Consider the following 71147-nt stretch of genomic DNA (forward strand, 5'->3'; position numbering starts at 1 on the left):
AGATGTTATCTTCCATGAGTGGTTAAAATGTTTCTTCAGATATGGCTGTCAAGAGTGATGCCTTGCTACACTTATTCATAGGATTGCACAAATAATTGAATTAATCACTTTACTTTTAGTACCTTTGCAATTTCTCTAAAGTGTATGACAAGTGGAAGGACAGGCTTTTGAGGCCTTGTCTCATGTCCCACCTGTGTTCCAAGTGTTGTTGCAGGACGCCCAGGGCAGATCCCAGGTGAAGGAGTTGGACAGGAAGAAGATGGCCCACGCTAACACGACGATGTAGTAGATGTTCAGCAGAGCAACAATCACCTGGGTGGCGTAACCCACCCCTGGGAAAAAAAATAAATCAGGGGGAGTTTGATCATTACATTATCTTAACTTTTAGTCACCTATGATCTAATTTCAGTTATTTTTTTTTTATCTGTTTTCACAGAGGTACGCTTTAAGACAAGCATGCACTTGTAGAATTCCTGTTGCAGGTGCATGAGTCACACTGGCTTGCTTGTTTTTTTATTAGTTTTTTTATTAGTTTTAGTCCAAGACCACACTCACTTTTAATTGTCTACATAGTGGAAGCAATTACTGTACTCTCGCTTTAATGAGTTACAGAAATGCTTCTGGTTTCAGGTTAAACTCTTTTATCGACAGTGACTCAACTGTTCCCCTGGCTGCCATCCTCTGTTGGTTATGTTTATGGCTTATTAGAGACATATTAGAAAGCAGCAAAACTGATAAAGCTTAGGAGAAATGCGACATTAGCCAGTGCTGGTTTCTTTGCAGCCACTAGAGCCACATGTATCAGCCTCCCACTTCCGTCTGACGTTCTTTAGATCGGCGCACGCACAAAAACAAGTAATGCGTGCATATATTCCCATAGAAAAGAATGTGACATAACATGTCTGAACAACAAACATTGTGTAGTTGCACAGACTTGTTTACAATTTGCTTTTATGTGATGCACAGCCAGTATTTTGTTTCACAAAAGCATGCATGTGATTTTTTTTAGCTTTTTGCATTCAAACCTGTTAGAAAATAGTTAGATTACCTTCAAACAATGGACAGATTTTCCTCCAGCAGGTGATGCCTCCCTCACTGGTGTATTGACCCAGAGCCGTCTCCAGGAAGAAGACCGGGATCCCACAAGCAAACAGGAAGATGAGGTATGGAATAAAAAAGGCCCCTGTGATAAGTGCAGAAACAAATTTCACAAAGATGCCTTCAAGAAACAATGAAGAATAGCAGAATCTGGTGCATATTCTTTACCGTAATGAGTTTGTTTCTTTGTGCAAAGAGTGTGCAAAAAAAGTAAAAACAGCATCTGCATGCATTCAAACAATGGATTTGACTTTTTTCTTTTGCAAATTCGCTACATAAATAAGAATTTCTAGTCTGTTTCCTGCCATCAGACCGTGACGTTGCACACACGACGGAGTAAATGTTTAACAACGCAAGATAACAAGATAACATGCCAGAGACGGTAATTCCTAGAACTCACCTCCTCCATTCTTATAACAAAGGTAGGGGAAACGCCAGACATTCCCAAGGCCAATTATCTCTCCAGCCACTGACAGAACAAACTCCAGCTTGTTGCCCCACTGACCCCTCTCCGTCATTTTCTCCTCCGTACTGGGCACGATGTCCAGGGGCCTGCTGTGTCCATTGGAGGGCTCCACCTTGGACATGTTTTCCATATCTCCTGTGTGGCCTATGAGTTGCATTGGAAAGAGTTTATAGAAAAAAAAAATGATGATGAAGAAATAGAACAAAGGACATACACAAAGTAAAGCTAGTAGAAGGGGCAAAAAAGGGGCAAAGGTATAATATGAGATTATTATATCAGCATAACACAATTCAGCTGACCGTCAATAAATAAATGATTGTGCTGCTGTCTTCACAACTTATTAGTCAAGCAAAATCCGAACGAACTTCATAAAAACTCCCTTGGGAAACATATTTTCACGACAGCTGTCTAAATCCTGCATTACGATTTATCTACCCAGTTTTTGGAGCATTTTTTTTTACACACTTTACACAAACTTAAGTTTTTGTACTTTCTTCCAAGTTGTGTGTGTGTCTGTGCCCCAATGTGTTACTTCCGTATTTTCTTGTATAGTATTAATTATATCCTTCTGTTTCTGTGCAATGTCGAAGCACACAGCAAATTAGGTTTGCTTGTAGTAATAAATGTTAAAGTACTTAAGACCGTAATAAGAGAAAATGCAATTTCAGGACCTCGGCTAGTTCTCAAAGAGAGTTCCCACTGTGGATGTGATGTGCTAAATATGTGTGTTTGTGTTTACATGAGCTACAATAACTGTCACCCCTTTTCTGTGTTGCATGAGGTTGGTAATGGTTTGAGGTTACGTGACCACATTAGAAGTTGGTCAAGCCTTCAGCCAGACCCTGTTTTGGGGCCAGTGTTGCTGAAAGAGTTTCTCTCTGTGGAGGAAACAGACAGCCCACTGACTGTGCTCACTGCTGTCAGGTTGCATTAACGGACTTCTCACCAGCTCTGCTGTTACCCCCTTTTCCTCTCTCGAGAACACACTGTGGTCGCTGCTGCAGTCCAAATTCAAATGACTTGATGATCAGTCTGCAGGAAATATGCTCACACTAACTCAGTTTCATGGATACGTTAAGTCTTTCTTTCCTCCTTCTGTTTTCCACACATGCACACAAGCTAAAACAAGTTACGAGCTGCGTGACCTGGTTTCACAGGGCCAGTGTTGCCTCCTGTTTTCTAAGTTTGCTCCTGAAAGCAACACAGGGAGTGGAAATCTCTTTTAGTCCAAAGTCTTGTGTGAAGCCACCTTTCGGAATGTGCTCCTCCTGGCAAAGGGCAGAGGTTGAGAACAAGTGTGACTTTGTAGGTGCTGTGTACATGAGGTTGAAGGTTGGACTCCTTTTAGGAGCCAAAATCTCAAGCACTGGGGCCAAACTGTGGCCGAGGTAAAAATAGAGCTCCCTCTTTTCAGTGGATACTTGGTGGGAATGAAGGCTTACAGCCACAAAAGCAGAGTAGTCCCTCTCCTTTGAGCTGGCAAATGAGAAACCCCTCTGGCCTTAAAGCCAGATGACAGTTTACCTCACTTTTTCACAGTTTGTCTGTGGTCCAAGTACTATCACTTTAAAAAACACAGAGGTTAGTTATCGTCAGTAACATAGTGTGGCTGAAATAAAAGAGGTTCACAGACCTTTCACAAATCAGAGGATAATGTGTGAGAAAATATGCCAAGACTGGAGCTTCATCCCAGGAAACAACACCAGTGTTAGCTCTTTTTGAGTGAGTGGCAGACTGACCTAGTGAATAGCTGGTTCTCATGAGGACAGTTTGATGATACAATAAACACCGCTCACATGTAAATATATAGCTACTGCCAGACAAAGTTGGTTCAACTTTGCATGACTGATGACAACAGGCTTTGTCCACAGTTAGCGAAACTCACCTGACTGGACTCTCCAGTGGTTGCCTAGCAACCTCAGAGTGGCTGGTTACAGAAACGTCTAGAAACACTAATGCCCATAAATTTGTAACATTTAGTTACAATTTTGTACAAATTAAACAAACAAATATGAAGTGTTGTGCGTAAGTAGTGGACATATTCACCAGTAGACGCTGCTAGGCTTGCTGTCTCTCCTGTTCTGCTGTTTCCAGCTTTTATGCTAAGGTAGACTAAGCTAGGCTAAGCTAACTAAGCCGCTGACTATAGCCTCTTCCAAGCTAACTCTCAGCACTTTCCCAAAATATTTAACTATTCCTTTAATGCCAATATTATTTGATCACTGTGTTTTTGGGTGAGTGAACATTTGGTAAATATTCTAAAATTCACTGAGCTTTAACCCTTAGTTTTAGGTCTCCACCTGCTGATGATTGAGAAATGTAGCTCACTCTGCTCCCTGTCAATTCACCAGCGAGTAACTTGAGGCTGGGCAGGTGGAGCACTCCGAATGTGTGCTGAAAACAAAGTCAAACCAGAACAGTAAGGTCCTGGGCCCAGACATGAAGGTAAACTATGAGATGATAATTCTCTCAGGCATTGCAAATAATCCCTTTAACTTTTGACTTGACTATGCTCTGATGCCTTTATACATTTAGAAGTGATACAAATTCGAAATTAAGTTACTACAAATCAGAAGGTGTGACTGACCCAACCTGAGATAAGAGTCTGCACTTTGAAACTGAGGTGAAAGTGGAGAAAAAAGAAACACACACCAAGATTACACCAATACATAAGTCAGACATTAGTCTGTTGCTCTGTCTTCTATTTATATAAAATAATATTCATATATATATATATATATACATTTGGCCAAATAATGGCCTTCAAGTCCTGTGAGTGTGTGGCATCACAAGGACGAAGGCAATGATCTGGACTCCTGAACACGTGCAGCCAGTTTTAATGTCCTGAACCCGGTCAGTCACAACCTAATAATATGCATTAGTTAAATAATATAGGAGCAATGATGGTGTGCATATACCTACACTCTGTGAAGATTTAATGTTGCAACATGTGATGCTGAATACTTGACAAAGGCATACAGTATATGGAAGGAAAACCTTTGAATCTGCAAAAGATAAATCACATCTGATAGCAAATGATGCTGGAAAAAAAAAGAGAATGCAAAATAAGCTACACATGTTTTTTTGTGGCTTAAGGAAGAATAAAATGATGTACTTGCATCTCTTGTCTTAGATCAGAAGCACATTCAGTCACATTTGATCTGCTTTCTGATAGGAAACTTTATCAGCACTGAATGAAATGAGTTGCGTAGAAACATTTCTGAAAACAACACCTGATGAGCAGTCTCTGCACTTGAGGATGACAGATATATATCGTTAATACAGCTCTGTAGAGATCTCTGTAATGAAATAAACATGCCAGAGTTGATATCAGGTATCAGCTTTCACTGAGATCTGCTAACTGTCAAAACTGAAGATGAGTGTCAGTATTTTCAGTATGCCGTAATAAGCATTCAGTTCACTTCTTATCCATCTGTGACTGAAGAAACCCATGATGCACTAAGCAACAACCAAAGCCACTCACCTTTCATCATGTTGTGTGTTGATAGTTTACAGAAGAGAGTTGGGCATCAAATCCAGGCCAGTTGTCGTTTCAGGTTTCACTATATAACATGCATAGAGGGGCGGAGATTTGAGAATCTGAAAACTTTGGTGCAGCCTACATTAAGATTTTCCCTCTGCTTTGCCTCTCTCTGGAGTCTCTCCACCCCCACCACCCCTTCAGCCAGTCCCATTCAGACACCCCCACGCACGAACGCACACTACACTAGAGGTCTGTGCTGTCTCAGCATGGTGGGCTGATTGCGTAACCTTTTGACTCGCATTTTCTCCCAGGGCTTGCCTGGATGCAAGCAGAGAGTAAGGGAGAGGCTTGACAGACTTGGGTGAACCTTTAGATTATGTATCATATACATGCACACACATATATGTGTTTTAGTGTGCAAAGTTTGATGTACAGTGTATCATTGAAAACCCTGAGTTTATGCATGAGATTCCTTTCAATATTTCAGCGGCCTCTTCTGACTGATGGTAATTAAAATGTCACTCCTGCTCCATGAAGGCCCTGCTCTAAACACACCCTTAATTCAGCCCCCGGAAAAGAGTCTTTATTCCCTCAACCAGAATCCTTCCTCACAGACCCAGAAGCCCATTCAGAATATTTTCCCACCACAGGGGTCCAGAGTGGCCTGGTTCAAGGCATTTGTTACAAGGTCACAATCCAGAGGGTCTTTATGGAGGTGGCGACTGGGGGAGTGATGTGCTTCTGCTTTTCCTGTCTGAAATCTTTCACGGTGAGGTCTTTTTTTTTTCTTTTTTTTTTTTGTATATTCCAAACTGCCCACCCCCACCTCTGATCAAATTATAATTCAGGACACGAACATGTTAGCTTTCTAGTTCTTCCAGGCAGCTTCGACTTGAGACAAACCCATTTAACAATGTGTATTACATGACTTAACCTGCACAGAGATGCAAATGTAAAAACAGGTTGTGCATGGCCTCAATGATTAAAACCAGAAAGTGTTGTATGGTACAGTTATATTGGGTGAGATTAGATTCAACTTTGTTGTTGCTGTGCTGAGTACAGGTACAGACCCAATCAAATCTGACATCTAGCCAGGAGTGAAAGGAAAGCATTATTTGCAGAAAGTCCATTTGCAATCAAGAGACAGTGCTAGAGCTTAAGTGGTGTGCATGCAGCGTATGTTATGAGCATAATGTACAGTATGGTTGGTGGATTTCTGTTCATTTTGGACAGAGCCTGCTTTTGTTTTTTGTCACTGGGCTGTGCTAAGCTAGCTGTTTGTTGGCTGTAGTTCCTTGTTGTACCTAAGGGCAATCAGCCTTCTCATCTGACTCACAATGAGAAGCCAAACAACTCTCTGTCCCAAATTACCCAACCATTCCTTTAAGAAAAACAGGGGATGTTAAATGTGCAAAAGATGGAAACTTCCAAAACTGTATGAAATCACATTAAGTGAAGTATAATGCCCAGAAAAGCAACTGCTTGGGATAATATGTACAAAACAGAAACAAAACATCCCAAGTCATTACTGTTCATTGGTCCTGTCAGTTGCAGAAAAAAAAAAAAACAGAGGAGAGATCATTAATGATGTGCATGTCTTCCTTTCTCCTGCAGCTTTCTTCTGCTCTCTCCAACCACATGGCCACAGGTCACTGCTCAGATTGGAAGTCTGTGTCGTTTAAAGGGTCCACCTTGTCTCTTCAGATTAACCTCAATTGTGTTAAATTAGATGTGCAAAAGCAGCTGGCTTAAGAGTCCCGGCCACTAAATGTTAAAATTTAGTCAACAGCAGTTTATACATTGAAGGAGATTGCCCTCACCGGTTAATGATTCAATCAGTATGATCCAAAAGATTGCGTAAGTGAAATTTCACAGACTAGCCTCGTGACAGTGGAAAAAAACTGCATCAGTACTGTAAACAGGACTACATGTTTCATGTTAGGACCTGCTGCTGCTATGTACTGCTGATCAAATATAGTATGCTGTAATGTTAAAATGTAATAACTCACTCAAGACTCAAGACAGTTTTTTTTTTTTTTGCCTTTGACGTCCAGCCATAAGGAAAACTGGTCAAGATGATGAAAGTGGGTAATAGGTGTGCACACAGAGACAGATTACACCGTTTGTGTCAACACAGTGATGTCAGATTTCATCTGAATAAACTTGTTTGCCCTCTCTAACCGAACAGACAGAAATCGGGCAACTCATACCAAAGTTTTGCCTACTCTGATCAGATTTTAATGGCCAACAGCTGCAAAGATGTGTGACAGTTACACCAGTCACAATAAGAATGTAATTCATTGAATGCTACACACAGAGGTTCCAGTTTTGTAACTTGCCTTACTTTTATTTGATTTAGGGCATGTGTAATGGTTAATAAAAAGCTTATGTCCAGTGTGAGCGACTACAATTTTAAAATGTTAATGTTCAAATCATAAACTGTCCCAAAGGCTTTGAATGCAAAAACCTTTTTCCAGTATAATGCTAGTGCTGTTGTCCAAAAAAATGCTAAGAAACAATTCTCAACTTGCAAAGATACATCACTATGAAGGAAGGGATACAGCGAGCATGTGTCCTAGATCAGTGTTTTTCAACCTTTCTTGAGCCAAGGTACATTTTTTTCATTGAAAAAATCACAAGGCACACCACCAACCGAAAATGTTAAAAAAATGAAACTCTGTAGCCTATATTAACAATATCAACATAACAATAGTCATTCTTGTCAAAGTGTCTTAAATAGGAATCAAATAAACACAAAGAAAAAAGTCTTATGATCTTTCATATTTCTACTCATTCAGTGTGAAACCTGGGCCTGTTTGGATGAACACAGCTCTTGGCCTATAGGTACACAGATATACACAGACACTTGACAATGGCATATTATTTGCAGATAATAATTCATTCGTTTTCAAAAATGTTTTTAGACCAATTAGGTGAAATTGGATAATTTCCCACGGCACACCTGAGGATCTCTCACTGCACACTAGTGTGCCACGGCACAGTGGTTGAAAAACACTGTCCTAGATTGTCCTTAAATGAACACTCCCCCATCTGGTACATTTCCACAAAGATGAGATGAAGAAGGTTGTATTCCTAGGGGGCAACAACAAGTATATACCTGCAATGCCCAGGTATTTATTTGAATTAACAATTGCGAAATACTTTTACTACATAAGCCTAAAAAAAAAACACAACTGAAACCAAGCAATCGAAACAATACAATATATTTAAACTCATGGGTTCCTGGAAGGCAGTAGCATTCTAGAAAATACTCCCACCAAACGTTTTATTATGTTCACTAGAGAAAACCAATACATTCTGTTGTATCCTAAATCCTGCTCTAAATCTTAGCTCCATGAAGGATATTGTATTCAATGTTTCTTTCAAATAACTGAAAGAGCTGTGTTTGCATATTGGAGGCTGTAGTTTGTAGTACGACACATGTTTCTGTCATTTTGACATCTCCATTTTAGTCAGTGTCACTGACCACACAGGATGGATGACTTTAAGTTTTGAAAACTTATTAAATTGAGTTGAATATCAAAAACTTGTCGTGAATGTTTTGACAAGTGAGTGTACATCTACACAAATACATTTTTAATCTACTATTGAATATGGAGCACTGATCGTAAACAATCACTGCACATGTGAGACTCACGTGAAACCTGCAATAACAGGCATCAGAGCTGAGTGTTGTCTTTAAAGGCCATCATTTATGTATTAGTCCTTTCATTTACTGTATGAAAGGGCCATCTAGTGTTGAGTGTGAAAATGCACCAAACATTTGTAATAAATAAAGTGAATCAAACAAGAGTCCAACTTTGTTGTTTACTTGTCTATTTTTTTCTTACTTGGAGTGACAAAAAAAATCTATTGTGGAAATCATGAGCTTTGTAATACAAGTTAAAAAGCTTAGTATTCGTCATGAAATGGGTACTCCGGGTGATCACTCCACCTGTGTCAAAATAAAAGAAGAGTTATTATTTCTTGCATAAAGCTGATTTTAAATTATACAAAAGCATTCACAGCAGGTTAGACACTTTTAAAGCCTGTACTTACATCAGCAGCTCCACAAAGCGAATGTTTTTGTTCAGGGCTTCTATGGCCTTCATTTCTTCCTCAGTGAGTGAAAAATCAAATATCTGGGAAGAATTATGATGTGTTTTGCTGAAATGGTTGATTAAAGCAACCTCTCATGCCTTCACTAAATACTGTACATATGTATTTAATCAAAATCACGTGAATAAAATACCTGGAAGTTATGTTTGATCCTCTCGGGGCTGAAGCTCTTTGGAATCACAACGACCCCTCTCTGCACATTGAAGCGCAGGGCCACCTGGGCGCTACTCTTCTTGTACTTTTTCCCAATGGAGACAAGAAGCTCATCATCCAGCAGAGGAGGGCATTTCACATTCACCCTAAACCAGAGGGAGAATTACATACAAATGATACTAGGAAAGATTTAATGTTTAGCGCCACTAAATGTTGAGGCTTGATATCAATAACAACGTTGCAGTGTGCAGTTTATCATCTTAAAATCTTGTCATGTCTTAGCGATTTCGGCCACCGTAGATTTGAGATTTTTTATTTTGATCTAATATTTTGTTTAAAATGAGTCATTGCAACCTTCCATGGAATCAATACAAGATCAGAAGAAAATAAAAAAGACATTTCTTCTATTTAAATATATCACACCGGCCTTGAAAGTGCGTTAAAGCCTACATACCACGATGCATCTCTGGAGGAGCCAATTGGGCAGTAGCCGACAATCACAATGTCATTCTGACGACAGTACTCCAGAAGCTTGGGTTGGGTGAAATATGGATGGCATTCAACCTTCAAGTAAGCGAGCAGAAAGTGTACCATTTAAAATAAATGTGGCCAGTAACCTGAGCTTTTTCCTAACTACAAGAAAAAAAAAGTTTTAGATAAATAACATTTTGGAAAAATGCTTTTACAATGCTTCATATTAACATCCTATAATGCTGGTTACTATAATATACTATTGTATTACATTAACTACAGCTACACTATCAGTGGGTGTTTAAAGTTGGGGTCACCTGGTTGGATACAGGCTTGTGTTTGAGGCCAGGCTTGTTCAGCAGCAGCTCCAGCTGCCTGCGGTTGAAGTTGGAGACTCCCAGAGACTTAACCAGCCCGGCATCTTTGCAAGCCTCCAAAGCCTTTTGAGTAAAAAAAAAACATTTAGCATCTTTATAAAGCCTGGTAGTGATTATCTGTATACAAACATAAAGCACAGTGAAGAGACAAGAAGGTTTTCTGAACATTTGGTAATTTTTAGACAGTTAGTTATGCTGCAGCAGAGATCAACCTCAGAGTTTGAAAGAATATCCTACGCAAACATAATTATTTTCATATTTTCTTGGAAGACAATGCTTATATACCTTACTGTAAAAGCACTTCTATAATGCACAGAAACAGACACATCTAGGACACCTTGACGTGTTATAAGGAAATAAAATGATAGTGACTGAATTTGACTCTCAGACAATCATTCACACTCACATACACACCTACGGCCAATTTAGAATCACCAATTAACCTAAAGCATGTCTTTGGACAGTGGGAGGAAGCTGGAGACCCCAGAGAGAACCCACGCCGACACAGGGAGAACATGCAAACTCCACACAGAAAGGCCACAGCGAGCCGAACCAGAACTTTCTTGCTGTGAGGCATCAGTGCTAACCTCCACACCACTGCGCCCTGAATACTGTTGTTACTGGAACTAAAAATACTCCACAAGCAGTTCTACCAAATCCAGTTGAACATAAACGAAGCACAGTATACAGTATATACTAGCCACGGTAGTACTAGGTGGATTCTTCAGTGAACGTGTCACACTTTGCAGCATTCAAAAAAATGGCTCCCACTGAGGTTTACAGATACAGCCTGGTCCAATTAATCTCCACTAACAAATGAGAGCGTGCCTAGTTTATGCATTTTTTAATATGATTCTTATTTCAGACTTAAGGAAACTACATTTTCATTATTATGAAGACATCAGATAATCTCAGACAATATGGAGGAGAAAAACTGCAAAACTCACCTCCCATGTTGCACAGATGTCTGTGTGGTGGTAGATGTATTTTCCATTCTGATCTTTTGGATAAAATTCATTTCCAGGCTAAAATGTAAGCACAGTTTGATACTCAGCATTAACACTTATTCCTTAAACATATCCCTTTTGTAGTGGCATTGTGATGCTGACATTGTATAAAATGAGGGTGTGGGTGTCACACTTGGGACAAATATTCAAATCTATGACAAAAGACTTCACAAAATGATTCTAATTTCCCCATTATCTCCTCTCATCCAGAGCATATTTAATAACTAAAAACTGTTTTGTTTCATTACACTTTGAGACACTGAATTAGCTTCTTATTTCAAATCCTCCTCTGAGAATGGAACCACAATATCACCTAACGCTGATATGTTCTGTGTTTACTGTGTGAGGGAAATATAACTTGGTATTTTGACCAACTCTCATCTGCACTAGACAAACGACTGATTTTCAGTCGCCACGACAAGAGATACCTTGAAGGCCATAGGTAGCTCAACAATGTAGAGATCCACATAGTCGAGTTTTAACGCTTTGAGCGTCCTCTCCAAGGCTGGTCTCACCAACTCTGGTGGATGGAAGGTATTCCAGAGCTAAGAAAAATAACACAAAACAAGCAAACCGGTCAACAATCAAATATCTAATTAGTGTGGATTGAGAATAACAAGAGCAGTATTAGAAGTATACTGAAAAACATATGAGAGAATATACAGTACGTGCATTACCTTTCCACAATAAAAGATGTCCTCTCGTCTCACAGTTCCATCAGCAATCTTGTCTCTAATGGCTTGACCCACTTCATGCTCGTTGAAATATACCAACGCTCCATCGAAGTGCCTGTAACCCACATCTATGGCCAGCTTGACACACTCAAGTGCTGTGCCTCTGGGAGTCTGTTGGAGTTCAACTCAAGATGTCAATATTATTTGACTTGTCTCTGTTATATATGTTCACATTTTATTCATGTGTTATATTGGAAATTAATCCAGTCACTACAAACAATAAACACTGACACTCCCACATTACACAGAGTCACCGTGGTTAACCAGGCATAAACACCAAAGTTTATGCCTGACTGAATAAACACAAGCTATTCTTCTCACCGTTCGAGGGTCTCCATAGGTGCCCAATCCCAGCAGTGGAATACGATTACCATCGCTGAGAGGGATACTGTGGTCCTCTGCTGACAGATTCATGTGTGTGCAAATGTGGGTGACTGAACTGCTCTTTAGCCTATCAAAGAGATTATACAGAGCCTGGCCATGAACATTGAACCCTGGCTCTTTATCCTCCATGCACTTATCTCAGTGGCCTCTAAGTGTAACCAAACAGTTGGACCTGACACTTAGTGGACATTAGTATTGCACTGTGCATTGCTTCACATTGTTTTGTTTTCATCACAATAATTCCACTGAGCATTACAGAAAGCAGCTCTCTTATCCGTGCTTTTAATGCAAAAACATAATGTGGACAATTACCAGGATGGCTTTTTAGGAAGAAATATTTAAGACGTCATCACTTGCTTTCAGCTTTCAGCTTCGATATACTTGCACAAGCACTATGGCGACAGTAGGGCTTGTTAGGCTATTATTAAATGTATTTGACATAGCCAGTGGGATGGTTAATATATTGCAAGACAAAATGTACAAAAGCACAACGCCCTTCATTGCTTTTAATGTGGCTGCAACATGGAGAAGGATACTTGGATAGGTCATGTTCAGTTGTAACTGTCACAACAGGTAGTGGTTGTTATTATCATCTAGCAGAGTCACAGTCAACCATGTGGTCACCACTGAACTTATATACGATAAATTATACCTGAAATCTCTGTTACAGGGGACTGTTTTGGATCATTTTAATCATCCATGTGTCTGGTGTGTAGGCATGTCACCACAGAATGCAGATAAAAACATTATTTTCCTTTTTTCAATCCATACTGGTCAGTCTAAATAAATGAGAAGTGTGTGTGGTTGTTAAAACACGTGGCTCCCTCTGGTGGAAAATATAGTTTCAAATAAATGCCAGTCAAGTTGAGAGCTGGCAGAGGCGCCTGACACTCCTACATTACACAGAGTCGCCGTGGTTAACCAGCAGGTCCTTGACCCCACACACGCCCTTCAAGTAATTAGTTGCTGTGGCAACAGCTCCCCTAAAAAGCAACGGACCTTGTTTGCTCAAACACCTGGTCCTCACCTGAGTGAATGACAACTTCTCAGCCGTGTTTGAGGTTTTGGTCCATTTTAAATACAAATAACACCTGATTGCTTTATATGTTAAGTGTCTGTGCCCAAAATAGCTGGTAGCAGAACTAGATAATTAGCCGACTAATGAATTACCCTTAGGCTAGCCTTCCAGCATAGCTCCGGTATGTTAGCAATGGATAACGGGAGGCTAGCCAGGGGCTAACCGGAAGCTAGCTGGGAGCTAACTCGAGGCTAGCGAAAGCTTGTTACCGCTATCTAACCGGCACCGAAGTTAAAACATAATATTGAAGTTTTAGAATTTAAAGGGATGATACCTTTAAATAAAGTGCATCTGCGTGAAGTTGCAAAGTACATTGCCTGGACAAAAAGTCACACTCTGTGCTGGACCGTCTTTAGCTTTGATTACAGCATGCATTCACAGTGGCATTGTTTTGATAAGCTTCTGCAATGTCACAAGATTTATTTCCATCCAGTGTTGCATTCATTTTTCACCAGGATCTTATATTGATGATGGGAGAGTCTGACCACTGCACAAAGCCTTCTCCAGCACCCCAAAGATTCTCAATGTGGTTAAGGTCTGGATTCTGTGATGGTCAACCCACGTGTGAAAATGATGTCTTATGCTCCCTGAACCACTCTTTCACAATTTGAGCCCCATGAATCCCGGCATTGTCATCTTGGAATATGCCCGTGAACATCAGGGAAGAAAAAATCCATTGATGAAATAACCTGGTCAGTCAGTATATTCAGGTAGTCAGCTGACCTCATTCTTTGAGCACATAATGTTGCTGAACCTAGACCTGACCAACTGTAGCAACCCCAGATCATAGCACTGCCCCCACAGGCTTGTACAGTAGACACTAGGCATGATGGGTGCATCACTTCATCTGCCTCTCTTCTTACCTTGATGCGCCCATTACTCTGGAACAGGGTAAATCTGGACTCATCAGACCACATGACCTTCTTCCATTGCTCCAGAGTCCAATTTTTATGCTCCCTAGCAAATTGAAGCCCTTTTTTCTGGTTAGCCTCACTGATTAATGGTTTTCTTAAGGCTACACAGCTGTTCAGTCCCAGTCCCTTGGGTTCCCTTTGCATTGTACGTGTGGAAATGCTTTTACTTTCACTATTAAACACAGTTTTTCTTTGTTTTTCTTTGATTTAATTTCACCTAACGGTTAAGTGATCGCCGATCACAATCAATCAGGATTTTTTTCTTTTCATGTCCTCTCGCAGAGGATGATGAGGATGTTCAACGCAAAGTGCCTACAAACAGGCTTTTTTGGAGCCAGGGTTTTCTATAAAGGCCCCACTAGTAACCAAAGGGAGGGTCAATGGGTATTTCAAAAGAAAAGTACAAAACTACTCTGTCAAAATAAAAGCATGTAACACCAACCAAAACCTAATAAAGAGACTGTATAGATGCCATGCCTTTCAGACGAGAATTAAGTTGGAGGGCAGACCCCACACACAATTTTAATGGGACTTACGTCGGCAGAAGCAGTATTGGCACAGTCAAAATTTCCGCAGGAATTTTCTAGTTATTTAGTTATTACCTGAGGACAGGTTGTAAACTTCTTCGTAGTAGAGATGCTATAATATCATGCTACAGTTTTTAATTAACGTTACCTGAGGAGTAACAGCCTTTTACTCAAATACGTACCCACTGTAACCGTATTTCTTAAAAAAATACCTGGATAATGACAAGTATGACAAACACTGGAGCTCTTGCGCGGTCTCCCTATCAGAACGCGCAACATCTTGACCCCACCCCTCCTCTCGTGCATGCCGCAACGAGCGCGTGCGGTGCAATTTGAGCGACATCTGCGGCACGGGAGCGCGAGAAGCCGAGGAAGTGTGTTTTATCCTCTGTGCCACAGGTTTGTCACCAGGATCGATACAGACAGACGACAACGCAAAATTATCAGCTCAATGTATTAACAGCGCTCTGTTTGTGAAGTGGCAGACAGGGAAGAAGACGTTGCCGGTGTGAGAAGATGCGGAGAGCGTAGTGAGTATGACTCCGTGGCCAGGACTGCTTTCATGCGTGGGGATATCTCGTGCGCCCGTATAGCTTTGAAGGATAAATGGATCAGTGCACGGAAAAACGAGAGCCGGCGGACGCTGCTGTCATCATCGTCGAGAACGAAGCAGAGAGCATGCCGGTGCATGAGGAGACGTCCGGTGCAGCCGACCCAAATTACCTGGACACCTGCCCCATTTGCCATCTAAACTTTCACAGCCGGGAGCCCAAACTTCTGCCGTGTCTGCACTCTTATTGCAAGAAATGCCTCCCTTCGCCCTCAAGGAATTTGGCCATGACAGATCCCACCAACTCCCAGGCAGACACCGCGACCAAACCACGTGAGTCATTTTGTTTACAAACAATAGCCAAGGATCGACGAAAGGGTAGTTATGGATGTGTGGATTGTAAATGCACCATGTTGTCTAACGTGTCAGTCATTTTCCCACGAAATGACCTTGTGCTTAGAATAAATGTTCCTGTTCGATTCCAGTGAATGTGATCCGCTGTCCGGTGTGCAGGCAGGAGTGTATGGAGGTGGATGTAATGGATAACGTCTTTGTGAAAGACTCAGTGGAGGCTCCCAGCAGCACAGTGGAGAGGACGGTACAGGTTTGTGACAAACTGCATTACCATACGGGGGCAGCCTTGCTTCTAGTTTTCCGGATAATGTCTACTAGACCGATCAGCCACAACATTAAAACCACTGGCAGGAGAAGTGAATAACACTGACCATCTTGTGAAAATACAAGGTACTGCTGGGAGACTTTTGGACCTGGCATTCATATGGATGTTAATTAGACATGTACCACCCACCTAGACCAGACCAGACACCCTCACCCCGTAGCAATGAAACTCCTTGATGGCAGCAGCCATACCCTGCAGGACACAGCCTGACACAGGCACACACACAAAAATATGAAAAACAGGTGTTGACCTGGCCTCCAAATTCACTAGATCCCAGACTGATCAAGCATCTGTGGGATGCACTGGAACAAGCCTGATCCACAGAGGCCCCTCCCCTCAACCCATAGGACCAAAAGGCCCCCACTAACAACATTATGTTGCCAGACACCACAGGACACCCTCAGAAGGACCATGTCCATTCTCTGATGAGTCACAACTGATTTGGAGGCACAAGGAAGACCTGCATAATATTAGGAATATGTTATGCCTGATAATGTTATGCCTGATCGATGTATATTCTTGAATGATAAGCAAGGGCACTCTGCTGCAACAGACTAACACCATGGAGCATCAACGGGGTACTTGGGCTTAACCAAATGTTGCCACCTCATTCTTTCAGATGAGGCATGTGGTGGACATTTTATCTTTACCCTTCCTTTCATACTTATCATATTTACATTCCATACTATATTTGTATTTGCACTTTTTCTGTACTCATGTTTTGCTTCCACCTGTAGCTCAGGTCAAACTGACCTGGATATGCAGACGCAAAACATTCTGAGATAAGTGCATAAATGCAGCCTTGCAAAACAGTGTCGGTTTCATTGGCAGACAAAGCTGAACAACATCTCTACACCACCTTTCTCTGCTGGGAGGGGCATGATAAATGGAAACAAATGCAACAAATAGCTCTTGTGAATTCACAAGACGCCCAACTTCTTTTTTTTGTGATTAGACAAGAAGTAAATTGTGAAGAAATAACACCTCTCCAGTAGTTTCACCTTGTGTCTCATCCACCTGTAGCTCTGTATGACCTGTGACGACAGCACTGAAGCAGCTGGGTTTTGTGTTGACTGTGTTGAGTACCTGTGTGCCACCTGCGTGGAGGCCCACCAAAGAGTCAAATTCACCAAAGACCACACCATCAGACAGAAGACAGAAGTAACCCAAGGTATTATAGTGCGTTTTTAGCTTACATTTTGTTTTTCCTTTGAAATACTTCAAAAATAATGTTTTGAATATACATCAAAATACATGTACTGTGTACCTGCTTTTCTTGCTTTTGTACCACGGAATGAATTAATGAATGAATGAAGGTCCACATCGGCTTTTTGTTGCCTTCCAGATGTGCACGGTGTGTCAACTCAGAGGCCGATGTTCTGTGACATCCACAAACAAGAGCCACTGAAACTCTTCTGTGAGACCTGTGACTTACTGACCTGTCGTGACTGCCAGCTTGTCAAGCACAAAGACCACAAGTACTGTCAGAGTTTATACCTTAATGTGACAAAGGTTCCTACGCCTTCTGTATGAAATTTCACTTTTATTTGAAATACTTTGATTTATAAATGCCATGCTGGCATTCACATACTGTGTTAATAATAGAGAAAACCCTCATGGTAATAGTAATATTGATGTCAGCATATTGCCCAGAGTGAATGTGAAGTGTGTTTGATTAAATAACAGCATGCCTGCTAGCTGCTGTTATATTACTGCTAATCATTCAGTCGGGGAGGGGATGAGAAAAAAGTACATTCAGAGAATCATTCTACAGACATATAGTATATTAATATTTCATAATATTTCATAATTGACATATGTTTTACCATGTGTGTATTGACTTAGTAATGTCTTTGAATTAGTTACCAGTTCCTTGAAGATGCTTATAAAAACCACAAACAGCACATGGAGAGTGTGACCCTTCAGCTGCAGGAGAAAAAGAAACTGATTGAAGAGGTGACAAACTCCATCAACAGTGGGTACGTATTTAATTTTTCCACAGGCGTGGGGAATTTAGATCCACCATATAACCTCATGATGGTCTCATGAATAAGAACAGCTGGTAGAAACCATATTAAACTGACAGAAGAAGAACCACACTTCTTATTTCGTATTGCTAGTGATTTGATCGTTGTTTGCAGACTCCTACAGGTTGACCAGAACCGTTCATCTATTCATAATGAAATAAAGAAATCCATCTGCAGTTTGATTCTTGAGATCAACAAGAAGGGAAAGATGCTGGTTAACCAACTTGAGGTATGACAAAACCCTTTATACGTGCACAAATTATACGAAAGCATTATTCATTATTTACCACATGCTGCAGTCCTGTAACTTTAGAAAAAAGAACAAATCGCTTTATCGCTTTTTGGATGTGCGTGCGGTAAACTTTTGCATGCAGTCCTGTAACTTCCCATGGTGTTGTATCCTTGAGAACAATACTTGCTCGCATGCTCAGTCAACTGTATTACGCTGCGCTGTTATTCTTGTTTTCTAGGCTGTAACAAAGGATCACGAGAGCGTCTTGCGAAAACAACAAGAGGACATTGGTTATCTATCCAGACACCTGGATCATGTCATCAACTTCACCAAATGGGCCACGGTCAGGAATGGGAGCACGGCCCTCTTGTACTGTAAACGCTTGGTGAGGCCCAACTGATCATTTATCCACTCAATGGTATCACATCGCCGTCTTATTTTCCCAGTCTGAAACTCAGCTCCCCTCCGAAAGCCTGTCAGAAACACTAGCTTGGTCTAGCTTGGACATGATGAAGTGCAACATATGCCTTTTGTAACACACAAGTGTCCTACTCTGAAAATTATTGATAACATCCCTTCTGTTGCAGATTCTGTTTCAGATTGGAAACCTCCTGCGGGCAAAATGCAGTGCCTCATTTATACCACAGAGCACTGTGCGCTTCCAGTGTCGAGCCTCTTACTGGGCCTCAAATGTTGATCTGGGTGAGACAAATTATCTGATCTAGAGCCATGAGAATGAAGTCTTCTTTATTCTGTTTAGTAGTTTTGGAAACCTTGAAACTTAAACCAGATTTGATTGTTGTCTGCTACTGGCTAGTTTTAAGGACATTTTCTTGTCACAAGTTTGTAGCTAGATATGAACCAATTAAGACTCATAATGGACTTATTAAACAAGTGCAGCGAAAGTCAGATGAGCCAGGGGAGTGATTTGGAACATAATCAGTTGGGTGGAGAAAGCTCAGAAGGATTGAGAGGGCCCAGAGCTTAACAGGGGCTAAAATATTGGCACTCACGGCGTCCTCAGTTCATTTCGGTCTGACATTCTTGCTCAAGTATGAGATTAATCTAAAGAAATCTTGGCAGAATTAGTCTTTATTGAGCAAATATTCCAAACATTGTCTAGTTCCAGATGAGGGGATTTTCTTTTCAGTTGACGTCATTGTAAATTAACATCCACTATTTCAAAATATCAAAACAAGCTATTTAATGCCACATTCTATTGACTGAACAGTTTGTCAGAGCAGATTCATATTAAATGTTAATTGTTGCTAGCTGTAGCCACACTTGGCATGTTTTTACCCCAGCAACATTTTACTTTCTTTCTGCCCAAGCCCTTTCATATCTAAGGTTCTTTCTGTGCTGTGTATCTTTTATCACTGCTTGTTATGCTCATGGTGTCTCTGTGTTTATGTCCCCTCAGGCTCTTTAGTGGTGGAGAGTATACCAGGCCACCAGCTGGGTGGGTTTCAGGGTATCCCTCATCAGCTCACTCTCCCTGGGCAGGGCCCCCCAGGCTCACCCCACGGCTTTGCCCTGGGAGCTCCTCATAGCACTCTGGCTCAGCTCCAGATGCAGGTGGACAAGCTGAACCCACAGGCCCACTGGCAGCCCCAGCCACCTCCTCCACCCTGGACATGGTACCAGAGCGTCCGACTGCCGCGAACAGTGCCGGGGTCCCTACATGGTGGCTCTCCCTCCCACAGCATGCCTCCCCAACCAGGCCGCAGGTTTATGGTACCTCCACCCAACCATGTCAGCCCAACTAGCAGCTTACCAAGCCTTGGATTTTCTCCTCAGGTTACTGTGCATATCTGCGTGCGAGTGTGTGAGCGTACTCATGTCTGTTTGACTGACATGCCCTCTTAACAAGCACCGACAGCAGATGGCATCGTCCTAAATAGAGCTGACAGCCTTCACATCCTGGGCAGTCTATGTCTTTTCTTGTCAGGGTGGATTTCAGTCTTGGATGAGCTTATGACTCAAAATCATAAAGTAAATCAGCTAAATCTGCAATGCAGCTGCAGCCAACATGCGACCCCCAAAATTCCATTATATAAGGCCCGATAATATCTTGTACATCCAAGTTGTTTAGTCTAGTTCACGGGTGTTTTGGTTCCCACTCTGAAGTATAAGACCATTCACAGGACAATGGTGGTGTGTGAAGTGCATGCATAAGTTGAGTCATACAAGCTGTCATAGCTGCATTAGGAATTCTGCTGGGGAAGGCTTTCAGACTGTTTTCTGGGTAGCTTAACGTGACACTGTGGTCAAATCACCTTAGAGTGAATTAAGAGAAGTAATCAACATGAATTTCTGCAGTTTAGTTGTTATATCATAGCAGCTGCTAGGGAAGATTAATTTGAAAGATTACCTCATAATGTTGATGGGGAAAAAAAAGAAAAGCTGGCAATGAAATATCTGCAGCTTGACTGTTGTGCTATTTTGGAATTAATTTACATTGAAGCAGGCCTGTAGGGCTTCTGCATTCAGTGAAAAAGGCACTCCCTTGTGTAAGTGTAGTTGTGCTTATGTTTAAGTATCTAACCAACCTAAATTAGTCACATGCGTCTTAGTGTTTTATAAAAACTGTATACTGTTATACATTTTGCAGGAAGAGAAGGATAATTTACAGCTGCTAAAGCTTGCAGGGCGTTTTGCTTATGACTTAGCTCTCTCTTTTCTGGTTTCTGCCATGGGGCATCAACCCACACAGCTAGCGACAGGGTAATGAATGACTATCTTTTCATCTCCACCTCCGTCACCATATGCTTACAGAGTCTGACAGGAAGGTGAAATGACTGCAACATGTTCTCCATCTTTCATTGTAGCACCATCTGAGGGGGGTGGGAGGCAGCTCTGGCTACCAAACCAAGCCTGTGGATGTTTGCTCCTCTTACCCTCTCTACACCACGTTAACACCACTGCCCGGGAATGGAAGTTCACCTAAATCACAACAGGCAGTGAGTGATTTCCTTTATTAACGTACCTGTAGACTATTGTAACTGTATTATTTAGTAAGTGCTATGTGATGTTGTGTTTAGATGGATACTACTTATGCAAACAGGCCGAGCGACTCAGCTGGTCCAGTTGTTATGGTGAAACCGATCTATCCTCAGGACATGCCACCTTCGCTGCCAAACAGAAATGGTATGTCTCTTCGGTCTTGCTACAGTTTAGTATATTGTAGTGATATTCAGAATATATGTGAGTTGTATTTGTCAAGTAATACACCAACAGATTTTCATTTCTCCCAAGTGCAAGGGCGGCAGAATTCTCCAGGGTACGCTGCTGTATCCCAGGAGGAAAAACCAGGGTAGGAAGACAGCTGCGTACACGCTCATATGCAGACACACGAGCACAGAGGCCCCCTCTTTCTCTGATATGACATTAGTTCCTCTGAGCCACTGGTCTCTCCAGTGAATTGTGCTTTAATTGGCTCTTGTTTGTCTCTCAAGGACTGTTTCTTGGAAACCCTTGGAAACACACCTGACTGGTGGAGCAGTGCTCTCTGCTGTCAAGAAGAGACGAAGGTCTTCTCCAGGGCCAGTCATTGTCATCAAAGATGAGCCAGATGATGACACAGATTATGTAAGGACACAATGCATCATTATCACAGTCTGTGAGTTCCATGTATAGATTAGATCCATTCCAGTGAACTGACACAATGTGTGACTATAGAGGAAGATTGTCATTTACGACTTGGGTCTTATTTCTGGAGCTTTGGCAATCGTAACGGTTTACATGCTAAAGTAAATGGTGAGACCTGAAACAGATACTATTGTTACTGTGAGGGTAGACGAAGCAAGAAGCAGGAGAAGCACTCAGACACATTGTAAACAGGCCAGCAGCTTAAGTGGATGTTGTACTTTGCAAGTACGCAACGCTCCACTAGGGTTTGCATGACAGAAATGTCGTCGTTAGTGGGTGTACAAGAGGCTCCTTGCAGACATCTGTTTACTTTCTCAATTTGCTGTGACATTTTAAGGGCATCAATTGTGCATGCATTCCTCAAGCAAACTAAAAAGTTGTATAATATGAACAACTAAACATCTGTGGTGTCCACAGCTGTATGTAAGTGTGTATGATCAGAACGGGAGTATAATTAAGTACTCACGGTACGTGTCGTCAGGGGCGTGCTGGGACTCGAGGGGTCGTGCCACTTCCCAGCGTTGGCTGGTTGGGGGAGCTGGAGCTTGTCCTAGCTGTAGCTGGGGCAAGAAACGAGGTACACCCTGGTCTATCGCAGGGCTAACATGCACACCTATGGCCAATTTTAAAATCACCAATTAACCTAATGAGCATGTCTTTGGACGGTGGGAGGAAGCCGGAGTACCCAGAGAGAACCCACGCAGACACAGGGAGATCATGCAGTCGGCCCATGGATTCAAACCCGGAACCTTCTTGCTGTGAGGCATCAGTGCTAACCACCATGCCACTGTGCCATCCGTTTGGAAATCATTTGAGCCAAAAAATAAGCCATGCAGTTGCTGAATCTGTCCTCATTTTAGATTGACACGGGTTAGTTTAAAGGTGCTCTGCATGGACACGTAGCATTAGCCTCATTATCAAAACCCCAGTATTTAGAGGATGGAGCAAAAGTAGAGGCACTGGAAATGTTAGTCATGATCTGTGTGGGACAGACATGATGAATACAGAACTTTGTGTCAGTACTGGAACAATTATTGGTAGATTATTTGTAGAAATATGACATTTCTCCAAACATCTCCATCAACCAGCCAAACCTTCAGTACCATTATTATACATTGATTACAGTATTTTCAGCTTTTTTCTTTCTGTTTTTGAATTTCAGGCACATGCCTATCTCAGAGCCAGCCTCCCTGACAGCACAAATGACCAACCTCGAAGAAGTTCCCAAGGTGAAAGGAACAAGGACCCGACTCCTCCTCAAGATATAGACCACAAACCCCACAGCCCTTCACAGCCTCCCAGCAGTCCATGGGACTGGAGTAAGACTAAAAATCTCATCCGTTTAGTGGGAGGAGAACAGCAGGTAGACCAAAATCAAGCTCGGCTGGAAGACTCTAATGAAGCCTTGTGTGCTGTGTGTCAGACTGGTGGAGAGCTGCTGCGCTGCCATAAGTGTTCCAAAGTTTTTCATCTTACGTGCCATGTTCCAGCTCTCCTTAAATCTCCCAGGCAAGCACTGTCAACATTTATTTATTGCTGGTCTCAGATGAAAATGCCAGAGCTCATGTTGTTTTATTTTCATGTTTATACTAGAATCAATGTGGTCCTGTGCAGAATGAAAAAACAACAAACCCCAGCTCTTAACAGTTAACCTTTGTTGTTTTTCACATTTTGGAGGCGTTGAGGTTTTCAGGTAACGGCAGTATCATGCACTTGTTAATATGTGTTTCTTCTAACTAGATTCTGTCTCTTTTCAGCAGGGAATGGTTTTGCTCTTTCTGCCGTGACCTTCTAGTGCCTGAGATGGAGTATGACTGCCAACCTGAAGCCAAAACAATAAAGAAGGAGACAGAGTTTGAAGGCGGATATTCCCCCGTGGACAAACGAGTACGTACTCTTTAAATGATTTGTTAGCAGTTAATTATTCTAAGTAAGACTTAGATTACCACAAAGTTTAAAGACAGACATTGTCACATAAAATATGTCACTTAACTTAACGTAACTCAAACAGGGGCATTTAAAATTGTCATAGCAGATCACCAACAAATACCATTATTGTGGCAGGAATCAGCATCACTCTAATCACTGGGTTCTTTCCAAAGTCACCTCACCTCTCTTGATTAGGTGTAGTATATTTGTAGTTTAATTGACCACTGTCATATACAGTATTCCCAAAATAGTTCTAAATAAAAGCAACTTCCTCGTGATTCCTCTCCTTTACTGTCTGTAAAGGACTGTCACTGGCTTGCCTGATCCTCTGTGAATATTGTCATTTCTACGCTGTGGCTGCAACTGCCTACGCCGTAGCTGCAGACAATTGGCCATAGCCTATACAGCGTAATCTGATGTGCTCCATTAAGGAGATGTGTGTGATACACCTAAAGAGATTTTGGGTGGACTTTAATGAACCAATCTCAACTATAAAAACTCTTTCACTATATTATGTAGGAGAAGAATCATGTCATGGACGCTATTTGTTTCTCCATATTCACGTGTTTCCTGTAAAAACTAAAGCCCGGTATGCTCTTGATTGGTCCCGCTTCATTCATCTGATCAGCCATCATTCTGATATGACTGAACTGAGAGCTGAAGCCAGCAGTACTGCTGGTAAAGGACACAAGGGAAGTGACAGGGAATTTTCAGAGGAATTCAGTCTACTCTTCCCTTGAGTGCAGGATGAGTCATTTAACAGTAATTTTACAGGAAATCATAGACCCTTTAATACCGTTATGAATACCCACAAAACAACTTTTTCTGTCCATGGTTAGCCAGATAGGCATATGTAAATTAAGACAGTGATTTAAAAATGGGGACTTAAATGGTAATATAATTGAGACGTAGTCCTTGACTGTACAGTATAGGCTGTAACAATGTTTGGTTTCTTGGCTATCAATAAGTCAGGTGTATTTTTTTTTCCGTGCAGAAGTGCGAGAGGCTGTTGCTGCACTTGTTTTGCAGCGATCTGAGTTCAGACTTTCAAGAGCCCGTGTCCCCCTCGGTGAGTCTCGAACACAACTGACTAGAGAGGAAAAGTTCACAGGATTAGTGTCACATGGAGTTACTGCAGCTCTTATTTTAATTATATGTAATATGCAGTATTTATCAGCAAACACAAAGAAAACTTGAATCAGAAGCAGAGCAACTTTAATCATCCATGGTGAATATACAGTGACCTGTTTCACCAACACAGACCTCCTAGTATTTCTTAGCTTTATAAACACAGAGTATTATGCTCTATAAACTGTTCAGTACAGTCATGTGACCACTGTGTTTGATATTGACTTGAAATTGCAGTTTAGAATAACAACGCAGGGATAGAAATTCATAACCTCTTGTGCACAATGTTGACATGCAATGCTTAATACGATTTTTTCATTTCAACATCTCCCCATGAAGTTTTATTGTCTTATTATCTCTCCCTTTCTAAATACTGTAGGTATGTGCTAATAACAGGCTGACTGTAAAAGGACCAATGAATCTTTCCACTGTGAAAAAACGTCTGGAGGCTAAGCCGAGTCTGTGCTACCAAAGCTCTGCAGAGTTTGTGTCGGACATCAGGTTCATCTTTGGAAACTTTGCAGTCCTCAGTGAGGTACTAGAGATAGAACTGTCATACTAAAGCATTATTTGGTTCTTGACACTTGCTAAATGAACTTTTCTCGATCTCTCCTTCCGTGACAGGACGACACTGAAAGCGTCATAAAATGTAGGAAACTCAAAGAGCTCTTTGAGGCGCACTTGAAGCTCATTTACCACGACCAGACCTTTCCAGACATCAAACTGGAGATGATAAATACTGCTCCTCCTGACTCTCATCTCTCATCTCTTAACAATATGTCCCAGCTTGCAAAGCGCCAGCGCACATGCTCAGGCTTCCAGGATACACCAAGCTGTCCCTGAGGAGAGGAGGGCGTTGTGTGAAAGCACAAATCTTCCTAAGCGTTTGGATATTTTACAACACTGCCAGCACCAGATAATATGTGGTGTGTCTAACACTTTAATACAAACCTTCAGGTCAAAATGCTTTATACAGTATGTGAAATGATTAAGTTGTATTTCAAGCTAAGATCTATGACACAGGGACACAAATTATTTCTATTTTCTGGACTACACACCATTAAAGCCGTTGGGTTTAATGGATTTTCCATCTCTGACCGAAGCCTGAATATTAAAACTGGGACTCATGCAGAAAGTACACACAGAATATTTTGGGAAGATTAAGCTAATTATCTACTGTGGTAAGCAAATCTGAAAAGAGTAGACACAAATTAAATTCAGTTAAAAGTAGTTATCAAACTTAATGGCTATGTAGTCATTGGTCAGGTCTGGTGTGTTTTTCCTGTGTGTGTGTGTGTAAATGTAGTTGTAATAAGATGAAGGATGATAATCACGAGCGCTGATGTTTGTGATTTAGATGAAAAAAATCAAAAGAAATGAGAGCAGTTTCATATTGTTAGATTTAGTTTACACTTCATTGTGAAGAATTAGTGCATATGTTATATTACTTGATATCAGGATCATTTTAATTCGATAACGCGTTTTATACACACGACATTGTAAACCGACTGCCATGCAAGTTGACGTGCAGCTACAGTAAAATAAATCTGATTCTGAGCACAGACTACGGGTCATGATTAATGTTATTCACAGCCTTCACCATATACGGCATGTTAATTGAGTGTACTGAAAGAAATCAGATTGTTATCGCTCTCATTATAACTTCAGCCACTGTCTTCTTTAACATGCATTGAGGAACGGTGAGACCAAGTCCTCCGGGCCCCCCACAGGGAAGCCCTCGGGCTGCCCTGCCTTGTTAGTGGCGCTCTGCTGATTAACACAGATGTGGCAAGACATGCTTTGTTTGAGCTTCAAAGGAACTGCGCTCCACCCTCCCCACAACAAGATTAACACTGTTTGAATGCGACCTCGGCCACTCCAATTTCCTCCACCCATGGTCAGATTGTAGATTGTTGGTGGAGAGCAAGAGTGTGAGCTGCAGGCTCTTGAAAGGCATGGGAAGTTGCCCTTGGATGCTCACTGTGCTCTAGCTGGCCAGGCTTAGAGCCTGGCACTGCTCTGGCTCCCATTTTGGGCATTTGTCATCCCTTGTATGGTGCATTATCTCTTCTACAGTATGCAGAGATAAGATTAAAGACAGACCAGCAGTAAAGAGTCACTCTTTGTTGTTGTGATATCTGGAGCAGAGGGGGTTGCTACATCCTTTACTGATTGTTGGCTGCAGTAACTGTGCTACCAGTGTCTATTCCAGACACTGGTTTTATTTATTTTGCTAAGGTACAACATGAACTTGCAGAAAACCGTTAGGGAATCCATCGCGTTAAACATCCCCCCTGCTTTTGTTTTCTGTCTCTGTGCTGTAGCATGGCAAGGTAATTGCAGACTGATTCAAAAAATCTTTTGTGCTTTGCCGTGCAACTGGAAGAGAAGAATAAAATCGGTCATTATGTTTACTGTGATGGCTTACCAAATGACTGCAAGCTCATTCTTACAACAATGGCTCATGGGCTATGATTTTCTTGTAGGTTTTTATTAAGAGAGCTAGATGCTGGCTATAGAAGTAGCAGCTGTATTTACTCAATAAGAAAGATAAACCAACACTTTAAAACTTAAATCCCCCCCCACTCTCACAAGTTAACTCTGCAGTAGTGTTACCGAAATGAACGGAGACAAGTGACTGTCTGGAAAGTACAAATAACATTCACGAGTGCATATTATGCCTTTTAATGGGCCGAAACATGCAAAACATTAGCGTGGTCTATTAAAAATGTGGTCTCCGAGTACAATTACCAACAGAAAACGCAGACTGAAGAGACACAACTGGAAACGCGCTGCAGTTTTTAACAGTGCAGTTATCCATTTATAACTGTCATATACTTGTGGGCTTTCGTGTATGTCTGTGGTGTCCCAATATCAAGTCCTTGGTGATGTTTCTTGACTGGCTAGACCGGTGGTGGAGACATATGGCTCTGATTAGGAGATCATTTAACCTCTCTCTGTCACCATGCCCAGAGTCAGTAGACTGATTGAATTTGCAGAGGGCCTTAGTTGGTACAAAATGTTTATAATGCAGTCTAGCAATTATTGCCGCACGCCTTGCCAACTCTGGTAGACTTATGTGTGTGTGTGCGCGCCTGTGGGTTGTTTATACCGAGCCCCTTCTCACACAGTTCATGATCATTTTGGCTGACGGTGAGCCCACATCTGTGGCACAGTTACAAAAGCTTAAATTCATCAACTTTAATGGGGGAAAAAAAAGGCTTTTGTAGTACTTCTGCAGAGACCTGTGATGCCACTGTGCAGACACAGGGAGGATCCTGCACTGATGTCCATTAAATGCAGCGCTGAATAACTGCTCCAGTTTGCAGACAGTGGTAGTGAAAATATATGTATTTTTTCCTATTTCCTTTGAGTGGAGATATCCAAAAGGTTTCGAGGGTTACAGTCTGGACAAAGCCACAACACATTTTTAAAATACCCCCAAACCAGCTCCAGATGTTGAGCAATCGCTGCAATCATTAGTCACTGAGTGAAAAAGCTATTGATGGGAAGACAATTTCCATGTGTGCGTGCATACTTCACGGGACAGTAGCCCGAACACACTTGAAAGTTCTAATGTAGGCAACAACAAAAATATATACACGACAGCCCACATCTCCCAAGGCAGTATTTCAAGTCTTCTACTTTCCAACACACATAAATGCATCACTCCTATGACCTAATTTAAGTCTTTTATATAAACATTCCTGTCAAAATATAGTAATCCACAGTATTAATTCACTAATGAGCGCCAGTTTGGGAATTCAAATAGATCAGTTGTGCAAATTATATTTTAATTGAAACATATAGTTAATTATTTCACTGCTCGGAGTTTAATCTGAAGTTTATAGGAAGGGGAAAAGAAGCGTTTTTTGATTAGCAATAAGTCAGTGTGTGTCTGTGGCCCCAGCCCGCCCCTCACGGTGCCATAATTAGACGCTCATTCCTCCAGTCACGCTGCAACTGCGACTCTCCATCACATCCACTTCTTTTCCGCGGACTCAAGTCTTTCTTTTTTAAAGGAGCACTGCCGTTTGTCCACACGTCCTGCGCAACGACCGTCATCGGGGAGTCCAGCTCGCTCCGAAACACCTTTTTTCTCCACAGTTTTGTAGCCTCTCCTCGTTCAATGGGTCTGTTTGCACTGCTGCTCTGCTCTCTGCTCGGAGTTCTCCACGGGCAAGGTAAGTCACCTTTGTGTGAGAAGGTGTGGATCGATTTCTGAGTAAAGACGTGCCAAGTCAAAGAGTTGGCCACTGATATTATATGAGGATACTGGTCCGGCTGAATTTTATGTATGCATGATGATAACATGAATTTGTTCAAGTATGTACAGTAGGAATCAAACAGAAAATAGACAAAGAGTTAGTGGAGGGGAAGTGATGCATTGAGACTAGTTGGGGCATGTGATCAAAAGCTGAGTTTATTTACATAGCTGGGTAATTCAAAGTGCTCACAAAGAAGAGAAGGCTTCAAAAAAGTCCCATCATTCCATCATATAAATGTAAAAACCTCACATGACTCTTTTAGGAGTACAGTGATTTGATTTATTTGTAGTTTTTTTCAGTAGGCAGTGACACAATGTGTTAGATGATGGGTGAAGAAGTCATTTATAGTGCATGTTCAGATACAACCTGATCATTCTCTAGATTCACTTTCTGAAGTGAATCCAGAAAAAGTGATAAAAAGAGATGTCAGATCACACGAGCAGTGTTAAGGTGCAGCTGCTGTGTGTGTTGTGAATCGAGACTTCTCGCTGCCCGCTGTTTCTGTACTTTGTGCCCCGCGAGTCAAAGGCCAAGTGTCTTGGTATGCTGTGATGCTGTGTCAGAACGACCGGCGTCTCACCAGGACAGGATGGTCTAGACAGACGGGCCGTGATTTATACCTGAAAGCCCACAGCAGGGTCACCGAGGCGTAGGATGAGCCATGTCCAAATGCTCCCGGTCATGCAGGGGCCAATTTTCACGGTCTGCGGGGGTGCTTTTCTCTTAATCGCCTTCTGCGTTGTCGGGGGTTGTGTCATAGGTCAGGTTGACAGTAAAATTCAGGTAGATATCAGCTCCAACAGTTACTACCAGCTCTGTGCATTGTATCAGATAGATAGAGTTGGTTAATAACCTCTAGCTGTTCTGTAACAGCCATTTCATATCACTGAGACTGACAGAAACTTTCAAATAAAATCCTGGAGCGCCGCCTCTGAAATAGATGCTCACTTCTGTTGTGATGTCTGGCCCGGGCGAGCTACTCTGTCTGGACGGAGCTCCACCAGCGGGCTCATTAAGCCTTGTTTACACGAGGCGTCTAGACGCAGGCAAGCCGTGCGCTGCTCTGCCAAGACGGAACGGCCCTCACAACCAGCAACGTCATCCAAAATGGAAATCAGCCACCTCCATACAGACAGACAATGCATCACACAGGCAGAGAACCACGGCAGACTGTATCTAAACCAGAGCACGCCTGGCTTGCTTCTCTTGATAAAGCACAAGAAGCCACACAGTCTTAAAGCACTTCTGCTCTTTCAATTTAGGGTTTGCAAAGCAGCAGACGGAGGCGGCCTTGGAATGACTCTGTGATGCCTAGTGGGTTTGAGGCAGTTATCAGCAGAGAGCTGCAGTGGGGAGAAATCTCCAGAACAGATCATGCTGTTTCATTTAAAATGTGTTGGTTGTGCTACTGGAGAGTATTTAGGATTTTGTGGAATCTGGAACGGTAATCCTCATATGACTTTTCCACTTTCACTTTCGTCTTTTGGCAAGAAGCTGTCATTTACTGGAAGTGGTCAAAACATTTAAAAACTTGGATAACATATTAGGAGTTGTGGGAATTGCTCTATAAATGTATTTGACTTTTGGCCATTAACACTTTAATATGATGCACTGATAGCCTGCAGTGTGTGTACTTTCATTGTAACACTGTGCCGTTACTCTGACATTCAAAGACAGAGGGATAGAGAGAGTGCGAGAAAGTTTGAGAGCGCCTACTTGATAGGCCCATGTGAAGAGCTTTTAAAATGCCATCTCATTTCATCCAGCTGCTACAAGCTTTGTTGGCTAGAGGATACTGGGATGTGCCAAACTTCCAGAAGTGAGTCAGCTAATGTGGCTGTCTAGTAATAAATCCTCTGTCCATATTCACTCCAATTTGCCAGGTTTATCATCCTTCATGTTGTAGCAATGATCAGTGTTTTGGTTTTCTGCAACGTCAATTTTGTTCTTAGGGCGTTATAGAAACCTGTAAGCCGTACTAAGAAATAAAGTGTTTCTTTGCAGCACATTCAAAACAGGGCTCAGTAGGTAGCGTGGGCTGTCCATAAAACCAGAGACTAAACGGTTCAGTCCTACGTGCGGAAGTGTCCTTAAGCAAGACGCTGAACCCCAGAAGTGTGTGAATGTATGTGTGAACAAATGTGTCATTGTGACTGTAAAGTGCCTTCGGTACCAATATGTAGAACGCAGTCTTCTGTATAAGTAGAAGACCATTTATCAAAACATTACACAAGAGCACTGTATCTAGGACGCATTGTGTGTATCACATCCAGACCACCTCTAAGCGTGGTGTGGTCTCAAACACGTCCTGGGAGCGTTCACACCTGCACTTACAGCTGATCATTTGAAATAATCAGGACACATGTTGATGCAAGGTCTGAACGGGGCCTTAAGTGCGGTTCGTGCCACTGCGGGACTAGATGGCGTACGTGCGGAGCCTTCGCCGGTGTGAGCCATTTGTGCTTGTGCGCTTGTCAGCCTGGCTCGCTCTGTAAAAACGCCCCACCCAAATGCCAATCGGCGCTGTGTCTTTTTTGCCTCTCGGCTTCCTGCTTCACTTTCAACAACGGCGACTGAAACTTCTGTCGAAATTTCGCCAAAGACGAGTCATGCTAATGTTTGTATCCCCAAACCTCCTCAGTTAACCTTTCCTTGATGTGTTTTGCCTTTATTGATCCAAAACAATCAATTCGAAAATTGCGGAGATGGAGAAGCAGCTGGAAATACTAAAGCGGAACTAGGCTACTACCAAGTTGACCAGCCAGAGCTCTTGCGTAGCCGTAGTGAAATTTCTGGGGAGGAGCACATCAGGCTACGGCATTAGGGTCTGTGTAGGGCCTGCGTAGGTTCTGTGTAGGGTCTGGGCTGTCGCCGTAGCTACAGCGTCAAATTCACGCAGAAGCATAAACAGCCCATTACTCAGGACGTCAAGATGTCAGTCAGGACGTTTGTTAATGCAAGGTCTGAACGGGGCCTGTGTTGATACAAAGCTTATCAACACAGACACAGCTTATAATAATGACTATTCCTGCTTTTGCCTCGGCTCGACCATTTTGATTTAATGCTTGTAATAAAATTCCTCCTGCACCCCTGGGAGAAAGCAGCAAATCTGTGAAACTGAGGACTGCTATTCCAGACACTTGTCCTCCCTGCACAATCTAAGTTATTTTCTGAATTTGCTCTCTCCTGCTAGACGTTGTCACAGCAGACACCGTGCATCAAACAGACAGATTTGTTCTGTGTATTTCACAATCGCTATTCCCAATAACTCACTGGATTCAAGCATTTTAGTCACACAACCGGCAACAGCTCACATTCTGTTGCAGTGGGTCAGCAAAATTTATATCTCAGTGAGTTTGTTTTCTCCCCTTTTTTTCTCTCAGGGGACGACTTTTTAATAACAGTTTGGCTGTACCGATCCGAGTTTGGCAAAAAAAAAAAAAAAAAAAGACTGAAGAGTCGTCCTGCCAAAGCTATTTCACGTTTGGCAGATCACACAAACCACAGGCGAATGAATGTACTTGATGTGATTGCGACGGCTGATTGTTTACAGAGTCGAGGCATTCCACACTTTCTGATCCCCGTGAACAAACAGCCAGATCACCATTTGGTCGCGCTCCAGTCAAAAAGCCCCTCCTGTGTCTGCAACAACACATCGATCATTCATTGCCTTTGGCAAATAAATAAAATCCCAGAGGGCTGTTCAAATTATCTGACAGTGTTTGAACTTTATCTTTCCATCTTTCGGGGATTATTTGATCCTTTGAGGACAACCGCAAGATGCTCCTTTGTTTGCGTTAAATACACAACGCTGATCCTCATTACTTGCTAGAAAAAACAGTGTGTCAATCAGCACGTTGCATTTTTGCCAAAAGAAAACTGATAACGCTTAATGTCATGAAACAACGCTCACGACTGTGCCATTTGATATACTTTGAACTAGTGCGTCAGTGAACGTGTGCAGGCATTTGGGATGTTTTTGATGTTTGCAGAGGCAAAGCAGATCTCCACGGAGGATTGCTGTAATGATGGGATGAAACATGCCGGGGTTAATGAAGACTGTGCATCCCTCCCTCTCATTTCTGAGTCAACCACATGCAGGTAAGCAGGTGCCATGCGCTACTTTGCTCTCAGTGATTCTATTAGGTTTAAGATGGCTGGTTGAAGTACTCACCTGAGGCAGATTTACACCCTGTTAAATACCCCTTGATAATATCTTACAATTTCTATCTGCACCACAGTAGCTCATGGAGTATTGCCCCTCAGGGACTTGGCCTGCACCGTGTATGGGGGAAATGTCTGCAGGCCCTTAATATGAGATTGCTTTACCTTACTCCCATAAATCTCTAGACACATTATTCACTTCACGTGAGCGCAGGAAACACTAATAGTGATGGGATAATAACAGGTCTGCTGGTAACCCTAGAAGGTGTGCTGCCACAGGTCCGGGGCCCAAAAGAGATCTGCTGCCGTGAACGCTCATGGCAAACACATTTGCCATAGCCACCCTAAGTGATCCCAAATTTGTCTAAATTATAGTGTGAGGGGAAGAGAGGAAAAGGGCAGGGATTTGTGGGGGAGCAGGGTGTATTTGAGAGGGTTGGAAAACGGCAGAGTGGATGGGGGGGGGGGGTCAGAAGAGGGGCTGTTTCAAAACCCAGGAAATACCTCAGAGGTGAAATGCGACATAGAGGGAGGATGGAGAGAGGCAATAACAGGAAATCTGAACGATTACTTCAGACACCAAAGAAAAAAAAAAATTACACAGCAGAAAAAGAGGAGAGAGAAGAGAAAAGAAAAACAGGAGCACGAGACGACTGTGCCCTTAAAAGGTTCTGCAGAGGAGGTGTGCGCCTTGACGTGAATTTGAGATCTGCAGTGGTTTATGTGGAAAGGGATTTCTGGTAAGAGTTGATAAAGAGGTTTGTTGGAAATGAGAGAGGAGAGGTGGTGGTGGAGGTGGGGGTGGGGGACTTTTAATGCTTTCAGCGTTGTAAAACTACAGGGAGACAGTGATCCAGACCAGACACAAACAGTCACCCTCACTTAACTGATTGGACTCCTATATTACACAGCGGGAGCTGGACGGTACAAGGAAATCTGATCTGAAATGAAACATTAAGTTTCGATAAAGCTCTCATGTGAAGGGCTGTGTTCCTTTCTAAACACTGCTTGTGACATATGAATGTCCAGTACGTAGGGAGACCTTTTTGCACACACACGTGAAAGAAAGTGGTGTTCAGTTGGTTGCAATCTGCAAGGAACAAATCCTACACTGGTCCTTAAAATGGCCAGTGTAGGAAAGTAAAAGTATTTTAATGACCCTGTGAGGATATGCACACATTTGCTCTCCAGAGCTCAGACATGAAAGTCACCTGCAATACGTCCTGTACCAAAAGCATGCGAATAAAACCCCATCTGTAACATGTCGTCACTGATTTCTGAAGAAATGGCAGCATCATACTGCCCTGATGTCACTGACTGTAAGGAAGCTGCATGTACTGGTAACTGTTAGTCACCAGATGGTGGTTCAAGTATTCTCTGCAAATTGTAGCAGTATTTTTCTAAGGGAGTGGTTTGTTTTCATTATTTTATTCTAAAAGTCATCCCATCGTAAAGCCACAATCCCACAGTGAGTAAGGAGATGTGGAGGTGGACGAATGTTGAGCTTTGGAGCAAAAATGTTGGTTTAACTGGGGTCTAAAGCAACAGACCGACGGCCCCAAGGAGCGACGCTCAACCCAGTTTAAGGCCAGGGATGTCAGCATCTGAAAACACAATAAACATCTTGTGCCCTCCTCTGAACCCACTTAGGACTTACTCAACCCACTCATCCACACATTTTTTAGTGTGACATGAGATCCCTGTCAGCCTAGCCTGGGGCTGATTTTAATGGGCTGCACTTTAAAGCAGACTTTCTTTGCCGCAAGGAGATTATTGATAGAGCTGAGAATAAATTCACCACCTGTGTTCTTTCTTGCTAACAGGATAATGCAGGAGCAGTGCTGCATAGGAGTGCTGGAGCAAAACATGTGCGCCACTGGTGTCAACATGGCCAGAAGCCAAGGAGCCTGCGATACCTTATTCAGCAACACCTGCGATACCAAGACTGCAAAGGTGTGTTTGTACCTGCATGTGCACATACATCTGCCTCTGTTTGGGCATGAATACTTTATTGAGTGACCGAGAATGAAACCACTCCGTACGTCACTCTGCTGGACAGCCAGTTTGGAGGCAAATGATTGATGAGAGCGATGCTGTGTGTCTCTATCTGTGGGTTATTGTGTGTGTGCCATGAGCAGGATGAGGCATGCCACTCCAGGGAGGAATGAAGATTGCTTCTGTCAGATAGCTTATAAATTCAGCCCTGACTTCCAGAATCTTCCACAGGCTCAAGGCCAAGCACTTTTAAGCCTTTCCACATTTTCACAACCAAACCCTTTTTGTCCCTTTTATTTCCACAACACGCCACGCATCAACACATCATGGAGATGAATGTTTGATAAATGGGTAGGGTTCATTTTCAGTGAGACGGCTTGTCTTTACTTTAACAGCTGCATGCAGGTGGTGCCCAGGTACGGTGAACAACGCAAGCGTAATTGTAACATCGTCATTTGGATCACAAATAACCACTGACTACAGTGTATATTTTCTTCTGAAATAAGATTGCATGGTGTCCACCACTCTATTTGTGTATGACCATTCATGTGCATTACATATTGATGTCTAAAACAAGTCTAAAACGAAGACAACTGGACTTCTCTGAGTTAACAAAGAAGCAGTCCTAAAGTTAAACAATTTGTGATTTGTCAGCAATTAACATGCTGTTATTTGATGGGGTGCAGTGACTTTCTGAAGCTTTGTCATACAACAACTAGCTCAGACGTCAGGAAGTTCCTGCTACCAGCAGCAGAAACAGCCCTAATATAACTACTGTGAGAAATGTGCTGAATGCTAAGTTCAGCAGCTTGTCACTAACTTTGCCAGTCAGTAGTTCAGTGGTGGGTGGACGCTGTTTTTTGAGACAGTGAACCAAAATAGTTAAGCTGCAGTGTGAAAAACCAAGGACTAGGGGGAAAGGAGCTCTGCAGAGCTGAGCGGAACTACGTGATTCACTGTGGTCTCATCATTTCAAATGACATACCCCTATGTTACAGTAAATATTGTTGGTTGTTCTTCAGTTACACCAAGGAATTTTATGCATTGAACTTTAAGCACATTCATATCTTAATAATATCGGTAATAACTGTATTTAAGGTCACAAAGGCCACACCACCAAGCACCTCCAATTCCCACAGACTCTCAAACCACTCCCAGACAAACTGACTGGAAGAAGTATCTGTGAAACGAGGCTGACAAAAACTGAATAAGTTGGTGGTTGCACCTAGTTCCAACAGAGAGATAGATAGATAGATAGATAGATAGATAGATAGATAGATAGATAGATAGATAGATAGATTGATACACGTGCACAGATATTAGAGTTAAAGCTGGCTATACGTAGGAAGCAAACCTAGCAAGACTCATTGCAAGACATGTGTAACTCTGTTATGGAATTGATTATTTGGCATGGAGGAAGAAAGAAATGTATTTTTGATGAATGACAGTGTTCTGTAACTCTGGGTTTGCTTGGAGAATATGTTTACTCAGGGTAAAGGGCAACGGGCAGATGATTTATGGACTGAACTAAAACTGGGCACATTTATAAGGATGACAAATGAATATGACGGTGAAAATGATGTTTTATATGTAATTTTCCTTCTCTGGTCGAGATGGAAGAGGATGAGCGGGTTCGTTCAACGCGCTCTATGAATGATGCAGAAAACGGGGTCCATTTTGTTTTATTGTCCTTTTTATTGGCAGCTGCACAGTGCGTTGTTTATTAAGATAAAACAGATGTTGACTCGGTAAGTATGGACTGAGTAGGCTGTTCACATATAAAACATAACCCCAGATATTTTCAGAAAGCCTGAGAGAGGAGAAAAAAAAAACAAGCTTGTCAGGGTAAGCTTTGGATATGTGACAGTTGTTTTCTCTGAACTGTGTCCAGGATAGGATAGCTTTGTGTTTGTGGGTGCATGTTTTGCGGACTGAAGCAGTATATTTTATCCAGCCTCTACTAATCGTGAAGTTTCTTAAAACCTCAGAGTTTTCTGGGACAGAGAGCCAATGCCCCACAAGCATTTACAAAGCAAACACATGCATAGGATAGCAGTTAACCACTACTGGTGCACAGTTGTTAGATTTGCTATCTTTTTTGGGAAGTCTTTGCCATCACTGCACACATACACTACGCACACTGTCAGGGTTCAGGTGCCCATCCCCCCACACTCTGCACCTGTCTCCTCCTCAGCTGACATTACTTGTCATAATGATTGATTGAGCACACATCAGCCAGAGGGGATGATGTCCTCTCATCATTTTTCTGTCTGTCTCTTTTTCTTACTTACTTGCTGCCTTTCTGGTCCTATCTGTCCTTCTGTCTGTCTGAAGCCAGTTGGTTGGAGTGTCCTCTTCATCTTGTTGGCTGCATCAGGGTTGTTTAAGACCTTTCTGTTTGCCTGGAGTCTTTAAGGCTGTCTCATTTACCTAATGTATTTTAACATCACCTTTGTTCTTTGTGAAGTCTTTACTGACATTCCTACTGTTTTCTGTAGACTTGCTGCGACTGTTGCCTTCTGGGGAAGGCAACCCAGGAGCAGGGCTTACCCTGTGAATTCAGCCCGTACCTGACCTCCCAGTGCAGGGCAGCGTCAGTTTCCTGTTGCACAGAACAGGCCTCAGACAACCAGAAAGCACCGACAGGGGAATGTGAGTAGAAGAATATATGATTATACAGTGGGTTACCATTTCTGCTCAAGTGTGTTTGTATCAGAGCTCAAAAATAATAATATAAGAAGCAGAATACGGTAAGAAACCGCTGCATAACCGCACGAGAATATAGAAAATAAACTTAATGATTTAGAGAAATCAGATGTTCTGGTATCAAACATACGGCCACACTGCCCCCTGGTGGATTAATGCCATCATTGCCGCGACTTGGACCATATCCAAATAAAATCAGGCCAAGTTCAAGTACAGAACAGAAACGGCTCTATTGGATTTTTTTCCAAACATAATGCTATAGTATTTGGTAAGACATATATAAGCATGCTGTTCTTTTCTCCATCACACAGTACCAAACCAGGATGACACGAAGGAAAATGGAGATGATTCAGCGTCAAGTGACCTGTGCAAAGGTGAAATATAATAAGCAAACAAATGTGCTATATTAGATGCAAATAATGTTTTTTGTTTTTTGTTAACTCATTGGTTATTAATATGTTTGTGTTGCGTCTTAGGGAAATGTGCTCATCACTGCGCGGGGAATGACACTTGCGGCTGTTTGAAAGGCTACAAACTCAATCCAGATGGAAAGAGATGTGATGGCAAGTCAAATTTGCACACATTTTTCATCTCCTAATTTGAAAGATAATATTTCAGTGTCAAGACTCTACACAAATCATTCACAAACTCACACAATTTGACATACAAGGAGTCTCAACCAGGTGGCAGTGAGATGTGAAAGACACATGGGCCATAGGTGGAGAGGTTAGATGCGTTTTGTCTCCTCTCCTGTTTCAGATATCAATGAGTGTTTGCTGGGCGCCAGCAACTGTCGGGCTGGGGAGCGTTGCATCAACACAGAGGGCTCGTTCCGTTGCCAGAGGGAGGTCAGCTGTGGGACCGGCTATGAACTCACTGACAACAACAACTGCAAAGGTCACTTTTCATCAGACTCTTTTAGTGAGACATTATGAAAAAGGGTGTCATGTTTTTGCACGTACTCGCTGTGTGCTCAATGGCGATTCTGCTGCGATATCTCCATCCAGACATTGAAGAGTGTGAGACTGACACCCATAACTGCGGCCCAGAGTTCGAGTGCCAAAACACCCAGGGTTCCTTCCGCTGTCTCCCCAAGGTTAAGTGTGCAGCTGGATTTATCCAGGATGCCCTCGGAATGTGCATTGGTAAGAATAAGATTTACAGTGTGGAGAAATCTTAAAGTTTTCGACTGTCACTTGTACTCCTCCACCACCTCCACATCCCTTCCTCCTGAAATCAGTCACCATCGCCTCGTCCACGCTGAGCAGCAGCAGGTGATTTCTTCCCTCCCACTCCACAAATCTGTCCACCAGCCCTCTATGTTCTATACCTTTGCCTCTTCTATGCCTCACAACGGCTGAGTCATCAGAAAGCTTCTGTGATGTGACTCTGAGTTGAAGTGAAAGTCAGTGGTGTATAAGGTGAACAGGAATGGAGAAAGCGACCCACCACCACATCAGACAGGACACGACCCAAACGGACGAACCGTGGCCTGTCTGTCAGGTAGTCAGTGATCCAGGAGATGGTGTGCGCACCGACACTCATCAGCCACAGCTTCTCTCCCACTGACGCAGGCTGGATGGTGTTGAAGGCACTGGAGAAATCAAAGAATGTGATTCTCACCGAGCCACCATCACCAATAGTGGTCATACTGCAAATGAATGTGGTATGGGTCGTTTTCTCAGCTCACTTAGTAGCAAACAGACTGAAAACAATGGTGGAATACACCTTCATATTTCTCTTATTTCCAACCCAAAAGTGATCCTTATCAATATTTATTTATTTTGAACACATCTGTGTTCATGTGGATTCCTGAGATTGTGTCTCCAGTGCCGCCTACTGGACATTGTTCAAACCAGATGGAAGGAAAAGTGTGCAATGTTGTTCTTATTTACTGAGAAAAAAAAATTGGGAAAGGATGGATAGTTACAGTACATTTAAACCATAATAAGAAGTATTTAAAATGTGGAGTCAAGCTCATCACTTATTAAATTATGTTGTGTAAGGATAACCAGAGCAATAGTTTTAATAATTTCACCTGTGTCTATGTTTTCAGATATCAATGAATGTGTAAGCCAGACAGGTCCATGCAACAGAGGGCAGATCTGCATCAACACAGCTGGCTCCTACATCTGTCAGAGGAACTCTGTTAACTGTGGCCGAGGGTACCACCTCAACGAAGAAGGCACACGCTGCATTGGTACGTGTGTAAAGCTCATCTCACCTGCGCACAAAGCAACTTACTCACCAACCACAGACTGATGCCAGGGGGGTTCCTTCTGTATCTCTCCACAGATATTGATGAGTGTAAAGGCCCTGAAAAAGTCTGCGAAGGTCACAGTTGCATCAACATATTGGGCTCCTACCGCTGTGAGTGCGAACCCGGCTACACCTTCAATAGCGTCAATCGGGTTTGCGAAGGTAAGTGGCTGTGACAGCTCGGCCAAACGCAAGCGTGTCCTCGGCACACTCACGTGTCGCATGCATGAATCTTCTGATGCCGCTCGGGGCATGTGTCAGGGTCATAATTTCAGCATCTCACTGTGGAATTTTTTTTGGCCTTCAGATATTAATGAATGCCGGCACTATCCTGGCCGCCTGTGTGCTCACAAGTGTGAGAACACCCTGGGTTCCTACAAGTGCAGCTGCACCACAGGCTTCAAGCTAGCGGCTGATGGCAGGAATTGTGACGGTAAGAAAATGATCAAGAGAACTGACACGGTACACAGTATGTATTGTGCTTAACGTTGACTCTATGGTACTAGAGTCAAGATATAGTGTGGCTCGTCCTTGGGTACACTGCTTCTGCATGCTTATCTGCTCTTAAACAACAGAAAGGCACACATTGATTTATATCGTCAAGTCCTGTGGTGTTTTCTATTGTGCTTCCTTTTGCGGCCCTTTGAGTTTTACTATCTTAGGAAAAAGAAAAATAATGTAATCACTAATGTATCAATGTATCTTTTCTCCGTGCAGATCTGAATGAGTGTGAGAGCAGCCCATGTAGCCAAGAGTGTGCCAACGTCTATGGCTCCTACCAGTGCTACTGTCGGCGTGGATATCAGCTCAGTGACATAGATGGAATGACCTGTGAAGGTAAAATGGAACCGTTTAAACAGGTGCTTGGAGGAGTACATGACTGACTTGCATTTTAGCAGGTAGCCTATTGTTAAATGGGTTGTAAATAAAATATATAATATATACTGACTCTTTGGTTTGGCTCGTCTTTATCCCTTTCCAGATATAGATGAGTGTGCCCTGCCCACTGGAGGTCATATTTGCTCCTATCGCTGTCACAACACCCCAGGGAGCTTCCACTGTTCCTGTCCCGTCAATGGCTACACTTTGGCGATAAATGGGCGCAGCTGCCAGGGTGAGCTGTCCTTACTGTCTTGTCACCCGTGTTTTTTGCATACAGATGTGCGCTTTGTGGATGTTCTGACAGCACTTTATCCACTTGTCGTCTCCCAGATATTGATGAATGTGTAACAGGAACACACACGTGCTCAGAGAATCAGACCTGCTTCAACATACAGGGAGGATTCCGATGCCTGTCTTTTGACTGCCCAAACAACTACAGACGTGTCGGACAGACGTGAGTATCAGAACTGATTCTCTGCGACACACCTTTGAACAGGGGACATGCTCGTGGACAGACACAACATCGGACAGGTGGTTTGTGTATTAAAAGGCATATAAAAGGTTATCAGAAAGCTCCATGAACAGAAACACTCAGAAAGCAGGGTTCGAGTTCAACTACACTGGGCGTTATAAACCAACTCTTATTCATATATTCATGTACGGATCAAGGCCCTGCATGTCCAGTATGCTGGAATGACTTCAGAGTAGACTTGGCTGTAGCATGTTCCGTTGTTTTAGAGTGATGAAATGCAAGTGCATATTTTTTTCAGTTTTATTTTTGGCACAAATTCAGTTGAGACTGCGTATCCCCACCCTTGTTTGAGGCAGAGGCGACAGAGCGTCTTGCATGAACCCACAGAAGAGCACCGTAACTGGCATTAGGCTGCTGAAAGTGACGTTCCTGCATGCCATGCACGGCAAAATGAAATTTACACCATGGTCTCTCTTTCTCTTTCTCCCTCCGCCTGTTTTGTTCTGTCTCGTCCTGTCCTCTCCTGCCCTGCCCCTGCCCCCACTCTTCTCTTTTTGCAGTCGATGCGAACGCTTGCTTTGCAATGAGTCTGTCGAGTGCCTGACCATGCCCATGAGAATAACCTACTACTACCTCACCTTCCCCACCAACATCCCTGTCTTCACCAACATCTTCCGCATGGGCCCCTCCCACATCGTGTCTGGCGATGACATCCAGATCGCAATCACTGCGGGCAACGAGGGCGGCTACTTCAAGGCGGAGCAGGTGGCCACTGGTGGCGTGATGTCCGTGGCCAGGCTCCTCAACAAGCCACAGGACTTTGCGCTGTCACTGGAGCTGAGGCTGCTTCGCTATGGCACAGTCTCCACATACCTGGCTAAACTGTTGGTGTTTGTTACCCAGGATGAGCCCAAAGTACCTTATAATCCCCTACTAGAATAAAAGAGTTCAATAGGGTTACACACGTTCCTACACTCTTAAAAAAAGATGTGTTATGTTAACTGCACAATCTTGAGAAGAAAACAAAAGATTGCGTGATGCATGCAAGATGTCGATAGTAAAGCTTTGTGATGGACAAATACCTTCTAATATGACTATAGTCCTGCACTAAATGTTCTCTTCATTAAGGTTATTAGTTTAAAACAACTGAGAGACCTTTTGATTCAGCTGTGTTGTCATTTTGGAGGCTGTGGTTTGCAGTATTATTGAACTGTATTGTGCTGACACGTTTCTATTATTTTGACAACCCCATTTTAGTCAGTGGGCTAGGCTAAATAACAGAAACACTTAAAGTGTTTAATCCAATCTAGTTTAAAAGCACCACAACTACATCCTCCAAAATGATCGTCCAGTTGAATCGCCACCTTTCGGATGATGTTTCAGTATAAACTGAACATTATAACAGTGATGAAGAGGGATTTTGTGCAAGACTTATTATTATAATGCATTTATGATCACAGGTGTACCTAATGTTTTGCCATATACTGTATATTCAGGTGATTCTCCTGCGAGTCTGGGGCTTTCAGAAGCTTTGTCTGGTCGGTTGTTCAGTTTTATTCTATTCTACTACATTGCTTCATTGTCATGAACTCAAACCTGAGTCTGCCCCTCCCTAAATGCAAATGACATGACACATCTTTTTTAAGAATGTTAAACACACACCCAATCAGAAGGAATAAGCACACTTTTTAGTTTTGTATCATTTTACTTTACGGCTTTTCTTATCTCTAATCTTAAGGGCCATTATTCAGCGCCGCAAATCAGGTCCAAACTGAATGTAATTTTTTTCCGAGGTAGGGCATTGTCCAAGCCGCTACTGTAGATGGCGTTCTAGGTCAGGGCAAGTCATGAAATGGTAACAGCCCAAGCCTGCATACGACTGGGTGTAATTTGACGACGGTTGCATGATAAAGTCTGACGTTTTGCAGTATTTTATGGTTATGTGTTGGATGAACAGTTTTCTATTAAAAGTGAAATAGAAATAACACATGTTCAAGTCAAATCCAGTTTTTTTGATAATGGTGAATTGTGGGCTTTAATCGAATGCAGCAAGGGGAGCAGTTGGAATGTAGGGCCAGATCACAGATGGAGGCATGAAGAGTTCCCTCACATGGTGTCACGTTACTATTATTCCAATAGCCTGAGTGAGGGCGAAATGCAACGAGGCATACCAATCTCCATCAAACATTTTAACTCAAGAATCCACTGAGTGATTTGGCTGTGTAAAAAGGGTGATTTGACAGCAGCAATCTAGAAGCAAGAACTTAAAATACACACATGCCACAACAACACAGTTTATTAATAATCTTATTAATTGTAGTAATTAATGTTTCAAAATTATTTTTTAAGTAATTAAAAACACCATAAGTCAAACCTTTAAGTTACTTCAGATACTCTAGGAAAATACTCCACTATTTCTAGAGTCATTAAAGTAATTCCATACCTTTAAATTCCATTCATGAAGCAGATTGGACCTAGTGGATTGTTACTCCCAAATGTCAGTTACCGTGCACCGCAGCTACATCTGTTCGCGGCAGTTATTTTCATGCGCTTCTCTTTAGCTCCCATTACATTTTGGGCTTAATGTGAAATGCACAGATTTCCACTGCATACTGCGGGTGTAAACCCCAAAGCAGACAGATAATCCAAATGAAGGCTGAGTAAGTGACACACGATGGGATGCAGTGGCAAGGGAGAGGGAAACGTGCACCAGCAGGAGAGAGTATAAATAGTCTGACATGCTGTGAGGCTGCTGCCCGAGGGCTGTGGCTTATAATAACTGTAAATTCAGATGTCCTAGGTTCCTCCTGTCCTGAGCTGTCAGGCCAGTAAGGATGCACTTGGTCCCGAGTGGGGATATCCTTAAAATAAGAGCAGAGTGGCGCGCAGGAGTTTTTTCCTCCCCTTTGACTTTGAGTTATGGGGCTCTGGGCTCTGGCCGGTGGTCTGAACAATTTGTGGTACGGCAACATCACCGCGCGCAAAATGAATGATGCCCTGCAGTGTTTGTGTTGGGGCGTTATCAATGTGCCGACTATAAATAATAATTACCAAAAAAATAAAAGGCCCCTGCTTGACCAGAAGACTTTCATCCAAAAAGTCTGTTTTTCTTTTTGGTCAGAAAGTATTGGGGTTTTTCTCCTGGGCTGGGCCACGTGAGGCATGGGGAGATGAAGAAGAAGAAGACGTGCATATGTTCATGCGCGCATGCGTGCATGAGGGATACACACTCATATACACAGGCATGTTTGCATGTACAAATGCACAAATGAATACAGACATACAGTGCAGGGCAGATGCACTAACGCAGATAGAAACTGTAATTACCTTCATTTCCTGTCCCAGCTTTGAAGCGTGTGTAAAGGGGCAGTTCACCCTGGGTCATTATCTTCTCGTAAATTTTCTCTCCACCCCACCAGCTTTCACCTCGTCCTCTAGAGCCCCGCGCGGGTCTTTTCTGCAGCGCAGGCCGTGGTATTATAAACTCGGAGAACATTTTGTGGGTTTGGCCTGGGCCAAAGCAAAACTTGGACCCACCCGCTAATTGCTAATTACAAGCCCCTACCCAGCGGCGGCTTGACTTTTTGTCAGGGGCTTCTCTCCTCGCTTTCTCCATGAAAGGAGCCCTGCAACCCAAACCGTGGCCCGAGCTTTGAGCTGCTGCAGATAGGTCCCCTGAGGTGTGCCAGAGATCCACAGCTCATGACTCACAATGTGGCTATATGGCTGCCATGCACATTAACTGGACTTATACATGGCAACTTGGATGTTTTCGTAACCAAATATAATCGTGTACTGACTTGTCTCCTTTGTGAAGGCTGAGCTTGAGTTCTTGCAAATCATAATCGGGGCTTTTTTTTTGTTTCCTCGCGATCACAAGTTCCTCATTGTTTCGAGGAGCGACTCCTGATTTATGAGCTTGTTAATGCCTTAGAAACCTCTCTCAGAGTCTTATGTAGCAGACAGGTAGTGAATAGTGATGCTTCAGGTGGCGTTAGCTTTGGGAGCCAGCAGGCCCTCCATTCCCGTCGACCTGTCACTGATTAGTCTGTGGAATAAACAAAGCCCTAAATAATAGGATGAGAGCTGCCCTGGGGAGAGGCTGGGGAGTTGTCTCGTCATGTTGCTCACAATTTAGGAGTCTTTTAGAACACTCCCTTGCCCCATAAATCCTCCTCAAGAGATTATCTGATGTGAAGCCGGGGATGCTCAGCAAATCCAAATATTTTCCTGAGCAGGTTGTGGATCATTCTCTGTGAGTGTAGTAATTCATTTCCCACACAGCTTGAAATAGTGCGTCAGAAAAGCATCAATGGCAGCGCGAGTCTCCACAAGCTCCAAAGCTTGGCTGTGGCAAGAGCTTCAGCTATTGTTGGTTTATTATTCTTCCAGACCACATACAATTTGATTGTTTTTGATGTTGAGTGCTATATCCAGTACCCCTGCCGTCTTGTTCAGATATTGTTTGTGTAGCTGCCATTGGAATTGACCCACTGAGTTCTCACAGAGGGCTGCACCCAAAGATGCCCTGTTATTGTGAGCTTTGGAAACCAAAGGCACTTTAAATAGACCGCTCCTAAAGGTCAGAGGCCATGTGTGTGTTTGTGTTTTTTTTTGTGTGGGTGTGCGTGTTTGTTCTCCTCCTCAGAGCGGCGAGGCTTGAACGCTCTGATATCGTTCGCTGTGTGAAATCCTGTCTGCCCAATGACATCGCCTGTGTTCTGGACCCTGCGCACTCAGTGTCCCACACCTTCATTTCCTTGCCCACCTTCAGAGAGTTAACGAGGCCAGAGGGTAGGTACAAGTCCCTTTTTTTGTTTTCTTTGAATAGTTACATAAAACATTTTGTGATCCAGATGAACAAACAAGGACCATAAGTGAAAAAAAGGACGAAACTCATTCCTGTTTCAACAGAAGACATATTTGAGAGGAGTACATGTCTTATAATCTTCTTTTAGTCCTGGTGTGAAAGGTTATAGCTTTATAGGGTATCTAACTATCACCAAGAATGCACATATTGTCCAAAATATCAAACTCTGTGACTGGAAGACTGCTTCCAGCATCAGGCTTTCAACAAATGACCAAATGCAACAAAAAATTTCCAAGGGCACACCTATACTATTCCATAGAGACTTGAAGCTTTGTTTTTGAGACAGAATCTTTGGACACATCAAATTTGCAGACAGCATAACAGTCAGTCATTGTGGTCCCACTCTTTTTGTGTTCCTTTATCCCCCATCAATCTCTGAGCTCCCATCCACTACATCTCCCTGCAGTTGTCAGAATCCACAGGATTGCCCCCAAATTAGCTATTCCATGATGTTCTCCATGCAGTCTGGGCTTGGCTGGCCCTCACCAGGGAGTAAACTGCCATACTGGTTGTATAGAAGTAACCACGGTAATCATTCGCAAGCAGTGACAGCTGACAAGCATCTATTGGCCAGCATGCAGTGCGTGCTTCAGACACACTCATGCTCAACGTCACAGGGAGTTAAGCTCTTGTCATTTCTCATAAGCTCCGAGCTGGGGTGTAAAGGACTTGAGGCCCTTTAGCTGCATTGAAACGCCCCAACCTCTCTGTGACCCTCTCAGTGTACAATAAACACAGACCCTTCCGTCTCCAGTTTTATTGTTTTTCCTCTCTGAAACAAAGAAAGAGAAAGAGCAGGAGTTGGCACAGGCTTGGCAGAGCGATCTTAGTGACATTATGAAGGTTTAGGCTGCAAAAGCTTTTTGTGCCTAATTGTTATCTTCCAACAGAGATTGTTTTCCTGAGAACAACGGTGACGGCTTACGGGCCCTATCGCTTAGGCAGCAGTTATGACGTCAAGTTTGACATCCTGGAGGGCAACGTGGAGAACGCCTTCGACATCATCAAGCGAGTAGAGAACGGATTTTATGTGGGTGAGTACAGGGATTTTACTTGTTGGGAAGTCTAGTGCAGTTTGACAACTCTAACATTCAACATGGACGACACAACGGCTGCCTCTGTGACTGGAAACTGTGTTTTCTTTTTGACGACGGGGGTGGTTTTTCTGACCAAATGTCTCCATTTATATTTTTATTTTATCATAAATCAATGTCACATTTGTGCATCGAAATGGTGCGCACGACACAAAAAGTATTCCTTGAGGAATGTCTGGACCGTTTGATACGAGCACGTCTGACACAGGCTGTTCTGGTCTTTGCAGCGTGGTGGCATCGTGTAGCTGTCATCATCTTCACTGGGGCTCTTGTGTGTCTGCGTCTTGGGAGAGTTGTCCTCTGAGTGGCTCTGCGAGACAGACAAATGCCTGTTTTTGCCTCCCCAAATATTTGGCATCAGTTTCCACAGTCTCGTGGTTAAACAAAGTACCATTTAATTCACTTATCCATGGCTATGCTTATACCAAAGATCGTTACATTGCACAATAAGTTATGGCGGCCCGAAAGTACACAAATAGAGGTATATAAATCTACACGTGAGTATTTATATGCATGTATTCTTGCAGGCAGTAACAGGCAGTTCATCATGACTGCTCGTTCGGAGCAGATACCATCTTCAGTGGTGTGTAACAACAACACATGTTTGGGTGGAAGCCATTCCCATCCTTTAGTCTGGTGGTGACCCAAGGCTGTTGCATGCCTGTAGGAGAGCTGAGCTGAGCCTTGGCCCGGGGAGGATGAGGGTGCACTCAGCCCGAGGATGACACATTGTTGGGCCTGTCTAGGTGTTTTTGTTTTGGTTGTGTGCCGCAGCGCAGACAGGGTGGTAGTGCAAGGACAGTTTCTTCTCCTCTTAATGATAGATGAAGGGATGGCCTGTCAGTGTGCACATCTGTCTTCACAGAATGAAGGGGAGCGAGGGAGCGAGGGAGGAGCGGGGAGCGTGTGGCTGTCATTGGTTAAGGCTGGATTGTGGGCGCACGCAACTGCTCCTCGCTTGTACACTTGCAGAAACAGATGTGTGCTTATCAAACACACCCAAATTCACAAAGAACTGGCAATAATTCACATAAATCACAGTAAAGGCAGTCATAATTATATTGCTTATAATGGTATGCTTTTGTTGGAATGCACAATGGTGTAATTCTGCACGAGTGATAAGCCTTATTTGTAATATATCATTTTGCTGTGTGTGTGTGTGTGTCTGTGTGCATGTGTATAAAGGGGATTTAGGAGAAATTCCCTGTTTATAGCAGTGCTCATTTGCAGGGGCAATGTGTGTGTGTGTGCAGGGGAAGCAAAGAGAACACAACTGCAGAGAGGGGAGAAAGACAAAGCCGTAGAGAGATGACTGTAATTCAATGAAAAAGAGAGAGAAAATATGTGCAGAAGTAATCCCGGGCGCTGTGCTTCATGTGGTTAAATGTATTGTTCCATTTCCCTACGCTAGGCCTCAGTGTCTCGCCGAGCATTAGAGCACTTAAACTGACGACCACATGAAAGGCCTGTTTGTGAAGAGCCACTTCTCTCCCAAGCCCATTGGATGCTTATTGGATGCAGCTCTTGCATGTTAGCACCAGTTGCCCATCACATATCCAAATTGAGGCCCTGTGCCGCCGGAGCCCTTCGGTCACCGAGTGCTCGCCGTGAAGTGTGGCGTCCATGTTGCGACGGAGGCCCTGGTTTTATTTAGTGGGCTGTGCTGCTGGTGCTTTGGCCCGCAGATGCTGCTGTTGCGTAACCATTGTGTGAGGCTCGCTGACGTGTCACTTAAGGAAGCTTAGTTTCCAGCATCTCCAGTGTCTCCAGCAGTGGTATTACAGCTTGGTGGGATGTGAAGAGTGGCAGACATTGAGGCTCCACTAATGAACAAGTGTATGAACTCAACCTAACTTGGGTCATTATTTTTGGCCCCTTTTTGTGTTATTGAATGGGACAAAAGAGGCAATTAGAAATCCTCAGAATCTGCTGCTAACTTGAAAAAAGTGATTCCTAAAAGGTTTGACTGGCCGACGCTCTTTTCCGTTACACTCACTTACTCTCCGTTTTAAAATCCCGTCGGCTGCACGCATAGGCACGCAGGGTGTGCACGCACACACTTGCATATAGTATTGGCTGACAGCGCACCACAGTGTTAGAGCCACACCGCTCTTTCCTATTTCCCAGTCATCCATCACTGACTCTACCAGCGCTGTCACATCTGGACGACAACCCTGACAGCCTTACGCATCTGTGCAAACACAACCGTCCCTCGGCACTCGGAAAACGTCATCAGAAACAATCACACTTACATATTCTCTAGACGACCACAGGTGACCACACGGAAGTTATATTCGACATCTGTACAGAAATGCAGACAGTGGAGGAGTTCTTTACTTGTGCTAAATCAGTCATGTACTTTTGATTAGGGACTGATTGTTTGAATAGGGTTGACTGATTGTGGCAGTCAGCAGGTGGATGGATGAGTCCTTTTGAAAACACTGGCCCCGTCATCTCTGCTAGACTGAGGCTGTGATAAAACGGTTGAGGTTCCCATATTTGCTTATCTAATAGTGAAATACATCACAGGCTGGTCTTGCTTTATTATCTTTACATATCCAGGTCAGCTTAATGGCTGTGCAGTCATTCTTTCTGCTTTGCTTTGACCAGTACTAGTCGTCGACAGACATTTTTATGGGATGGAAAATACTGAATGTCGCATCTTTTACGCCCGTCAACAAAAGTCTGTCAGCAACTTGTGTTTCTGTGCGATTATCAAAAGCGATTGCCGCATCAGTAACTATACGGCTAGACACTGATCTTGCACTTATGTGAGATTTCACTCGACTCGGCCAACATCCTGACCAGTACCACTGTGTGTAAATCCAATGTACAATACAATCAGAAGTCGACCGTGGAATTTAACAGTCGGCACACATTTAGTCATCCTTTGGACGTGTCCACATGACTCCTTTTCATGAGTAATTATTTGTCATGGAAGGATTTTACTCACCATTAATCACCGCTGTCTATGGTTTGGTAGGAAAAACTGATTTTTATCATGTAGTATTTATGTTTATCTTTCTGGACAGCAACAGATAATACTGTGTCTTCTCCTCATGAATCATACTGATCCTCTGGAGAAACGGTACAGCTTAGATGCCCCCGCTAAATTCCGTCCGTTTTTGAACTTCAGGTGGAAATATGTCTTTGCGGTATCCTGTCCAGGGAATGAATATCTTTTGTATTGCCTGTGGCACAGCGCTGGCAGCCACTAAGACAGTCACTTACAGTAGATGAATAAAAGAAGAGGAAGTGGACAGTTTGCCTCTGTGCAGGTAGCCATGGCTGACGGTGCAACCGTCCACAGTGGCTGGTGGAATGTGAGCCTAATGTGTGAGACATGACTACTTCTGAGCCAGCGGAGCTTGCGGCTCTGACTTGCGGCTGCTATGGTGAGGAGTTGAGGACAGCCACGGAGATAAGCAGATGACTAGCTCCTCCAGTCTGAGTGGCTGTCATTTGGATGAATCATGACATGGCAGCAACGGGCCCACCAGAGTGCGCCAAGCCCATAAGGAATACTTGTCTGGGGATTAGTACATCTAATCAAAACAGGGTCTTCTCCGCACAGCAACCCTGCAGTAAAACACACGGCGCTCCTCGCTGGTGGTCCACCACAATCTTAACATAGTGATGAAGAGATAGCAATGTGAAGATGTCACGCTCACAGAGACATGCCACATACCCAGCCAATAACACACTGGTGTGAACACATATAGTACATATCACTTGCAATAAAACTGTCTTCATAATTCATCGTGATGCACTTATCTCCCTTGCCTTGGTGATCTATTTAATTTATACTCATCATTACTCTTTGCTTTCAGGCACTGTGTTTTTTTAGAAAATCCAGTGTTGTTTAGTTAACCACTCAATTCACAAAATTAATGCTGTTTTCATCCATGTTCATGAAATGACATGCCAGCACAGATAGCAAAGTACCTTAAAAGCTTGTTAACCTACTGTATACTTCACTCCATTTACAATAAAGTATCCTGATTTAAAATGCAAACAAAACAGTTTTTCATCTCCTATCCTCTTCCATTTGGGCTACATTCAAGTCTATTTTATGCCTTTTAGTTATGGTTCTCAGCTTTGAAAGGTCACTTGTAATGCAGTGTAAAGGTTGCGGTAAAGATAATGGTGCATGTTATGTCATCTCAGCTGCTCTGGCCCACAACTGCTAAAACAGAAAGTCCAAGAAAAGAACCAACCACTTCCCTGAGGACACTTTTTAATGATGTCACTACCCAGCGAGCGCCACCGTCCAACAATGACCCACGGTCCATTTGAGAGATCAGTAAAGATGAATCACTGTTAATTGACCTTAAAATATCAAGCCGCATGTGCTGGCCTTTCAGAGCAGGGGTGCACATGGATCCCACCCCCTCATTGGAGTGGTCAGAGTTGTGTTTGGACAGCCTGACCCGACTGGCCATCCAGTGACGAGGCTGTAAACACAAGACCCGGTCCCTGAGAGGACTGTACGCTCTGCCTACATACAGTTGGTTACGTTTTCATGCCAAGCAATTTGAAAGGATTATATTTCAGGCATGCTGACGGGTTATCAAAACTGAAATTGGTTGTTTTACTAATAGGGTAGCAAGGGAGGTAGTTAGCAATTTCTTTGGCATGCTTTCCAGCTTTTATGGACTTTTTTTGAGAGACCATTTAAACCGGCAAATAAAGAAAAAGAAACAGCTCTTTGCTCTGTTTATATATATATGTATATATATATATATATATATATACATCTATAAATATATATATATATACTTATGCCAACAGCACCCAGCTGTTTTACGTGTCAGTACATGTGCATACAAAACATATCTTGGTGATATCTGTAATGTTGCTGAAGAATGCCCTCCAGTACCCTCTTTGTATACTGGAACTTAGTAAACCACCTGGACCCTGTCCATTGGTTTCACTGCAGTGAGCATGCATAGCGCCACAACCAGCGTGTCATTATACAATACTGTGGTAAGGCCAATGCATACTTTTCATTTGTCTTTGGTGTTAAACCCGTTCATTTTGGATTTTGTCATACACTTCCTCGCTGAGTTGTAGAAACCAGAAAACCCTGAAATTGTACTGTTTACATGTAACTCTTCAATATTGCAGACCTCATGGCCATGAAGGATGACAAATGGCATTTGGCATTTGCATCACTTTGTTTTGTGGCAGATTCTCTGCTACTAGCATGCATTTATTTAAGCCTGTTTTCTACTAAAGGGGCTACTTTATGGTGTGGCGGAATGTTTTGGATAAAGGACAGACTGTACAGCTGGTTGTTTGATGGCGGCTGTTTAGGCCAGTGGGGTCACCTTTGCACCCTGTGGCAGCTGGAAGGACACCACAAACCTTTCCAGCGCTACGTCAGGAACTCCTGCTCGGGTGCGCCAGGCCTCAGATGACATGACCTTGCAGTCCAGTCACATGGCAAATTGTCAGCTGCAGGGTTTTGAAAACTTCCCCATGTTTATTTATATGAAACTCAGGTGGTATGGTAGCCAATCAAAGTCAACCTGTTATGTGGCTGTTGGCTTTTTGCCTTATAGCCTGGATGAAATGTTAAAGATGAGTATGCGGTTGCGGTTTCACCCCAGGTTCACTGTGAGTACACTGAGGCCCAGCTGTTAGCTGATGCTTTCCCCTCATTGAGGATACCACTGTGCTTTTGATGGGAAGCTTACGGAAACACAGAGTCATCATGTTAGGATTTCGCAAAGGCTTCCAAGAGGTCACGTAAAATGACTTTAGTATCACGCTCCTTTGTGCAGCCCACAATGTAATGACATAATAACCCCTCTTGTCCTCAAGGCTATGCAAAACAAACTAAACAGGGGTTAGAATTTGAATGAAAATTGTTTTGACAAATGAGGGATTTCTTGCTATGCAGCGATAGGTCTTACAGGTTAAGATACGCTCCTTCGTTTGTTACCACAGCCAGCAGCTTTCCAAAAATCTGAGATGAGTTGAACTTAACTGTGTTTAGTGTTAGGTGTCAAGTTATGGACTGCTAACTCAGAGGAAATTTGGGGATTTGGAGAAGATATTTGGCACTATAATAGAATTTCTGCTCTTAAGCGAACTTTTGTGCCCCATGCATGTGCTAATTAGACCACAAACAAATTTACAAAACACTTGTGGGCCTCGGACACATTCCACATATTGCCCTGTTTAGATGCCCCTCATAAATCTCAGTTTATGATTGTTTAGCTTCTTTGAATAGAAGCGGTCTTTAGGGGTTTCAGAGGCAAACTTACCCTCAACTGACCCGGATTCTAACGCTTTTAGTCCTTAGTAGATTTTATGGATACACGTACTGCACTGCCATTAAATAAAAGCCTAAATGTCGACCCATCTGTCTTTGCGGTGGTCCATGTGCTCATAATGATATTTTACTCATCTCCGTTGCGTGCTTGCTCAACCCAGGATGTAAGCTTTTGAACTGGTTCAGTTGTGTTTAAGTACACTGACAAATAATGAATCTTTGGAAATTACTAAGGGTTCGCATTGGTCATCTCAGAGTTGCGTGCTATTTCGATTGGCTTACATCAGAAAATAATTTTCTCTTTTTCCATGTCAGTTACTTTCTTAATACTGCAGACGTTGTTAGGTTTAAGCGAAGGCTAGTTCTTTCTGATGGTGCTGACGGTTTGGAAACAATAAAATCTCCGACCCGCGCCCCTCCGCCGAGTGTCACTACGCAACACAGTCCCAAAACATCAAAACAAGGGGGCAACCCTGGTGGAAGTGGGCCTCATTCCACACTCCTCCGAGTGCTTATCGCCAGAATCTTCTGGAATCTGTAGAGTGCCCATGGATCTGACTTGAATAAGGACGAGAGAGCAAAATGAAGTGAATAAGAGAAAGAGAGACAGCAGTTGAAGTTCCTATAGGTTTCCCCTCCCAAGATGGATTCCTGGAGGAATGCCTCCATGGTTGTATCGCGTGACTGCAACTGCTCCCCTCCATCAAACACATGGGACTCATTTACCCTTGTGGACCACAGTGATGGTGCCACAAACACCAGGCCCCCTCAGGAAGGAAAGAGAGGGAAGGGAATAAAAATGTTGAATGACTTGGTGGGTGGGAGGTGGTCTGCCATCATACAATGCCAGTGTCCCAAAGGACTGAGCAGATGGCGCATAAAGGATCATCATTTGCCCTGCAGTGAATGACAACCAAATGGGTTTCACTGCCTTGTTACAAGTACTGCAGAGAGGAGCGTCATAATTCAGACGCCATGATGCATAGATCTGTCATCAGTTTGATCCATGCTGAATTCAACTCTTGACTCATCCAACTAAAAACTCAAACACTTTACTGACTCAGTCGTGAATAAGAGAAATATGATTAAATAGGAAAACAGAGGTTGTAGGTGTGTTAGGGGGAGGTGAAGTGACTGTGCTGCTTGATTGCACTCATAGGTGATAACTGTTCGAACAGTCTAGAGCTGAAATGTCACCAGCCCTTTGCAGAGACAGGTCCTCTGACAGCCTGTATAAACACTGGCAACCCCCCCTACACACACACCCGTTTTCTCATGTTCACTTAAAAAGAGCACCCATTGAATTCCATAGGCATTTAGTAATGCTCTTTTGCAGTTTGTTCTCACATCTGGTTAAGTATGATATCTTGTTCTTGTGGTTTTCCATGGGCAGTCCTTAAGCTGATTAATGCCACTCTTCATTTAAAAATAGTAAATTTACCAGGTGGTACCTTGGACGGCAGCATTTGCCACAAATGAATTCAAAACTGATACTTAGTTATATACTGGCCTTTTACACCCTTTGAATGCCCATGGTGTTACACCATACAGCGGGTACATCCTGGAAAAGTTGCCCTGTCAATCACAGGACTTACACAAACAGGGAGAAACAGACATCCATGTGTTCGCACCTACAGCCAGTTTGTTAACCTAAAATGCATGCCACGCAGGTACAGGAAGAACGTGCAAACACATCACAGTTGGCTGACCTTTTTGTTGTGAGGCAACAGTGCTCAGCAGTGTCTCATGCATAAATCACCAAAATAGTAGCCTTGGGAGACTGTTTAGTGTTTAACTCTTTTCTGCATTTACTGGAACTCCTTTCTACGAAAGACGTATCATTGTGAAAACTGAAAACACAAGTGGAACAGAGTTGTTTCTGTGGATCCAACGGCCCCGCACAGAGTTACATCGTCCATCTCTTTTCAGACAGAAAATAAAAAGAACCAAACATGCAGTTCTTTAAAGATCCAGTTGAGGCTGGCTCCAAAAGCAAGTCAATGCCCATAGACGACCAAATTTAAAGACAAAAATAAACATTCTTACAGTCTGGTATGAAAAAAGTCAGGCACTGCCAAGATGGCGACAGCTGGAGCCACCACACTGAGCTTCAAAACTGAGGGGATCACTTGGGTGACATGTGACATGACATGTAGTGTATATAGGAGTCATTCTGACGTCAGGGCTTCTCTCCACTTTGTTGCGATGAAACGCTGTCACAAAAACGTCCTTCACTGATGAAGTATTTTTCCATATAGTGATTAAACTACATAAGATACACATTTTAATTTAATTTTTTATTTCCTTTACTGATCCATCATGGGGATGGATCTTCTCTGCATTTAACCTATCTATTCATTCACACAGCAGTACGTACAATAGGCTGCCACGTATGTGGTGCCATGGTGTTTCGTCAAGGCAACTTAGCCACAGCCAGGGGGTTGGAAACCTGTAACCTTATGGTGCTAAAGCTGCTTTTCTAATTACTAGCATGTGTTGAATCCCTTTGCACGCCCCCACTGGCCTCACAGTGGAGAGTGAAGGTGTCTCTGAGCGGTGCATGGGCTTAATTGTCCTGATTGTCCTCACCTGAAGAGGTGTGGATAAAAAGGAATGGCTCGAAAAGCCAGACCTTTCCACTGTTCGGCTGCAGAAGCTCACCTCGTTTCAACTGTCGCCTTTTTGTTTTTGAACGAACCCTTTTTTGTAACTCTGTTGTCTGCCTCTGCTTGGTGTTGCGGCCCTCGAGCCGGGTCGCAGCACAGACCACATCAGCAAGTGGTTTGAGAGATTTGATCACAGTGCGTCTTGGTGGTTGCGCTTGCAATTAGCTCTTTTCACTCATAATCATGTTACCCAAGACCCATTTTAAGAGTAAACAGTGTGAGCTGTAGAGCGTCGACAACACAACATCATCTCTTTATTTGCGCCTCCGGATGCGTTTAGCCACAGTGCTTTTACCGTGCACGCAATCAATCCTGTCATAAGAAAACGCATTTGAAACATAAAAATAAGCTATAAGTGCAAAGCATGGGATGTTGAGCAAATTATGTAGACAAATGTATAAAATGAAGGTATATATAAAAACTCTGTCACCTTTGTGGATGCTTTAATATTGCAGCACTTTTAGTTAACCAGCCTATTTGCCGTCAAAGATAATGTCACCGGAAATTGATTTTTACTTCAGTTGAATTACTGAAACATATAACAGATTGTATATATACAAGATAAGTACAGTTACTCTTAGCCAAACATGTCATGATACAACAAGGAAAGTCCTTTTGGTTAGTAGCGCTACGTACAGTGTATATATATCTATCTATCTACTTATTCTCACCAGTGTTACCTTTTTCTTCTTCAGGTGTTGTACGCCAGGTGAAGATTCTGATTGGTCCAATGACAACAGTACTGAAACTGTCCATGCAAAACCTGTCCACTCAGGGTGAAGCTGGCCACAACATCATCAATGTTCACGTCTTCGTCTCTGAGTTTTGGTTCTGAGAGGGTGTTTTGTTAAATAAATGCTCAAAGCAGTGTTGAGGTTTTAATGTTATGTGTCGATGATGCTATTAGTTTTGACGGTTGCTGAGAAGATAGGCTCCTAGCTACTTCTGATGAGAGAACTACACTTTGTTTTGACAACATGCTCTGCCTATAGTGCACAAATATGGAAGAAATAAATATAAAAATGTCTCTTCTTTTTTTTTTATTTTTTTTTTTTATTGTGTGCATGCAATTAGAGAGGTCGGGATAAAGGATATGATGATTACATTCAACGATATTCTTTTCATGACATTTACGTCTTTTGTACCACTTTTCTTTTCTTACTGTGTGCATTGGATGAGGTATTTTTTCTATGGAATAAACACTATTTTAGTTACAGTACTTTGTTTGTTTGCATTTATATCCAGTAACACTGGACATATTTAATATTTAGAATTCTGCAGTTACGCTTTTGACTTCAGTTTCACTAGCCATTGGGACTGGACGTGTATTCTGCAGGTGAAGACACGAGGTAGCACGTCAGTCAGGCTGATCAGGCATAACATTATCACCACTGACAAGTGAGGTGAATAACACTGACCATCTTGTGACAATACAATGTTCTGCTGGGAAACTTTTGGACCTGGTATTTATTCATGTGGATGTTACTTAGACATGTAGCACCCACCTAGACCAGACCAGGCATCCCACCCCATAGCAATGACACTCCTTGATGGCAGCAGCCATCCACAGCAGGATGCAGCCTGACACAGACACACACACAACAGTTTAAGAACAACTCAAAAAACATGAACAGCACAAGGTGTTGACCTGGCCTCCAAATTCACTAGATGCCAAACTGATTGAGTATCTGTGGGATGATCCACAGAGGCCCCTCCCCTCAACCCATAGGACCCAAAGGCCCCCACTAACAACATTCTGTTGCCAGACACCACAGGACACCCTCAGAAGGCCCATGTCCATTCTCTGATGAGTCATAACTGTTTTGAAGGCACAAGGGAGACCTACACAATATTAGGAAGGCAGTCATAATGTTATGCCTGATCTGTGTGTAGTCTTGTTTATATGTTACACATTCTTGAGTAGCTATAGCAGTTTAGCATGTTATGGCAAATTGTAATAGACCTTTTTTTGCAGCCGACATTTTTAAATGATGTGTTATAACAGGAAAAGCAAAGGTGAGACAATTTGTGTCAACGATGGCTCAGTTCCAGGGAGCCTTGACAGCGAGAAAGACAATACGAAGTACCTTCAACCCGCCCACGGAAATGAATGCAATCATTTTAAGTGTAAATTTTACGCTCTGAATGTGCAGCGAAAATTCCCCTGAAATGTTGTGACCACTGCGAGTATATTATGCTGCCTTCAACTGGAACTTGTGAGCTTGTGATCTAAGCATGGGGGCATGTACATGAAATCCTTGGTGTTCAAGAGGTAGCGACAGCTGTGAGCATTGAGAACACCTGCTAAGCAGTAGTTGACATCTTGAAGCTACCGAGGTCTAGCAACCTAACAAGTGGGTAATGTAATGTAGGCAATTCAAAGGAATAATGAAAGGATGAAGCAAGCTGGTCAAATACACTACAAAACTACACAACTAAATAACAGTATAAAACATGAACTTACCTTTCAAAATCGTTTTTTTAAATTTTTTTTAAAATTTTTTTTTAATTCAAGGAAATGTTGGATAATATACTGTACTTACTTTTTTACAACCCTCACGGTTCCATGGGACCGCTTTACATGCCACTTAGCATGACAACTGGTGGTTGCCATTATGTCACATCCTGTTTCCATAGCGTCATATAACTAACTAAAACCAAACTTGTCCAAATACATGACACTTGAACATGTATCAACATTATATAAACTACCTAAAATGACAGAAACCTTCCTTGCTAAAAATTTATTTGACATGTATTTTAGTGTTTTAGTTTGGCCCAAGCCCCATCCACTAACATGGAGGTGGGGCTTTTGACCTATACTGCAGCCAGCCACCAGGGGGAGCTCTACTCGTTTTGGCTTCACAGGAGTAGTTCTGCCTTCCATGTTTATACTGTCTATGGCATCCAGAGGTCACCCAGGTTAACGTTTATGTAACAAGCTACCATAGCGTAAAGTAACATAATGTTCACAGTAGCAAATAACATTACGGAGAAAAGGTTTAAACAGCTAAATAATAATATGTAAACATCGACAAACACATCAAAACTTCTGTACGCTGAGTTTTCACACGAGGTGAGACAACTTTTCTAGAGAACAGGACGGCATTTAAAAGCAGCAGTCCCTCAGTCCATCGCGTTTGATCGATAGGAAAAATAATTAGAGACCTGTTGCACTAAAGCTGCCAGAGATGATGCCAGTAATGGTTGGTAAGCATCTCACGCTCAGTCCACTGTAGAACTACTGATTGTCCGGGACATTGAATGAATGCCACTACGCTAACCTGTGCCCACCTGGGCCCACCTGTGAAATATGTTTTCATCGCAGTATTCAGTATCATTTTTTTCTTGGTGTACATTGGTCATGAAAAAAAAACAAAAAACATAATGACTTTTGCAATGCCCCGAATAAATTCATGACGCCATACGTGGTTCTGATAATTCAGACGTTTCAATATTAGCTAACAAACAGAGACATGTGAATGGAGCAATCTCAGCTAGTTTACTTTTGTTCGTGGTGGTCTGTGGAACGTTGGTTTCCAAGGTGACATTTACAACATTCTGTTTATTTTTGCGCCCAGTGATATCTGTCGAAGGGCAGAAAAGCTTGTCCTCTGAATGCCCTCAGAGCTCATGCTCAAGATACTTTGTGTATGCATGTGAATAAATTCATTGTGAGTTTTGCTTTGTAATTCTGGTAAATTTGGAAGGAGGGGAAGTAGGATTTTCAGAAAATCCTCTTCAGCTGAGTAACTACAGAAGGAAATAAGGAGGCACCATGGGCACGGGGACTAGCAGCGGCATTCCTAATTAGATTGATCGGTGAACCTGAACATCTCTCTCCTTCAAGAATGGGGCGACATCAGTCAGAGAGCGAGCTGGGAACACGCTGGTAACGGCCTAACCATGAGCCTGCAATCATCACTGTGGCCAGGCCCGGCCTGAGCCTCCCAACGCTTCAAAGACAATAGAGGAGGGGGCGCATACATCAGGATCTCAAGTCGTCCGCTGTGATGGATTTTAAAGGCTCTACTGAAGGGGGATATCCTCTTCAGAGGAAATAGAGGCCAGCGGGTCAACCTTGTGGTCGACATGAAAAGAGGGAATAAATGCAGCGTGTCTGTCAGTGTGTGTGTGAGCGTGTCTGGGTGTGTGTGTGCTTGTGTGAGTATGTCAACTTCATAGCCCTAAAACAATACTTTCAGGCCAGGTTTGATGCATGTTTTCTTATGCAATTTTGTTATGATGATATAAGAGTTGTTAACCTAACTTGAAAAATGTGAAAGACCTGGTTTGGAGAAGAGGTGTTAATTTGTGCAAATCATTTTTGTCTTTCTTGAGCAAATAAACGTTTGTCTTGTCATTAACGGCTAATCACATCTTTTGTAGGGTACTTTTCTCCAAAAAAGATCAGGACATATAAAGCACAATTAAGGCAACTTTTAATGTAACTTAAAAAAACAAGAATATACATTTGTTCTCACCAAAGTGTCAGTTAAAAGAAATGTGTCCATTTCAATCAAAGCTGGAGAAACGCTTTCAATTGTTTGCAAGATGAAACAATTCACACATATTTATCTTGCCTACACTACTTGCCAAAATCTCCAGAAAACATATTGTAAGGACGTAAGAATATGAACAACAGAAAGCCATATAGTCAGACTGTGTGGGAGGACATTACTCAGTAAAGGCCTGGCTAGCTCTGAAGCTCCACAGTAAGACAGACCAGGGCAGCAGTCCCTAGCAGCGTTACCAAACCACATACATGTGTGGGGACAAATGAGCAAATGTCTTCTGCCAGATCCTCCATCCGAAGCCAAGAGGGAGCCGCTCGCGCTGGAAGCCTACTGTATGACTAAACCGAGTGGGCTTGATGAGTCGACGTAATGGCAGGGGAGCAGACCGGTGTGTGTCTGCACTGTTTGTTTGTGTACTCTACTGTGGCACAATGGTGGTCAGGCCTCTCAATACAAGTGGTCATGGTGGTGTCTGGCCTGGAGCAGACGGGGTATGGGGCTGATGGGAGTCTGGCTCAGGGGCGGGTGAGGCGGGCTGATCCCAGACGGAGACCAGAGGACCTCAGGAGGCACGTGCTCGGCCGGCTCCTGCACTCACCCACTCCCTCTTTTTTCCTGGCGTCTTACCCCGGTTCCCACCGCAACACATGTTATAGGATATAAGTGAGTTCTTTTAATACATTTAGTGGTATTTATTTTTTTCCTCTATTTTACAAACCACTGTTCCTCATTGCCATAAACACAAAAATGTTTCATTTAGATGGGCACTACAAAGTGAATATGGTGTTTCTCCCCCTTTCCCTAGAGTCTCATCTGTGTACGGAGAGATGGTTGATTTATTTTATAAATGTGACAACGTGAAAAGTTTTGTCTTAATGCCCATTTATTGCAGACGTGTCAGTGATCTTAAAAATCCGAAAACAAATTCCAATTCGCTATTACTACTGATAAGCCCTCTTTCAAAATATGTCACATGAATTTGTCAAGTGGTGTTTCTTAGAAGTCCAATAGATGGCAGACACATACAGTGCAACACAACACTGCACAGTCAGAGTTTAAACAATGATCCCTGAACAGCTATCATCTCCTTACATTATAACGGCAGAAAAAGCAAACCAAAGACAAATGTATTTTATCTTTTTTTGTAAAACAAAACCAGTAAGACAAACTTTGTAATAAAATCTGAACTTATACGTAAACTACTACCCATCATTTTAAATTCATTCCACAGGGAGCTGATTCTGACTTAACAAAGCATTGGATTGCACTAAAACAACGTGGGAGCCCGACGGAAAAGTTACATAAATGTCTGCTGGGACCGAAAATAGGATCATAAATGACTGGCTCCACAATGGTATATTTCATTACACATTCTATATAGTCTGTGTGATATGAGACTCCTAATATTGCCTCCATTTAAATCAATTACATCTTTTGAGGTTTAGTGTGATAGACAGTCCACCAATTACGCACGGGCTCCACCTTGACCCAAAGAAAAACACAAAGCACACAAGTGTGCCCATCCATAACTTACAGATTTTAAACTTAACAATTTACAACCGCTACTGAACCCAGACCTTTGCCAGAGTACACAATGGATCAATCACATTAGGGAATATAGACTGAGGCTGCACTCATGAAAATTCAGACTGCAGTCTCTCTGTTGTTACAAGCAGCTCGGGAACACACTGTGACGTCCGCAGTGCTTATATCATAGGGAAAGAGGGGAAACAAATCCAACCGCATATAACCATGGTGTGATGGCCACCTAAAATAGCCTTGACCTTAGGCCGTAAAGACATATTTTCTCATTTGACGAAACGGGTGATTCAAATGTGGCATTTGTTTGCAACTGTTCTGGTCAGGTTTTATTTAAAACAAATGTGTTCCTCAGAGGGATTAGAAGCACATTGTTTACTGAGGAAACCATCCATAAAACACTCATTTTGAGATTTAAATATGAAATGATAGCTTCCATCAAATTCAGAAACATCCATTAATTGCCGGGATACGTTTGTATTGTTTTTTTTTTGTTGTTGTTTTTTAGGGATTGTCTGACCCAATACAAAATAAAGGATTTTAAAGAAATTCTAGTCCCATATTAAACTGACGTCATTAAGTGTAACTGTCTGCAGTTTGACACATTGGTCCAGTTCTGAGGGTTAACCTCTGATAGTGACTATGATCTCACAGCCCGTCTGCAGAGAGCTTCAGTGATACGAGTGGCCTTCAGACCCCAAACATTTAAGCTTTCATTGTACGTGAAAATGAGCTGGGAGTTTGCCGTGTCTGCCAAAGTGTTGTTTTGTCTGTGGCTAAGCACATACACCCAACTGTCACCCCTCAGTGGACACCTCTCAGTTGCCTCTGCGTCTCGGAGTAGTCGGCAGATAGGGAAGAAATCACGAGAGGAGAGTTACTGTGTAAACACAGGGAGTTGTCAGTGGATTACGTACTCTACTGTATGTTTTGATGTGAGGTGTCATGAATAAACTCATCGGGAACTTAATTTACACTTGCCCTTTTGAGTCAGGCAGTTACGGCCAGCACTTGCAGCAGTCAGACCTTATATTTCATCACCTATTCACTTGTGTTTCATTGACACAGACTGTGTCAATGAAACAGGATCATTTTAGCTGACACCTTAAATGCAAGTCGAAGAAAACTCATTGACTTGGAATCGCCACAATCACATCAAACATAGAGAGAAAGGTGGCAGCTTTTATACTCTGAAGAATAAATCAGCTGCTGCAAGACTATGTAAAATCGACAATTGTTTCAGCTTGAGCTCAATGAGAGAAAAAAGTCTTTTTGATAGAAATACTATTTATGGGTTCGCAATAGCAAAGCTCGATTTTCCAGAGCACATCTGTATGTCATTGTCCCCAAACCGCTGTCTCTGTATACACTTAGATTTTAAGAACAGAGATTCAGAGAATTAATTATCCAATTGTTCAGAGACATCATCATGGGGAAAAGGACTTAAGCCGTCAAAAGGCACATTTTTAATTTGGTGACAGTCAAAATGTGTTTGCCTGCTTTCCTTTTAGAATCATTGTATCTCCGTCTGCCTGCGCATGACAATGTAGTGAACTAGGGTTCCAGGAACCGCAATGAGACAAAGGTCATCTGTGATATTAATGAGTGGAAGGCCTTTGAGTCTGGCACATTGGTACAAAGTTTGCACGCAATTGCCAGTGATAATTAATATGTCATACTTTGTTTTCCAACTGGGTGTTTTCTGTCTGTGCAACTTCAGAGGGTTGGGGAAATCCATCAGAATGCTCATTGTATTGTATTACTAGGTCACACAGAGTAGGATTGGTTAATAGTTAACCGCTACAGTATGGACGTCTGTAGGGCAAGTCTGTGAGTGTAATACCACTCCATTCAAATAACACAGACTCTATACATCATTTGTCTGTTGTCTTCACAGTCACCAGAACACACAATCTGACTTGACAAAACAGAACAAAATGCCTACTTACTGTAGCGGACATATGGACTACATTGTTGGTAGACCACTGTGATGATGTCTTTTTCGGGTTTCCTGTCTGGATGAATTAAATAGCTCAGGCTTTCTTGAGTCCTGCATATTAGTGTAATGTTTAGAGAACCCAGACTGGTTGTTAGACACTATATCCTGTGTGTATGATGATGCTATAGATGTATCGCACAGCCTTGACTTCTTATGTGGTGAGGGTAAAGCAGATGCTGCAGCACAGATAAGGTTAGGGTTAAAACGCAGTTAAGCTGGAGGAGACTCTGGAAGACATTGACTCATTGATCTCAGGATTCTCCAGTCCATACTGAGCCCCGGGTTATTCTCTATCCCCTCACCCTCCTTCCTCTTTTTAGCCTTTGTTGTGGTCACTGGGACAATCGGTTACAGCCCAACGGAATGGAAACCACTCAGTCAGTCCCTTGCTACAGCAAACTATTAAACAGAGGATCCAGTTACTATGTCTGGGAGGAAAGATGTATTTAGGGTGGATTTAGTTCCTCAGAATGTTTCAGTATAATCCAAGCAAACAGAAAACATTTTCATATATGCTGTTTAAATCACTTAAAATATTTCACCCAGTGGAATGCCTCAAATTATGGGGACTACCAAGAAATTAGTTTACCCTGAAGATCACTTCCAGAGTCTTTGCCGTGTTTATTTCAGTGCCGTGTGTTATGTTTTAACTGGTATACCAGTATTGCTTTGCATTGCAGGTTTCAGGTCATGGTGGAAGTGGCTGCATTCCTAAAGCCATCAAAGAAACAGCAGAAGGCAAAGACAACAACGATGATGAAGTGGATAAACAACATTCCCCCCGGAAACCCAATACAACTTGTTCCTGTGAACTGGTCTGTCTGTGCGTCTCACTGAGGCAACAATGGTGATTTCTGTTTGAGTCTTGTGGGTTCCAACCCCAGACCCTGTCTCCCATTTGGAGCGACAGAAATGGAGGGTCGTGGTCACCGCGGATGCTTTGTTTTCCACAGTCCCCGCTCATTGCTGTCCCGCCCGCAACGGGACCATCTGCCTTCTCAATTAATAGGCATGTTTGTACTCCACATTTGTTTGTGCTCACAGATGATTTTTGTAATAAAACTCAGACTTTCTGGTATTTTTTGGATTCCTGGGTGATGACATTGCGCTTTGCTTTTTTTGGGCTTGTGGCCGTTTCCGTGGAAAATGTAGCTTGCAGAAACTACTGTAGCTGTTTTCTGGTGTGCCTGTGGGACGAAATGAAGAATAGAATGAGTCTTGCTGATGCTCTGCCTGCCACAATTAAGAGCAGACCCGCTGTGTGCTGGGGAACGCAAGGCTTTGCCATATTCTTTGAGACAATGGGGATAAGAAATTCAGCCCAGAAAATGTCATCAAAATAATCTGATCTATTGTTCTGTCTTATCATTACGGCTACAGATTCAAAAATAAATAAATAAATAAGAAATTAAAAGTAATAGGACATTGCAATAAGACTCCATTAGATCTAAAACCTCAAATGTTTTCCATTTGTTGAATTGTTATTGCACACAGAGAGTGACTGACTGGAGCAACAATACTTTGACATTGGCACTGACACATGGACACAATGAGTTGCAGTAAAATCTAGGAGGGTAGATGTCCTTCTGTATGCATTTCAAAATATGATTTCCCAAATTTGTGGAAATGTTATTACGGTTTTACGTACGTACATTGTGGATTTGGTGTTGGCTTATTTTTGGGCTACACCGGGCCTGTCGTGGGAGCTCCATGGACCACACACAGCCCTTTGCGCGGAGCACTGTCTGGCCAGTGCCCACTTGCTTCGGCACCAAGTATGGGAAGACAGTGGTATTGACAGCGAGCACCATTTTGATTACAATAGTCCAAAAGATGGACCTGCCAGGAAGCCATCCACTTGTTGAGAGCAGGGGCTGAGAGTACATTTGATACTTAAGAGGAAAAAGTATGCTGATATATGGTTGAGGAGCATGCAGTGTGTGTTCCAAGAGACGATCCCACTGTAATACACCACCATGTGATCTCATCCGTCTGTCAGGGCTCCCACTTTTGATTGACCACTTGAGCCAAAAGTAGTCAGATTTAAGATTCTCCATTTAAAGTTGAAAAAGAGCTCATGGACCATCAGCCAATGGTTTCTACAATTTATGGATGCCATCTTTGGTTTGAATGGATTGTGTATGTGGTATATTGTAATTGTAGAGAGGAGCGAGACGGCTCAGACTGAATGCATTGTGGATTCTGAAAATCCACAGCATTTGGTTGGCCTTTGCTAAGCGGCCATGGCGGCTTCTACAGCTTAATCTCAAGGATGTGCAATTGGGCTTCAGGGTGATGAAGCAATAGTAGTTCACACAAGGGTCTGTCACAAAACCTCCCAGCAACACCACTCAGCAAGCAGCAGCATGGAGAGATTTCTCGTTAGGGCATGCTTTCAGTGGTAAAGGGTCTTATTCCATAATGATTTCAGCATATGCGTCCAGAGCTGTGGCTTTCTTGCTGTTTTTTCTCAAGACCGTCATGGGTGTGAGACCTCCCTCTATACTTTGATGCTGTAAGTTTCCTTTCCACCATTGTGAATGAAGCATGGCACCATTTGGCTCAATGGATTAAAACCATAATGCGATTTCTCTCCATTGTTGTTCATTTTCCCCCCAAAATGCACGCCCACTCCTAAAAGTCAAGACTGTCTGGTCTGTCTTTGGGGATGTCCTCAGCTGTCATCGCTCAGCAGTCACAAATGTGTAAACACGCGGAATACTTGGCATTTGACTTCTCCACAACACTGCAAACCAGAAATCTTCAAGACAATGTTATGGTGCTGACACTGTCTCCTCAAAAGCTTGATGAAATCCACGTGGGATGGTCCTTATTTTTTTGTCTATTGGCAAAACATATAACTATTGCTTTTAATGCATTTTTTTTTTTCTTGACAGACGGGGAAGGATAATGACTGGGTGTCTTATTGTTTCTGTACATTATATGCGTTGAATTTACATAAGAAATTTACAATATGATCATTTCTCCCTCACATGGACCCATGTCATCACTGAATAAGCTGCGTCAAACCCCGTCAAGCCAAGAAACATATATCTCTGTTAGGTCTGAAGCTGCCATCTGGGGCATCAACTTTCATCCTTGCATGTAGCAACTCCTTCCCTCAGAGCATCTGCAGTTACATAAACACAGAATGTCTTGTGGGGTTTTATAATGATGTTTTTTTTTCTGCATGATACAATCAACCATAAGCTAGCTTGAGAGTAGTGCCATGAATGGTAGGGAGAATATGTGAGCAGTAAACACAAGAAGGTCTGCTCCATTGACAGGAATTCCACTTTCTGCTGCTGCTGTGAAACATGGCATACCTAATTGTACAGTGGTCACCCACTAGGTCTAAATAGGGTTTAAGACCACACAGTACGATGCAGGCCCAGTGTAGGAAACTCTCAGAGACACAGGAAGAAGCTGTGAGCTTTATTCCTTGATTGTTTTACTTCAGGGGATCCATTTGTGTAATGTCTCAAAATATGACACTCTCCTTGGATATTTTTGTCCCTGCTACACCTCTACACCAGCAATGGGATGTCACGCCATGCACTCTGATTCGTGTGACCGAAACATTTGCTTTGTTTAAGCATGTTATTTTTTACATACAGTCAAGATTTTCCTTCAGTAGTTGTCTTTTTGATGCAACTGTAGCTGCTACAAGAGATGCTGCCAAACGAAATTTCGTTAATAACAGTAAAGCTTTGGTTAGTTAGTAGTTAAGAAACTTTTGATGCAATGTTAAGACCTCTTTTATTGACAGTAATACCTATCCAGATTTCCAGAGATCCAGTCTTTTGTGCTTCACCCAGAGCAACAAGTGTCAGAAGTTATACATCCTACACGAAACAACAGCTTCACGTACTGAATAAGTGATGAAGCGGTGACTGGATTTATGAGGTGATAAGTAGTCTGTTTACTCCCCGGGCTACGTTCCCTTCGTTCTCCCTCAAAAACTCTCAAGAAAGAAGGGAAAACAAGTGGTGTCGTCGGCAGTATGTGGATTTTACTCCATCACTGGCGGGCCCAAGTTTAGATCGCCCCCCCCTCCTGCTAATGACACATTCAAATTAGCTGTGGTTAGGGTTTTCTTCAAATACACAGCTAGATTCACACAAATTCTTCTCCCCACCTCACCTCTCTCTGGTCGGGACTAAGAAAACCACATGCCGGGGTCACTGCGCTCTCCTCAAGCCAAACCAGACCCATAATTTTGCTTTTGTTTCAGATGTAGCCTCAAAGCCTGAAATATAAAGACTCGGGGCAGCCTGGGAAGGTCAGTATGTAGAAGGAAAGAGCGAGATAGAGATAGGGAGTGGGAAAGGCTGAGGGAAGGCAAGAATGGAAGCGAAAAAATGAGATGAGGGGGGGACAAAGAGAGAGAGAGAGGGAAAGCGGAACTCAGGACTGTTGCTGAGAGTGGAGTGGTTTCCAATGTGTTGAGGAAGTCTTTATTATACAGTATGTGTGTGGACAGGAAGAGCTGTGTAACGAGGAGCAGATCAAGCCAAACCACTGGCCATTACTGACCATTGCTGACCATTACACCCAGAGAGCTTTAACTATTTTTGGATGCAGACTATCTCCAGGTTAACGGAGCACATTCACAATAATGTATTCTCTATAAAGGCTTCATTTCCCAGCATAGGACATAAGAAAATAACATCTTTTCATGTATGACCTTATAAAAGGAGACTGTTGGCTTTTTTTTTTTATTTGACCAGACTGTTTATGAGGACTGACTTTACTTTTCTGTCTCTGTTCTTCAGTGGACGCTTATAGGTTTTTTGTCAAAATATGAATATGGAACAGATGTGTTTTTGCAATGGCCTTTCAATCAAATGGCTATCCACACAAATAATGTATTTTCTTAAGTCTTATGTATAATCTGTTGCTTATTATGCATATAATTTATAATGTCAAAGAGCTTTTCAACAATGGCATGCTATTTATACAAAATTGACATTTATAGGTGGGCCAAACCAGAGCTTCAGTCACGATGAAACACGTTTTCTGCCAATAACCACCTTGTGTTAAAATCAAAAAGGTCAATACACCATAAAGCTTCCATTGTAACAAATGGAGGGGAGTGGAGGTGGTGTGGTGTGGTGTAGAGGGGGGGTGGACTTAAACCCAAAAACCTCAACCGTCTTTCAAGAAAAACAAACCAGTTTTATTTGAGAGCCAGTTTGTGCATTATACTTTTCTGACCTCAGGAAGCTTTTCCTTTCAGTCTCGCTCTGGACACACTGTTCTGTTCCAGCATCAGGGGACCAGGCTGATCCATGACACATGCGATGACCAGACTGCAGTGTGGCCCTGGCCGCAAGTACAGCAACATTTGGCCCCTGGAAGCTTCTTTTGTGGGAAGCCAATGATCTGACCACAGATGGATGCAACGTGGTTGTTGCTTGGCGGACAATGGTGTTTTGTCTATAACGTGACATATTGCTTGGCTTAGCATTACCTATTGTAAAACTATCCATAATCATTCAACCTCACTGGGAGAGCTGTTGAGTAATTGCAGGATTTAGAATGACATTAATGCACATATTTCAGGTCAGTACAGTGGAATAATATTGCAAGAAAATACATACATGTAAACCACTGCGAGCTCTGACTATCCCACAGTACACCACATATCCTAGTTGTCGCATTGTACGCTGTTAGCACCTGCCAGTGATGGAGCAGGTTACAGGAATAATGTTAACATGTTAAATGTTAGTGTGTCATGGCCAGAATCATGGGTTTTGTTGGACAGCCCATTATTGTGTACCAAGAAAGGCATGCATACCTCTCCGTCAGACAATGTACTGATTTTTATCTCCTGCTTGACAGAAATGCCAGTGACTAAAACACTCTTTTTTTCTCTGCCACGTCCAGCCTTGTGTTGTTGGGTCTGTTTCCTTGGAAACCGGCTTTGTATTGAGACAACATCTGGAAGCCTAGGTGTCTAATGCTTTCAAAGAAATTTGTTTTGTCATGAGATCACTTGCATGTCCCATCTCGCCACATTTATCAAGCGCTATGTTAAAGAATCTACAGTAGTCATTGACACGCCTTCAATACCCTAATGGAGAGTTTTCTGGTGAAAACTGAAACGCAAAGGAACAGATTCACTGTATGGAGTTCTATAATGGACTCCAATATTGAACATGGAACATAGACATGCTGGCTGCTGCAACATGTGTTCTGGCCAAGGTCAGTGAAATTACCAAATCTCAAAATGTACACACTGACTGCATTACAAAATAAACAACATTAAATGCAGCCCAATTTAACCATGAGTGCACTGCTACCTCTGTTTTGAACTGTTTATTTATAAGAAGATGGGTTGCTGCATGTAATTGCGTCTGACAGAAACCTGTGACAAGAAACCACACAAACGCATTATATGCTCACAGATTGGAAAGAAATCTACAGTT

General features: G+C 42.7%; 5 protein-coding genes across 8 annotated transcripts in view; 3 read left to right on the forward strand and 2 right to left on the reverse strand.

The window, feature by feature from the left end:
* Positions 1-5140, reverse strand: part of slc6a13 (solute carrier family 6 member 13) — a 12988-nt gene extending 7848 nt beyond the window's left edge. The window contains exons 1-4 of one of the 2 annotated variants that reach the window (XM_084554982.1): positions 5049-5140; positions 1499-1708; positions 1049-1183; positions 192-332 (exon numbers count right to left, since the gene is read on the reverse strand). In XM_084554982.1, the coding sequence (XP_084411108.1) occupies positions 192-332; positions 1049-1183; positions 1499-1708; positions 5049-5058 (496 nt within the window). In that variant the 5' untranslated portion in view covers positions 5059-5140. Of the gene's footprint in view, positions 1-191; positions 333-1048; positions 1184-1498; positions 5028-5048 lie in introns of those variants that run through there. The other variant, XM_084554981.1, reaches the window with a different exon arrangement.
* A 3820-nt stretch (positions 5141-8960) lies between these two features.
* Positions 8961-12726, reverse strand: LOC311495232 (aldo-keto reductase family 1 member D1-like; the record flags this gene model as incomplete). Its single annotated transcript, XM_084554622.1, has 9 exons — positions 12231-12726; positions 11853-12020; positions 11604-11720; positions 11116-11193; positions 10109-10231; positions 9775-9884; positions 9301-9466; positions 9108-9190; positions 8961-9003 (listed from the first exon to the last, which is right to left on the reverse strand). The coding sequence occupies exons 1-9, from the start codon at positions 12420-12422 to the stop codon at positions 8961-8963; spliced, it is 1080 nt and encodes a 359-aa protein (XP_084410748.1). The 5' UTR covers positions 12423-12726.
* A 2543-nt stretch (positions 12727-15269) lies between these two features.
* LOC311496008 (transcription intermediary factor 1-alpha-like) lies at positions 15270-26837 on the forward strand. 3 transcript variants are annotated; one of them, XM_084555729.1, is made up of 17 exons: positions 15270-15695; positions 15848-15966; positions 17065-17212; positions 17387-17519; positions 17904-18020; positions 18183-18297; positions 18539-18685; positions 18888-19002; positions 19721-20097; positions 21129-21260; positions 21342-21613; positions 21756-21888; positions 23111-23457; positions 23706-23835; positions 24872-24946; positions 25385-25540; positions 25630-26837. In XM_084555729.1, the coding sequence occupies exons 1-17, from the start codon at positions 15419-15421 to the stop codon at positions 25846-25848; spliced, it is 3012 nt and encodes a 1003-aa protein (XP_084411855.1). In that variant the 5' UTR covers positions 15270-15418; the 3' UTR covers positions 25849-26837. The 3 variants fall into 3 exon arrangements, with proteins under 3 accessions (XP_084411855.1, XP_084411853.1, XP_084411854.1); XM_084555727.1 differs by lacking the exons at positions 24872-24946; positions 25385-25540; positions 25630-26837 and having other exon boundaries at positions 23111-23267; positions 23352-23710; XM_084555728.1 differs by lacking the exons at positions 24872-24946; positions 25385-25540; positions 25630-26837 and having other exon boundaries at positions 21342-21447; positions 21556-21613; positions 23111-23710.
* Positions 26838-28952: 2115 nt separating this feature from the next.
* Positions 28953-43741, forward strand: fbln1 (fibulin 1). The gene is made up of 15 exons (XM_084554886.1): positions 28953-29189; positions 33266-33374; positions 35261-35390; positions 37931-38084; positions 38450-38512; positions 38615-38701; positions 38898-39035; positions 39146-39283; positions 40195-40338; positions 40434-40559; positions 40705-40830; positions 41115-41234; positions 41380-41511; positions 41610-41733; positions 42312-43741. Exons 1-15 carry the CDS (start codon positions 29135-29137, stop codon positions 42691-42693), a joined length of 2028 nt encoding a protein of 675 aa, XP_084411012.1. The 5' UTR covers positions 28953-29134; the 3' UTR covers positions 42694-43741.
* A 140-nt stretch (positions 43742-43881) lies between these two features.
* On the forward strand, positions 43882-57877 carry LOC311495451 (fibulin-1-like). The gene is made up of 3 exons (XM_084554887.1): positions 43882-46545; positions 47512-47655; positions 57357-57877. Exons 1-3 carry the CDS (start codon positions 46344-46346, stop codon positions 57494-57496), a joined length of 486 nt encoding a protein of 161 aa, XP_084411013.1. The 5' UTR covers positions 43882-46343; the 3' UTR covers positions 57497-57877.
* Positions 57878-71147: the final 13270 nt, after the last annotated feature.

Source organism: Chelon labrosus (assembly GCF_963514085.1).
Source record: "Chelon labrosus genome assembly, chromosome: 11".
Lineage (NCBI taxonomy): Eukaryota > Metazoa > Chordata > Actinopteri > Mugiliformes > Mugilidae > Chelon > Chelon labrosus.

Bases quoted from the DNA above. Each gene is read 5' to 3' on its own strand.
- fbln1 (XM_084554886.1), top strand. From the start codon at position 29,135: ATGGGTCTGTTTGCACTGCTGCTCTGCTCTCTGCTCGGAGTTCTCCAC. The intron at 38,085-38,449 runs GTGAGTAGAAGA...TCCATCACACAG, and splicing joins GAAAGCACCGACAGGGGAAT to TACCAAACCAGGATGACACG. The intron at 39,284-40,194 runs GTAAGAATAAGA...CTATGTTTTCAG, and splicing joins TGCCCTCGGAATGTGCATTG to ATATCAATGAATGTGTAAGC.
- LOC311495451 (XM_084554887.1), top strand. From the start codon at position 46,344: ATGTGTGTGTTTGTGTTTTTTTTTGTGTGGGTGTGCGTGTTTGTTCTC. The intron at 46,546-47,511 runs GTAGGTACAAGT...ATCTTCCAACAG, and splicing joins AGAGTTAACGAGGCCAGAGG to AGATTGTTTTCCTGAGAACA. The intron at 47,656-57,356 runs GTGAGTACAGGG...TTTCTTCTTCAG, and splicing joins AGAGAACGGATTTTATGTGG to GTGTTGTACGCCAGGTGAAG.
- LOC311496008 (XM_084555729.1), top strand. From the start codon at position 15,419: ATGGATCAGTGCACGGAAAAACGAGAGCCGGCGGACGCTGCTGTCATC. The intron at 21,614-21,755 runs GTAGGAAGACAG...TTGTCTCTCAAG, and splicing joins TCCCAGGAGGAAAAACCAGG to GACTGTTTCTTGGAAACCCT. The intron at 24,947-25,384 runs GTGAGTCTCGAA...TAAATACTGTAG, and splicing joins AAGAGCCCGTGTCCCCCTCG to GTATGTGCTAATAACAGGCT.